The 64,068-nt window shown below is 37.5% G+C and overlaps 2 protein-coding genes across 13 annotated transcripts; one reads left to right on the forward strand and one right to left on the reverse strand.

Moving 5' to 3' along the window:
- On the reverse strand, window positions 5,150–28,891 carry LOC109214059 (peptidyl-prolyl cis-trans isomerase CYP40-like). The gene is made up of 10 exons (XM_019377940.1): window positions 28,594–28,891; window positions 26,613–27,113; window positions 26,218–26,305; window positions 26,050–26,102; window positions 25,455–25,513; window positions 6,938–6,983; window positions 6,081–6,156; window positions 5,525–5,562; window positions 5,350–5,414; window positions 5,150–5,227 (listed from the first exon to the last, which is right to left on the reverse strand). The coding sequence occupies exons 1-9, from the start codon at window positions 28,762–28,764 to the stop codon at window positions 5,361–5,363; spliced, it is 1,086 nt and encodes a 361-aa protein (XP_019233485.1). The 5' UTR covers window positions 28,765–28,891; the 3' UTR covers window positions 5,150–5,227; window positions 5,350–5,360.
- LOC109214067 lies at window positions 47,555–59,361 on the forward strand. 12 transcript variants are annotated; one of them, XR_002066117.1, is made up of 12 exons: window positions 47,562–47,750; window positions 47,843–48,067; window positions 48,833–48,912; window positions 52,905–53,038; window positions 54,285–54,364; window positions 54,611–54,661; window positions 56,238–56,270; window positions 56,370–56,474; window positions 56,567–56,609; window positions 57,165–57,273; window positions 57,402–57,476; window positions 59,282–59,338. XR_002066117.1 is itself a non-coding variant. In XM_019377948.1 (5 exons), exons 2-4 carry the CDS (start codon window positions 47,876–47,878, stop codon window positions 52,983–52,985), a joined length of 324 nt encoding a protein of 107 aa, XP_019233493.1. In that variant the 5' UTR covers window positions 47,569–47,750; window positions 47,843–47,875; the 3' UTR covers window positions 52,986–53,038; window positions 54,215–54,291. The 12 variants fall into 12 exon arrangements, 1 of the variants encoding a protein (XP_019233493.1); XR_002066116.1 differs by having other exon boundaries at window positions 47,563–47,750; window positions 57,192–57,273; window positions 59,282–59,302; XR_002066112.1 differs by having other exon boundaries at window positions 56,370–56,609; window positions 57,192–57,301; window positions 59,282–59,339.

The raw sequence follows: 64,068 nt of genomic DNA on the forward strand, positions 1-64,068 counted from the left end.
GGGGAAATAACGCTAGACTCCAAGCTAGGAGAAATGTACCCGCTCCCATTGTAAATCAGGAAAACCCTATCGATGATTTTAATGATGATATTGATTTTGATAGGGTAGGAAGAGGTAGGAGGGGACAAAGAGGAAGACTAGAAGATGATAATATAAGTAGTATAAAGATGAAGATGCCATCTTTCAAGGGAACAAGGGGGAGACTTGTACCCTGATGAGAAAAGTGGAAGCCATCTTTGACTGCCACAACTATTCGGAGGGTAAGAAGGTTAAACTTGTTGTTGTGGAGTTTTCTGATTATGCAGCAATCTGGTGGAAAAAGCTTTATAGGGACAGATTGCAAGAAGGACAAGCTGTCGTTGCTACGTGGGCTGAGATGAAGAGGGTAATGAGGAAGAGATTTGTGCCATCACACTTTCAAAGAGATCTACAACAACGTCTTCAAACTTTGAGGCAAGGGTCCATGTCTGTAGATGAGTACTTTAAGGCTATGGAAATGGCTATGATCCAAGCTAATTGTATGGAGGAAGAGGAGGCTACAATGGCTAGGTTTTTGAATGGTTTAAATAAGGAAATAGCTGACGAATTACAACAATATGTAACTTTAGATGAGTTAGTTGAATTAGCTGTAAAGGTAGAAAGACAAAACAAAAGGAGACAGCAATCTAGCTCATGGAAATGCCGGCCAACTACTATTCCAAAGAAGCAATGGCCGAAATCTGAGGAGACGCCTACTCTTAAATTCCGTGAAGACAAGGGCAGGAGCAAATTGGAATCCAAGGATGAGGGTAAGCCTTTTATGCCTAAAACTTCTACTTCTACTTCTTCTATTCGATGTCTCAAGTGTCAAGGGAGAGGGCATAAGGCTTATGAATGCCCAAGTAGAAGAAACATTCTAATCAAAGAGGATGGGGGATATGAGAGTGAAAAAAGTGAACCAAGTGAAGAACAAGATGAAAACTTTGTAGAGAGTGAAGAAGGAGAAGAGATGGAGTACATTGATAGTGGGGTGAATTTTGTGGTTAGGAGGCTTATGCACATTAATTTGGGTGACTCTAATGAAGAACAAAGGGATAACATATTCCATACTCGGTGCAGGATTAAAGATAAAATTTGTTCCATGATAATTGATAATGGGAGTTGTGCTAATGTTGTGAGTGCATATTTGGCGGAAAAGTTAGGGTTGGAATGGACGAAGCACCCTAGACCTTATAGGTTGCAATGGTTCAATGATAGTGGAGAGGTCAAGGTGAATAAGCAATGCATGGTCTCCTTTAAGATTGGAAGGTACATTGACGAAGTTCTATGTGATATAGTACCCTTGCAAGCTTGTCATATCTTGTTGGGGCGCCCGTGACAGTATGATAGGAGTGCTTTTCACGATGGGAGGAAAAATAGATACTCTCCTGAGCATAATGGCAAGAAGTACATTCTTGCACCTTTAACTCCTTCCCAAGTGTATGAAGATCAAAAAAAGATGAAAGAATCAATGGGGAAACATGGGGAGAGATCAAAACGAGAGACTAAAGGGAAAGAAAAAGAGGGAAATTATGAAATGAGGTGTGAGGAGAGAGAAGGCAGCAATGAGAGAAAGGAAAGGGTGGGGAAGAGTGAAAAAAAAAGCATTGGTGAGAGAAAAGAGGCTAAGATTGAAAAAAAAAGTGAGCCTTGCAAAAGCCAAAGAGTGTTTAATTGCAACAAAAGAGGGGCTGCCTATTATCTTGCTCACTTATAAGGAAGTTCTGCTTAATAATGATTCACTAACATCCTCTTTGCCTAGTGTTATTTCTAACCTTTTGCAGAATTTTGAAGATGTTTTTCCTGAGGATCTTCCTAAAGGTTTACCACCTTTAAGAGGAATAGAGCATCAAATTGATTTTGTGCTGGGATCACAAATTCCTAATAGGCCTGCTTATAGGAGCAATCCCGAAGAAACAAAAGAATTGCAAAGACAAGTAGAGGAGCTGCTTGATAAGGGATTTGTAAGAGAAAGCATGAGTCCATGTTCTGTGCCCGTGCTTTTGGTGCCAAAGAAGGATGGCACTTGGAGGATGTGCGTGGACTGCCGCGCCATCAATAAAACAACGGTAAAGTATAGCCATCCTATTCCTCGTTTAGATGATATGCTTGACCAATTGCATGGTTCTCAAATATTCTCTAAAATTGATTTGAAGAGTGCATATCACCAAATTAGAATGAATCCTAGAGATGAGTGGAAAACTGCCTTTAAAACCAAATATGGATTGTATGAATGGTTAGTGATGCTTTTCGGGTTAACTAATGCAGCTAGTACATTCATGAGGTTAATGAACCATATCTTTAAGGATTTTCATGGAAAATTTGTAGTCGTTTATTTTGATGATATTCTGATCTTTTCTAAATCTTTAGAAGAGCATGTCGAACATTGAAACAAGTTTGTAATGTGCTTAGGGAGCAACAATTGTATGCAAATCTATCCAAGTGCACTTTTTGTGTAGATAAGGTAGTTTTCTTGGGTTTTGTTGTGAGTTCTAGAGGTGTTGAGGTAGATGAAGATAAAATCAAAGCGATTAAAGATTGGCCTACACCTAAGAGCATTACTGAAGTTAGAAGTTTTCATGGACTTGCCAGCTTTTATATGAGATTTGTTAGAGATTTTAGTTCAATTGCTGCACCTTTAACTGAATTCATTAAGAAGGATAAGGTCTTTAATTGGGAAAAAGAACAAGAGCATGCATTTAATATTTTGAAGAATAAATTGTGTTCTGCTCCTTTGTTACAAATACCCGATTTTAATAAGTCCTTTGAAATTGAATGTGATGCATCTGGTAGAGGTATTGGGGCCGTTTTAATGCAAGATTCTAAACCAATAGCTTGTTTTAGCGAGAAGTTGAATGGGGCTGCATTGAATTATTCTACTTATGATAAAGAATTGTATGCCTTGGTAAGGGCTCTTGCTACATGGCAACATTATTTGTGGCCAAAGGAGTTCGTGATAAAAACTGACCATGAGTCCTTAAGATACTTGAAAAGCCAAGGTAAATTGAGTAGAAGACATGCCAAATGGGTTGAATTCATTGAGACATTTCCTTATGTGATTAGCTACAAGCAACGTAAAGACAATATAGTTGTTGATGCGCTTTCAAGAAGGTACGCTCTTCTTTCTACTCTTACTTCTAAATTGATGGGATTTGATCATATTAAGGATTTATATGTTGATGATTCTGATTTTGATGTAGCATTTTCGGCATGTTTAAATGGGCCTTTTGAGAAGTATAATCTGAAAGATGGGTTTCTTTTAAAGAGAATAAGCTTTGTGTCCCTAATTGTTCTTTGCGAGAAGTTTTTGTGAGGGAAGCACATTGTGGGGGGCTTATGGGACACTTTGGTGTGCCTAAAACACTTGACATCCTTGCTGAAAATTTCTTTTGGCCTAATATGAGAAAAGATGTAGAAAGATTTTGTGCTCAATGCCTTGAATGCAAACAAGCTAAATCTAAAGTGTTGCCACATGGTTTATACACACCATTACCTGTGCCTATTTCACCTTGGATTGATATTTCTACGGACTTTGTGTTAGGAATGCCTAGAACAAGGTATGGTTAGGATAGCATCTTTGTTGTGGTAGATAGGTTCTCAAAAATGGCTCGTTTTATTCCTTGTTTAAAGACCAATGATGCTTCTCATGTTGCTGATTTATTTATTTGTTAGAGAAGTTGTTAAATTGCATGGTATACCTAGAACTATTGTTAGTGATAGGGATTCTAAGTTTCTAAACCACTTTTGGCGTGTGCTTTGGGGAAAATTGGGAACAAAATTATTATTTTCTACTTCTTGTCATCCACATGGGCAAACTGAGGTAGTAAATAGAACCTTAGGAAATATGTTAAGGGCTGTTCTAAAAGGAAAATTAACTTCTTGGGAGGATCACTTGCCTATGGTAGAATTTGCTTACAATCGAACTGTTCATTCAACTACTGGTTATTCTCCTTTTGAAATTGTTTATGGCTTTAACCCCCTTACACCCCTTGACTTATTGCCTTTGCCTACTAATGAGATGGTTAGTCTTGATGGAAAAAAGAAAGCTGATCTTATGAAGACTATACATGAGCATACGAGACTTGTAATTGAGAGGAAGAATGAGCAAACAACTTTACGAAGAAATAAAGGTCGAAAACCTTCAATGGGAGATCAAAAAGGCGCTAATGGTGGAAGAAGAGCTCAAGAATTATGGAAAGGATTTAGCTAAGTGCTACACTCATTTCATGGTCCAAGTCCAAGTCCAAGAGGAGGTAGATTGGGGTCCAAGCACCAGCCAAGGAGGGCCTAAATTAGGCGTCTAAATCAACTCACAAAGAGCCAACTTGGCGCCCAAGTTAGCTCAAGGAGGGGCGACCAAGACATAGGAGAAGGAGTCAAAGTTCCTTATCTTGTTTCCTAGTTTGTTAGGACATATTTGATGCTTTCCTAGGTAGTTAAGGTTTTATTTTTCTTTTCCTAAGATTATTGGAATTACTTTCCAAGATTGACTTGGTTTTTGTTTCCTAGAGTTTTACCTTTTCATATGGTAGTTGGACTTGTTATCCAAAGTAGTTTAGGACTTTATTTCCCTGTCTTTTTAGGTAGAATTTCGTGACCCTTCCCTATATAAAGGGGTATCTTCTTTGCTTTTAGACTTAGACTATTATCAATAAAAATTGTGAGATTTTTCTTGCACTCTTGTGTGTGGCTACTCTTGGATTTATTCTTCAACCTTCAAGACTCAACTTAAGGTGGTAAGATTAAACTCTTTCGAAATCTTAGATCACTTCTAGGTATTCAAGAAAGGTGATAAATTTAGGCTTATTATTTTCTTGTTATTCTAAAGGGTCGGGTTTCAACAATCTATCTCTTGTGTTTAATTCTCTACCAAAGGCGATTAGTTCTTTGTTAGCTAATTATTGTTGTTAGGATTCAACTTCAAGAATAGACTTCCTGAATAAGAAACTCTTTCTTGAATTCTATCTTTAATTTTCCGTCCTTTTTTGTTTCTTTATTTTCTTTTAGCTTCCGCACGTTTCTTGATTTTCTTGTTTTTCTTTAGTAATTCTTGAATCCCCTATCGTGTTGTTATCGGGAGCACCAGCAGTAGTAATGGTAAATCAAATTTGCTAATAGCTAGCGAGTAGCACATCAGAGGCAAATACCTGGTTCTGGCCGTTTGAGGCTGGTAAGTTGGCAACCTGCACCACTATATGTCTATCATGATCTGTGCCAAAAAATTTAACTAACAAGTATTAGCAGACTGCATTTGATATCTCAAAACATTAATTTTGGGTAACGATTTAAAAATAATTGCAGGTTGAGGTTTGAGGAAAGAATTCAGCATACCGCTGGAAATTTTACTGAAACATTTTAGCATAGCCCTTCTTCTCCTGGTCTAGTTTTTGAGCAATCTGTTATAATTGTTAACAAATTAGAAAATGTGTATTTGTGTTCACATACTTGAAATTGCAAAAGAAAGTGAAGATGTTGCATTAAATATTTTGATCTGATAATGACTAACCTTCTTCTTTGCAGCAGCCAGCTCCTTCTTTATCCCCCCTGAAAGTAAGAATAAGAAATAAGGATGATACTTTCTCCGGATTGATACTCAAGGATATACACCAAGACCAGTTAGTCAGAGGTGAAATACATTTCTTCATCGTACAAAATCTAACAGGTCAAACAGAGTTTAATGTGAAGAATCTACAAATATCTTTAAGGCTCTTAAATTAATCAGTTTAGGCAAACCATACTGAAGACACTTTTTCAACTCCTACTTTTCCTTGTATGGATTAAGAGTTTCTTTGTGGGATGTAAAGGACTTATAAGCATGTCTGGATATCCAACTTGCTGAACCTGAGATTCACAGCTAAAGACTGCAACCTTGTTTGGCTACTAGAGAATCATCTAATGCAACATAGAATATACAGATGCACAAGTAGACAAGAAATAACACAGAAGAAAGTAAAATAGGAACGACAATACATACATTAATCACAGTAGCAAAATACTCTTTGTACTTCAAAGCCAGAGTTTTTTCCCTTAAAAGGTCAAAAGTGAAATAGAACGTCACTAACCATTGTTTGGCTCTAACTGCAGGGCCTTCTTAAAACTTTCAGCTGCTGCGTCTACAGCATTCATTGCCATATATGCCTGAAATAAAGCAAATGATGCTTCAAAGTTTTGGATATGTATAATACCCCACGCAGTAAAGTACGAAGACGTTAAGGTAGAACTGAATCAGTAATCATACATTATCGAGTAAGGAAAGCAGTAGAAAGAATATTTTGCTATGACCTAACATTTCTCCTGAATAGGATTTTGAGAACAAAAATGAGGATTAGTGTCAGATTGGATTTATGCCAAATTTGGTGTTAAATTGAATTTTGATGATAAGCCTAAGTTCTGTTTGATGGACTAGATGAGGAGGCAGAACATGCAGTTGCCTGGAACAGTACCTGTATTTGGCAGTTCAGAGAAGCGCATGTACTAATTATGCTCCAATATCTCTAAACCGTATTAAATTTTACGGAGCAAAGTGAAATTCCAACACTAAAGGAACTAACAAAATGCAAGACAAGCTTGAAAAAGGGACTTATGGTTCAAAGCTCGTTTCCTAGTGAAGCCTACTAACCTTCCTCATGAAAGAAGAAAGTCCTTTCCAGCTCGGAAGAAATAGAAGGTTGGTTGGACAAACCCAATGCAAAAGAAAAAGAAGTTGGTTCAGCCCTATGGAAGTACATCGTAAGTTGTTCACTACATTCAGACTTCTAAGATCACTGAGGAGAATGATGTTAAGAGGCGGCTTTTATCATAATATTGCTGTCGTGCATATACACTCACTGTTCTCTTTTCTTTTACAAATCAAGTCAAGCTTTCTTTCCTTCAGGAAATCTAGCCACTTCGACTGCATTTTATAAATCAACATTCCAACCTGGCCTTGGCGGTAAAAAGCTTTGACATTGTCTCCTCCATCATAAATAGCAACATCAGCGTCCAACAATGCTCCAGCTAGGTCTCCTAACTTCAGCTTACAGGCCTGAACAAGAACGTGAACATGAATAGGCTGAGCAAGACGAAAGTATAAGCTACATAGTCCAAAATCAAGATCAAAGTCTGGATATTTATATTCAATCAGTCTGAATATCAACAGTAAGTGGAAAATGAAGAAGTTAGAAGACCATAGTATTTATAATCAACAATGAAGAACTTCAAGGCATTTCAAAGATATCTAACCAACTAATGGAAATGTTTTAGAGTTCTTCAATGCATATAGATATTGATGGCCAAAATGTGTAGACTAAAACAGAGTTTATATATATATATATATGTGTGTGTGTGTGTGTGTGTGTGTGTGTGTGTGTGTACCNAAAGAACGACCTCTGCCCTGCTGATGCTGGCCCCTAGATGGAGCACCACTGTAGCTACCTGAACCACGAGGCCTCTTGGCCTCCCTCTCCTCTCGCTCTCGGCGACGATCTGTCTCAATCTGGCGAGCCATATCTACTACCTCCTCAAATGAAGCTGCTACCACCCTCTCCCTAGTCATCAAAATACGAATCGAATAGTTGAGGCAATCTATGAACCTCCTGATCCTCTCCCGATCTGTCGGGATCATCCACGTAGCATGTCTGGCCAACTGAGTAAACCTCAACTCATACTGGGTCACTGTCATATCACCCTGGATCAACCACTCAAACTGTCGGCGCAGCTCCTCTCTGCGAGACTGCGGCACATACTTCTCCAAAAAGAGAGTGGAGAACTGCTGCCAAGTAAGGGGTGCTGCTCCTGCAGGCCTACGCCTCTCAAACTCCTCCCACCATGTAAATGCCGGTCCTGAGAACTGGAAGGTGGTAAAAGACACCCCACTAGACTCTAAGATCCCTGCTGTGCGAAGCATCCTCTGGCACTTGTCCAGAAATCCCTGGGCATCCTCGCCCTCTGTACCGCTGAATGTCGGAGGCTGAAGTCTACCAAACCTCTCTAGCCGACGCTGCTCGTCGTCTGGCATCACTGGAACAACATACCCTGGGGCTGGTGCGACTGGCGCAACTGGAGCAGCCGGTGCAACTGGCTGAGCTGGGGCTGCCTCGGGTGTCTGTAGTCCCTGCACAACCTGCTCTGGTGTGCGAGCTGCGGGGGTCTGATGACCACCCCCGGTCTGAGAAGTAGCTGCGGCAGTAGAAGCTGAAACTGCCTGAGCCAGACCAGTGTAGGCAGATAAGATCTGGGCTAATGTCTCCTGAAGACCAGGAATCACGGTAGGCACTGCCGGTGCCTGAGCGGGTGCTGCTGGATCATCAACAGCTGGAGGCTGATCCTGAATAGGGGGTAGGTCAACTGGTACTGCCCCCGCTGCTCTACCTCGACCACGACCACGGCCGCGTCCACGGCCTCTAGCAGGTGGCAATGGTGGTCGACCAACACGTCCGGTAGCACGAGTTCTCTCCATCTGCGAGAGAGTAAATCACAAGAGTTTAGTTTTCGGGATAACAAGGCCGCACGATAAGAGTTCAAGAATACGAAGTGTTTCCTAAAGGTTCTGCAGCCTCTCGTGGAGAAATACAGGCGTCCCCGTACCGCTCCGCGAGACTCTACTAAACTGGCTCAAGACTCATGAGGCCTAGTAACCTAGGCTCTGATACCAACTTGTCACGACCCCAAACCCGGTCGTGATGGCGCCCAACACAACTTCTAGGCAAGCCCGACCAATTATACTCTCAACCCGAGCGTAGAGCTCAAAACCATTTATTTAAAAATCATTAACAGCGAAGAAACCAAAATATAGCTGATAGGTATAAAACAACCCGAATATCAACAATACAGAGCAACCTCCCAAAGATCTGGGGGTCATGAGTCTAGAGCCTCTACCAGAATAGCATAATAATACTGTAATACTACATAGTCTGAAGTACGCGGATAATCAAATAATAGGAAATAGGGGGAGGAGTCAGATCATGCGGACGCCAGGCAGCTACCTCGACAACTCCGAATGAAAACTCTGAAGAACAGCAATAAGCTCAACTAGCTCCTGAGGTACCTGGATCTGCACACATGGTGCAGTGAGTAAAGTGAGTACTTCCAACTCAGCGTTAATAGACATGTATAATGACATTGAAAGTAAGAAATCCCAATATATGACAAAGTAAAGCTACAACAGTATTTCTTCACATTTAACAGTGTAACATCAATAAGTATTAACAGATAGAGCAGATAAGGTTCGATGCATGAATGCAATGCAAATGCACATGACCGCTACGGCGCGTAGCCCGATCCATTTGGGTACCCGCGCTCACTGTGGGGGTTCAGACTCCGGAGGGGCTCCTACAGCCCAAGCGCAATATCATAGTAACATACGCTGCGGCGTGCAGCCCGATCCACTATCAGTCCAGCTATATGCATGCAAGCCACACAGGCACAGTCAACTTACCAATTTTAGTTCCAATTATCAGTAATTATCAATTAGGTGTTTGAAACCTTAGAATCTTGCTAGTCATTTTAGGACAAATGTTTAGCTCAGGACTGATATCATGAAAACATGCTATAAATCACAGAAATAGTGATAATAATCCCTACGATCCAAATAACCGGCACACAGCCCAAATATATCCATAACCATCAGAATAGGAGGTTTACCAGCTAATTTATAGCCAACAACACAGTACAACATCACTCGGGCGGACTAAGCCATAGTCCCCAATCACATTCGACCCCGCACTCACCGTAGAGTACGTGTCTCGCCTCAATATAGCGTCACAGTGTGATATACTGGGGTTTCAAACCCTCACGTCATCATCCACATCTATTACTCACCTCGAACCGGCCACGAGACTAGTCCGCTAAGCCTTCCCCTTTTGAATCAACCTCCTCGGGTGCCGAATCTGATCAAAACCACAAGAAATACATTAAAATAGGCTAATGGAACATAACCCAATCGAAAGAACTCGAAAAATACCCAAAAACACGAAGTTGGCAAAACCCGAGCCCCGGGCCCACTTCTCAAAAAATTTACGTAATTCACATTTCCGGAATCCTCGTCTCACCGCGAGTCCATACATACCAAGTACACAAGAATCGGAGTCCATTTGACCCCTCAAATCGCCAATTTAGGCTCTCTTAGGCTTCAAGCCCTAACCTCCATTTTTACCCTTTAATTCCTTGAATTTTCAGTGTTTAATCCTTGTTTTTATACCCTAACAACATTATTTGAGGCTACAAGTTCATACCTGATGGAATCTCCTTTGAAATCTCTCCAAATCGCCCAAAATCGCCTCTTCCCGAAGTCCCAAAATGTTTTCTAACTTCTGAAATTTTGAACCCATTGTTCATTAAGCCCTCAGCATTTTTCGCTTCTGCGGTCCCGCTTATGCGGCAAATTGACCGCTTATGCGGTTCTACTTAAACCCACAACGACCGCTTCTGCGGTCTTAAACCGCTTATGCGGTTGCCGCCTATGCGATCCCAATGACCGCTTATGCGGTCTCTACAATAATCCCAGGACCGCTTCTGCGGTCGCTTACCGCATCTGTGGTGTCCGCTCTTGCGGAGAAACTTCCGCTTTTGTGGTAACTGCCCAGGCCCTCAAGGGCCGCTTTTGCGATCTCCCTACCGCATCTGCGGAACCGCTTAAGCGGCTCCTTTTCCGCAGATGCGGAAATACCAGAAGCCTCAAAAATCTGCTGGAACACCAAACATTCCAACTTCCGATTAATCATCCGAATTCACCCCGAGGCCCCCGGGACCCCAACCAAAAACACCAACACATCCTAAAACCTTATTCAAACTTGCTCCAGTCCTCAAAACACGTCAAAAAACAGTAAAACCATTAATTTACATCGGATTCAAGCCTAAGTTTCTTAAAAACTTCCGCAATACGCATTCGATGAAAAACCCGACCAAACGACGTCCGAATGACCTGAAAATTTGCAGACATATCCAAAATCACCCTACGGAGCTACTGCAACTCTCGGAATTCCATTCCGACCCTCGGATCAAAATCTCACCTATCAACCGGAATTCGCCAAAATTCCAACTTCGCCAATTCAAGCCTATTTCTACACCGGACGTCCAACTTCAGTTCCGACTTCACTCCTAATTCCCAAATCATCCCCCAAAGCTAACCGAATCACCGGAAATCACATCCGAGCCTTCTAACTCATAAGTCAACGTCCGGTTGACCTTTCCAACTTAAGCCTTCGTTAAAGAGACTAAGTGTCTCATCTCATATCCAAACCAATTCAATTCAACTATAACTCACTCGTTGCTGATAATGAAACATGAAGAAGCAGTAAATGGGGGAAACGGGGCTGTAATACATGAGACGATGGGTCGGGTCGTCACATCTTCCCCAACTTAAACCAACGCTCGTCCTCGAGCGTACCCAGAGTTGTCCTAGAAGCTAACCAATAGCTGAATAACTTTACCAAGCATATACCCGGGGTGATCTCACGTCACCCTATCTCATATAGGTCCGACAACTCAATATAGCCGAAATCTCACAGTCCATTTAAACCATAAATCATAGAACCACATTGCACTTTTCGAAATCATACACAATATCATAACCTCACATCTATACCCAGAACAAACCCAAACCAGCTGTAGTAACCCATACTTGCAACCTCAGGTGAAATCATATGATATACCACATAATCCAAACACTCGAAACGATAGCCTCTATTTACAGCAGTTGCCCATAATAACCAAATNACATCCTAAAACCTTATTCAAACTTGCTCCAATCCTCAAAACACGTCAAACAACACTAAAACCATTAATTTACATCGGATTCAAGCCTAAGTTTCTTAAAAACTTCCGCAATACGCATTCGATCAAAAACCCGACCAAACGACGTCCGAATGACCTGAAAATTTGCAGACATATCCAAAATCACCCTACGGAGCTACTGCAACTCTCGGAAGTCCATTCCGACCCTCTGATCAAAATCTCACCTATCAACCGGAATTCGCCAAAATTTCAACTTCGCCAATTCAAGCCTATTTCTACACCGGACCTCCAACTTCAGTTCCGACTTCACTCCTAAGTCCCAAATCATCCCCCGAAGCTAACCGAATCACCAGAAATCACATCCGAGCCTTCTAACTCATAAGTTAACGTCCGGTTGACCTTTCCAACTTAAGCCTTCGTTAAAGAGACTAAGTGTCTCATCTCCTATCCAAACCAATTCAATTCAACTATAACTCACTCGTTGCTGATAATGAAACATGAAGAAGCAGTAAATGGGGAAAACGGGGCTGTAATACATGAGACGACGGGTCGGGTCGTCACACCGCACCTGAGGAAAAGGGGCCGCAGGTGCGGCGCCGCAGAAGCGACCAGGAAGACCGCAGATGCGGATTTTTGTAAGGGGTGCTGGAACCGCAGATGCGGTCAGGGAGCCGCAAATGCGGGATCGCACCTGCGAAAAAGGAAGCGCAGAAGCGCAAGCTGGGGAGGCTAGGGTGGACCGCAGAAGCGGCCTGGTGACCGCACCTGCAGAACCGCAGAAGCGGCCCAGGGTCCGCAGGTGCGGAAATGCCTGGAGGCAAAAGGCATATTTTAAATCGGGGTTTAAGCTCATTTCTCTCATATCTTCAAGGCTTGGGCGATTTTTGGGGAGCTTCAAGAGGGGATTTTCGTCATCTATGTTAAGGTAAGTTACTCCTACTCATTTCCAAGTTAAATACAAGATTATATCATGGAATTAGACATGAAAATTGTGGGGAAATTGGTGTTTTGGAAGAAGACCTAGAAATTTTTATAAATTGGATTTCACCACGAATTTGAGCATGGAATTAGGAGTAAATTATATTTGAGATAGTGAAGTTATGGGATCCGTATATCTTCGAGAAATTTCGGAATCCGGGCACGTGGGCCCGAGGGCATTTGGTCATTTCGCTAAGCGGAGTTGGGAATTTGTATAATTTGAATTGTTAACAAGTATTTGAGTATTTCTCAATAGTTTGTCGTCAATTAGCTAGTTTTGGTGCATTGTGCGTCGGTTCAAGCCTTCGGAAGGATGTAGAATGCCGGTTATGAGTCTTCAGAGCGAGGTGAGTCTCCTTTCTAACCTTGTAAGAGGGAATTATCCCCATAGGTGAAACAATTGATTATGTGCTCCTATTTGTGGGGGCTACGTACGCACGAGGTGACGAGAGTCCGTGCGTAGCTACTATTATGCTAGTGTCCGGGTAGTTAGGACCCAAAAGCATGTTATACTTGAATTATTTATGAACGCATCAATAGCTTGAATTGCTTAAACCACATTGAATTAGTAAGGTGTCACGACCCGGATTTCCCACCCTCGGGAGTCGTGAAGGTGCCTACTAATAGGAGCTAGGCAAGCCAATTAATTTAACACTCTTCTCAACATCATTAACAGTATAAAGAAGAACGAGGCAATTAATATAAAAGCAGATGTCTTGAAACATAAATAACTGAAACCAAGTGCGGAAATTCAAATACACCTCTACCCAGATCTGGTGTCACTAACTCACGAACTTCTACTGAATGCTAAATACAAAGTCTGAATAAGAATACAGTACTGTCTGATCCGATACAAGGGAAATCAAACGAAAGACAGAGATAAGAGAGACTCCGGGCCATGCGGACGCCAGCAAGGCTACCTCGGAAATCCGGACTGAAGTAAGCTCCCAACACTCCTACTGCTGTCCAAAAGCTCCTGATCTGGTACTATGATCTGTGCAAAAAGCACAGAAGTGTAGCATCAGCACAACCGACCCCATATGCTGGTAAGTGCATGGCCTAACCCCGGCGAAGTAGTGACGAGGCTAGACGGGACCTACCAAAAACAACCTGTGCAGATATATATATATACAAAGGCAACAGAAATAACAACAGAGAACATCAACTAAAAAGGGGAAGGGGGCATGCTCGGGGAAAATACAGTGAATACAGATCAACGGATATAATGACGAAACTATCTCAATACCATAGCTCATATATAAGTGGTCGGCGCGCCACACGATCCCATTTCTTAATTCATAAGTGGACGGCGTGCCACACGATCCCATTTCATAATATATAAGTGGTCGGCGCGCCACACGATCTCATTTCTTAATTCATAAGTGGACGGCGTGCCACACGATCCCATTTCATAATATATAGGTGGTCGGCGTGCCACACGATCCCATTTCAGAATATATATATAAGTGGTCGGCGTGCGACACGATCCCATTTCATAATATATAAGTGGTCGGCGTGCCATACGATCCCATTTCATAATATATAAGTGGTCGGCGTGCCACACGATCCCATTTCATAATATATAAGTGGTTTCCCGGCAAAGGAGAATACGACTAAGCAGTTAAATCCCGGCAAGGGAGCAACAACAATAACTTACACGTCCCGGCAAGGGAATAATCACATCTCTTTCTCTTACGTTCATTTCTTACTTTTTAATCAAGTCAAAAATCGAGCCAACGCTCCAAAGAGTTTACACATCATATTTCCTTTTCATTCTCTTCATATCATATAGAAACCATCAATTAACAAGGAAGAGTCACTACAGAATCCCAACTAAGCACAAATAAAGACCCACGGTCATGCTAGACACCGGTGTATAGATACTCGTCACCATGCCTATACACCGTACTCAACATTTAGCAATTAGCAAATAATACTCTAATCCTATTCTCTCAAGCCAAAGTTAGATCAAACACTTACCTCGAATGCTCCAAACTCAACTCAGGCCTCTAGTATAGCTTTACCCCTCGAATTCGGCTCCAACACAGTCAAATCTATGAAATAATGACCTTAAAATATTAATAATAGCTAAACAAACTAAACCCAATGCCTAAATATGAATTTCTAAGCTTTCTTCCCAAAATTCCAAAATCGACCCCGGGCCCGCTTGGTCAAAACACGAGGTTCGAACCAAATTCATATCACCCATTCCCCCACGAGCCCGAATATATAATTTGTTTTCAAATTCGACCCCAAAACGAGGTCTAAATCAAAGAAAATTGAAAAGCCCAATTCCCCCAATTTACACCCTAATCTATGTGATTTAAGCTTGGAAACTTACTAATTAATGAAGGATAATGAAGGAAATAAGTAGGAAATTACTTACCCAAGTGGTCTTGAAGAATGGGGGCTTCAATGGCTTCCTAAAGCATGGGAGAGAAGAGAGCTCGTGAGTATTTTTGAGAAAAACCCGTATGTACTGTTCTGTTTTTTTTTTAAAAAAATCACTAGGGGATTTTACTCTATGCGTTCGCGACACTGGGGTCGCGTTCGCGATGAAGGGGAAGCTGGGTGCATCGCGTTCGCGATTAGGGAAATGCGAACGCGTAGAGTTAATTACTGGGGGCCTGAAATTTGTTCTACGCGAACGCGTTGAAGTCACGCGAATGCGGTGAAGGAAAATGCAATGCTGTGCGTTCGCGAATGCTTAATGTGAACGCGAAGAGGAAGATTTCCCCCAGGGTCAACTAATGCTATGCGAACGCGAGGACTATATCGCGATCGCGATGAAGGAAGTCACAAAGCAGTGCGAACGCGAGCCAAAGGCCGCGTTCGCGAAGAGCAAGGGTCTGTGCAAAAATTGCAGCAAAATCTGATCCTTTTTCCTAAGTTTAAAACACCCTGAACTACCTCCGAATCACTCCCGAGCCCTCGGGGCTCCTAACCAATCACACACACAAACTCAACAACCTTATACGAACTTAACCGAGCGATCAAATCGCCAAAACAACATCAAAATCAATGAATCAAACCCCAAAATCATCATTTTTCATTCTAACCTCATAAACCTCAAATCTTTGATATTTAGGTCCGAAACACGTCAAATGACGTCCGATTTCGACCAAATTTCACAGAAAGCGCTTAAACAATATATAAGATTTGTACCGGGCGTCTGAACCAAAATACGAGCCCGATACCACAGTCTTTTAATAAATTTCCATTTCCATTTTCCTTAATAATTTCAGAAAACCAATTTCACATAAAAATTCTTTTCTCGGACTCAAGACCTCGGAATTCGACTCCGGGCACATGACCGAGTTCCATATTTTTCTACGGACCCTCCGGGACCGTCAAATTACGGATCCGAGTCTGTTTACCAAAAATGTTTACCAAAGTCAACTTTAATCATATTAATATCAAAATTCATAAATTTTTATACAGAATTCATATTCAAGCTTTCCGGCTACGCGCCCGGACTGCGCACGCAAATCGAGGCAAGTAAAAATGAGTTTTTCAAGGCCTCGAAAGCACGGAATGAAAGAGAAAACAGGTGATGACCCTTTGGGTCGTCACACGAACCGTCAACGACTACACTAAACTTTTCCATATGATTTTCCTTACGTTCCAACCATATGTCAGTTAAGCAAGAACTAGGCATCATATTAAATTAATCATGCTTTCCATTCGTTTAAACGGATTCTGGAAAAATAATGTAATCATATACATAATCGAACATATGCGTATATATTTCACGTTATCTAATTAGATGCAAGTAGACTCTGATACCAGTTGTTGGAAAACATGTATAAACAACGGAAGCAAATAGCCAGAATCACTTGCATGTAATATAGACAACACATAATCACAGATTTTAATCAACCATAAGATCGATACTTATCTCTTGAAGCATGACAGCGATCGCGAAAAGAGCCTCCATGCAAGAGCGAAAACGTCCACGAGATCATCTTCCAGTTCCACAGTCTTCTGCTGTGTGACCCGAATAATAACCGGAATAAGCGAAACTCGTGTGGGCGAGTTTCTCCTAGGAAAACTGTATAGTAAAATCATAGCCTCCTTATGGAATAAGACCTCTTTATATAGCCTCGGGTTTTAGGGTTTAAAGCCTTTTCCTATACCTGTTGGGTCTTACTTTTCCACCAAGAAATATAATTCCATTTAGTCACAGCAAGAATCGCGGTATTTAATTAACGAGGCTTCCTATTATGGACTTAATTCGAAATATCCGAATTAATGCTGCCATAATAAATTCACTAAAAATTCGTAACTGCACTCCTCAGTTCAATTTCGAAATTCTTCCATTAAACATTATTTAACTCCCCGTGTTAAGATTCAGATACTAATCGAATAAATTAAATTACTGACAATTTAATTCGATTATTTCCTTTAGACCTTCGCTTAACTTATTTCTTGTGACGGATACAAAATCCACCTTCAGGGTTTACACATGAAAGCTTATAAGCTTTCATAAAGGTGATCATCATTCTCTAGACTGAGACATGGATTCCATCAACTAATTATTAGTTCGCCAATGTATATCATCATTGTCCAATTTACCAGGCATATTGACCCACAAAAGAATCTTGCCTTTTAGTAAATTAAAACAATAAATAATATACACAACTAATAATAATTATATCAAGATTAAGAGTATAAGTACATTTAATGGCTAGAGAATTTATTTTATTAAGACAGTATAAAATACTATCTCTACTTGGTCCGTTCAATACATACAAAATGTACTAGCACAAGAAGTCGGAATTAAACCATTCTCATAATCAAGATAAATTATATTTGATCTTGTGCTACAATCATTCCTGATGGTTTGTCCAATTCCATCATTAGATTGTGAACATGATCTTTATACTTATAAGAACTGATGATTTAATCTTCCGTGTATAAGTTAAACTCTATACACTAAATCATCTACTATATAAGTAATGGACACAAACGAATATATGATCTATTTAAAACTTTGTTAAACTTAAATAAATAATTATTCCATAATAAATATTATATCCAAACCTAAATCCGTAGTTAATAGTATATATCCCAATATGAGGGCTTTGGAATAAAAGGGCGAACCAAACAAAAGAGGAGATTCGAATCTCAGGTATTTGTAATTCCATACGTGACACGTTATTTGAGTCAGCGACGATTCATTATTGTTCAAAATCATATAATTAATGAAAACTTCAATGACTTGAAATGTCAAACACTAGCTATTTCCTTTTTCTTTTTGGGGTTTAGAAAGAAAGAATAAGTTAGCGAGGTCTGTTCTTGCTAACCTTTTCCTAAAAAGGGTGGAAGATCGGGAGAGATAGGAGAAAGATGAGAGAAAAAGGAAAAATGTATAATTAAATCTCTTGATTGAAGGCACTAATAATGGATTGAGAGTCTTTTAAGGTGGAATGTATATATTTCGTAAATAAAACTTGTGTAGGTCGGGTAAATAACAAAATATAGACAATTTTGATAATAAAGTTTCCAATAGTGTATAGGTATGTAAAAATCCCTAATAATTAATCCGAAATTTATTGCATAGTATTAAAATACGTTGAAGATTCACAAAGTAAAGTAAATTTATTGCATAGTATTATATATAATATAATTGAGCATAATTTTCAAGAATATATAATGTTTATTAGAAAAATACCTTTATTTAAATAATTTTTTTTATATTACGTGCATGAAATATATATTTTACAACCTTTATTTTCTTTCATTCTGAATTGTGTAAATAAATTTTTGAATTTTTTTTGTTAATACTAAAATTATTATTACGAACAAATTATTCTAATTAATTTTTTTATTATGCTCATTATTTTGTTATATATGCTTAAATACTTTTTATTTTTTTAATTTATAAATAATATTTATTTATTCTATAGGTAAGTCCATAATGTAAATTAAAGAAAAATCATAATAATAAAAAAAAAGATTTTAAAAAAAAAAGATAATGTTTATAATTTAGAGGGACTCACATTCATAAGTCATTTGAGGCTGAAACAAGTACCTGGAATTTGAGGCAAAATAAAAAGTGAAGATCAGCCTAAACAAAAGCAGAAGAGCAGATGCAATTCAGCAGTGAATCAGCAGCTTGTGATCTATTGTAAGCCCCAGAAATAATATCGAACAGTCCAGGAAGGTTTTTAACGCAAACAGTCCCAGTAAACCAACCAAAATAGCTTGAATGAACCCAAACAAAATTGAAATTAAACCCAGAAACAAACTCTGGAACTTCAGCAACCAAACACAAGGAATTTCAAGTCATTTTCATCTTTAATCTAAGCTAGAAACTCGAATGTAGGAGCTGANCCAAGGATGGCTGAAGGGAAAATACGTACATTTGATCTTATCGATGGAGGTGTAGCTGCAAGTAATCCAGTGAGTAGCCTTTCTAATATAAGCAATTGTATATCTTAAGATCAATTTCTAATATAAGCAATTGTAATTAGTTTTAGCTTATAGTGCTGTAATTTTACTTTATTGGGCCCAGGGTCTTCCGGAAACCATGGGCAAAGCTACGGTCTTTATATATAGGTAACATGTTAGAATTTAGAGGTATATAACATATATTGAACATCATTTACCAGAGAATTTTTATGACTTCTTTCAAGTTTGAACACCTTTGGAGAAATTCCTGGCTTTGTTTTTTGTTATTAGTGCATTATAACAAACCATTTTCTTTATTTTCTACTTATTTATATATTGTCAGTGAGATAAATTTTATATCTTACGTATTTATGAAATATCAGAATTGACACCCATCTTGTTTACTCTTTCCTAGACTCTGATGGCAATAACACACAGTTCAAAGCAAATTATGAAGGGCAACTTTCAATACGAGAATATGGAAAAAATGAACTGCAACAAAATGTTGGTTGTCATTGGGCACGGGTACAGAAAAGCACGAAGAGAAGTACAATGCTACAATAGCTTCCAGGTGGGGAATGCTAGGTTGGATCTACAACAATGGTGCCACCCCATTGATAGATGTTTATGCTGATGCTAGTGCTGATATCGTAGACATTCACGTTTCCACCATGTTTCAGACCCTTGGCAGTGAGAAGAACTACATCAGGATTCAGGTAACAATGACTTGACTTCTCTTAGTATGTGACAATTCTATACGAAATAAAAGTCTATTCCTACTGTCCGTGGACGTATATCCACTTTATTGATTGTTATTATCATTATTACAATTATTCTTATTATAAAATATTAAAAAAAGCTCCCGCTGTGTGCGGGGTTCGGGGAAGGGCCGGACCACAAGAATCTATTGTACAAAATCTTACCCTGCGTTTATACAAGATACTGTTTCTACGGCTCGAACCCGTGACCTCCTGTCACATGGCAAGGAAGTTATTATATATTTCAATAATACTGGAGTCTAGGTTAGTTTTGTCATGCACCTCAATCATGCCACTTGAAAGATATATATATATATATATATATATATATATATATATATATATATAAACAACAACAACAATAATAACATACCCAGTAAAATTCCACAAGTAGGGTATGGGGAGGGTAGTGTGTACGCAGACCTTACCCCTACCTGGCGAGGTAGAGAGGTTGTTTCCAATATACCCTCGGCTCAAGAAATCATTAAGATATAAAGAAATATTAAAATTTGAAATCATCTTACTAATAGTGTGATGGATTCAGTGGTAAAAATACAAACGTTGAACCCATCAAGTTTAAATTTTGGTTCGCCCCTACCACCAAATACATTTATTTTTGTTGATTATTTGAGCTTGAATAGTACAGGACGCCAATTTGACTGGAGAGGCTCATCTATGGATATTGCAACCGTAGAAAACATGGAGACACTTGCACGAATTGGTAATGATCTATTGAAGAAGCCAGTGTCAAGGGTCAACTTAGAAACAGGCCGATACGAACCAGTTGTTGCGGAGGGCACTGACGAAGCTGCTATACTCCGTTTTGCTCAGTTGCTTTCAGAAGAAAGGAAACTCAGAATAAACAACTAGAAAGTGCATATTTGTCCTGACCAGGAAATATACTCTAGGATTTGTCATACAATACGTTGAACGAGTAAAAGACTGATTATACAAAAAAAATTCTTTAACTCCAATTGTTAAGTGCCTACATAGTAGGCCATGTTGTAATATCAAAATAAATTAACCTTCAAATAGGGAAATAAAATAAAATTTATTTAATTGTTCTATTTTTCTTCATAAGCTCCTATCAATTGTTGCGTAAAGACTATACCTCCTTGCTGCAAAACTAATATTTCAGCCCACATCGTGAGGTGTCAAAATACGGAAAATGACACTGTATAGCCGCTGTAAAAATAATAGTCGAAAAAATTATATAAAATTTGTATATTTTTTGTATATATACTCATTCTGTATATTATATACAAAAATTATACAAATTTATACACTTTTTCGACTACCAAATGTAAATAGAATTTGGCACGGGCAAAAACTAATAATACCCCGTTAAAATATGTTCAATCTAGTCCAACCTTTTCTCAAATTCTGTACATAGCAGGAGCTTAGTGCGTACCAAGTTGTCTCTTTACAATGAGGTGCCAATTGTTACGTACCTTAAGGAGGAAGGTATGTCATGCATAATTGAATTGCAGCTCAAGGAAAGATGAAAAGAAAGCAGTAGCAACGGCAAGATATTAAGAAAACAACAGTAATGAAGATGTAGTAATAGAGATTTACAAATAATAGAATGAACCCAAGTAAGAGTAATATTCCAAAAATAACTACGAGAAAAATTTATCTAGGAAACAGACTCTGTGCTAGATATATTGCACATCAAGAGGTTAAAAATATTCAAGAACTAAGCTGAGATAAAAGGGCTTTTGCTGAAGCCCCAGGTAACTAAGTTGGGGACATCCAAACATCCATATTTCTGTATTAAAATGGAAAGATTTTCTTGCATTAAATTGACTTTCCTTTCTGTACAAAACACGTTGACGTATATGCAGTGCTATATTTTTGTATTCAAAAATAAAAAATCCCACTAGCAGCATTAAAAGTCAAGTCAGAAATCCGTTCAAGCTTTGATTCACCACAGTTAGATTTGTACTTCATGAGAAAACCCTGCAATAACTCAAAATTTAGAAAACAAAGATTAATGAGAGTAAAGGATGTAAAAAGATGGATGTACCAAAGTTTCTATTAGTCCCTCTGTCCATTTTATATGTCTTAGTTTAATAATAAGGCATGAAATTTAAGAAAGTAAAGGACACTTTAGAATTTTATGGTCTTAATGCGTATAATGTACCAAAAGTCATTTGAATTTTGTGGTCTTAAATATGATATGTGAGATGTTGAAATTAAAGAGTTACTATCATGGAAAGTGACATTCCTTTTGAAACGGACTAAAATTGAAAGTACAACACATAAATAGAAACAGAGGGAGTACAAACTAAGAATTAAAAAATTATGTCCCTAATATGATGGATGTGATAGCCTAAAATAGAGATGAAGTGGGAGCTGATAGCTTCATGGACAAGGATAAAGCTTTAGAAGCACCAAGAAAGCCATTCACAAGGTCTCAAGCTAAGGAGAAGCAAGACAAGGTTGTTGGGCTTCAATGGGAGATCAAGAAGGCACTAATGGTGGAAGAAGAGCTTAAGAATTATGGAAAGGATTTAGCTAAGTGCTACACTCATTTCATGGTCCAAGTTCAAGTCCAAGTCCAAGAGGAGGTAGATTGGGGTCCAAGCACCAGCCAAGGAGGGCTCAAATTAGGCGCCTAAATCAACTCACAAAGGAGCCAACTTGGCACCCAAGTTAGCTCAAGGAGGGGCGACCAAGACATAGGAGAAGGAGTCAAAGTTCCTTATCTTGTTTCCTAGTTTGTTAGGACATATTTGATTCTTTCGTAGGTAGTTAAGGTTTTGTTTTTCTTTTTCTAAGATTATTGGAATTACTTTTCAAGATTGACTTGGTTTTTGTTTCCTAGAGTTCTACCTTTTCCTATGGTAGTTGGACTTGTTATCCAAAGTAGTTTAGGACTTTATTTCATTGTTTTTTTAGGTAGAATTTCGTGACCCCTTCCCTATATAAAGGGGTATCTTCTTTGCTTTTAGACTTAGACTATTATCAATAAAAATTGTGAGATTTTTCTTGCACTCTTGTGTGTGGCTACTCTTGGATTTATTTTTCAACCTTCAAGACTCAGCTTAAGGTGGTAAGATTAAACTCTTTCGAAATCTTAGATCACTTCTAGGTATTCAAGAAAGGTGATAAGTTTAGGCTTATTGTTGTTCTCGTTATTCTAAAGGATTGGGTTTAACATTCTATCTCTTGTGTTTAATTCTCTACCAAAGGCGATTAGTTCTTTATTAGCTAATTGTTGTTGTTAGGATTCAACTTCAAGAATAGACTTCTTGAATTCAAGAAACTCTTTCTTGAATTCATTTTATCTTTAATTTTCCGTGCTTTTTTGCTTCTTTATTTTCTTTTAGCTTCCGCACGTTTCTTGATTTTCTTGTTTTTCTTTAGTAATTCTTGAATCCTCTATCGTGTTGTTATCAAGTGGTATCAGAGCATAGGCTAATCAAGATTTCAATCTTGATAATCTTGGGAGGTTCTTGAGCAACAAAAAGAAGAAGAAAAAAGAGAAAATGCATAAGTACCCCCCTGACCTATACCCGGATTCCCTACACACTTTTTCTTTGCGGGAATCATATTACCCCCCTAAACTTATTTTTAATGTAATTATTTGCACCCTTAATGCTGACAGCCAAACTCTTGGCAAGTGGTGAGCTACACGCGCCCCCACATGTATTTTTAGTACTTTTTTTATTCTTTCTTCTTTTTCATATCCTTTTTTCTTATTTCTTATTATTCTCATTTTTTTTTTGGTTATTTCATTCACTTTCTTTTTGTTTTGGTCACCGGCGGCATAAAATGGTGGTCGTCGGAATTTCACAAACACCATTTCTTTCGGCGATTTTTTTTTCCGGTGACAGCTTTTTATCCCGATCTAAGTGTGTTTTATTTTATATATATATAAACTTTTCTTGAAAGTGTAATTTATGTGTGGGAGGAAGAGCAAAAGAAATAAAAACGAATACAAGCTGAGAAAACTTTTTTTAGTTAAAATTTCAATACATCATTTTTTTTCCGGCGTGGGAAGATTTTCCGATGGTGAATTTTTTCCCCCAAATCTGAGTGTATTTTGCTTTGCTTATGAATAGATCTTTTTGAGAGTTTAATTTGTGTGTAAAAAGAAAAAATAGAAGAAAAACGGTTAGACAAAGTCGTCGGTGAATGAATATCTGCCGGAATTAGAGAAGAAACGAAAAAAAAAGTAAAAGAAAAAAGACAAAGAAAAAGGAAAAGGAAAAAAAAAGTAAGAAAAAATGGTAAAAAAGAATAAAAAATAATCTGAAAATCATTTTTTCTTGCTTCTCGCAATCCTTTGGGAGAGTGAAATACACACACTCTGCCACGTCAGCGTTAAGGGTGCAAATAATTCCATTTAAAAAAGTTTAGGGGGGTAATAGGATTCCGCAAAGAAAAAGTGTGTAGTTGGGAATCCGGGTATAGGTCGGGGGGGTACTTATGCATTTTCCCCAAAAAAAAACCAAAAAAAAACAAAAATCAGCCCCAAAAAAAGTGTTATTGCTCATTATTATTTTGAGAATTCAAATATTATTAGGTTTCCAATTCAAGAAAGAAAACAAGAAGAGGGGATCCTTGTTCTTGAAGATTAAGGAAACTTCTTTCCTTATTCTTGTGGGTTTTGGGTTTCCTAAAATTCTTTCCTTTTTTTCTACTAACCAATTCCTATTCTTCCTAGGTTTGGTCATTCACTTTTCTTTCTTTTTCTAACTCCATATTCTTATCACTAAGGGTTGTAACTAGTAATGTTTATTAATAAATCTAGAGATTAACGACCAAGAGTTGCATTAAGTGGAAAAAGAGGTGAGAACATCAGAGGGAAAAGCCAAATTGAGAGATATATATTGCTTTGTTCATAATGTCTCGTACAAGTAGTGATGATGAACAAAGGGTTCTTCAAGAAGCCGAAATTAAAGGAAGGAATGATTTCACCTTGCAAGCTATGCACCAACAATTTGAAAGGTGAAATTTGCAATTCCAAGAGATAAGGGACACCATTGCTGAGCAAAATATTACAATAGCTGAACTTAGGAGGGGAAATAACGCTAGACTCCAAGCTAGGAGAAATGTACCCGCTCCCATTGTAAATCAGGAAAACCCTATCGATGATTTTAATGATGATATTGATTTTGATAGGGTAGGAAGAGGTAGGAGGGGACAAAGAGGAAGACTAGAAGATGATAATATAAGTAGTATAAAGATGAAGATGCCATCTTTCAAGGGAACAAGGGGGAGACTTGTACCCTGATGAGAAAAGTGGAAGCCATCTTTGACTGCCACAACTATTCGGAGGGTAAGAAGGTTAAACTTGTTGTTGTGGAGTTTTCTGATTATGCAGCAATCTGGTGGAAAAAGCTTTATAGGGACAGATTGCAAGAAGGACAAGCTGTCGTTGCTACGTGGGCTGAGATGAAGAGGGTAATGAGGAAGAGATTTGTGCCATCACACTTTCAAAGAGATCTACAACAACGTCTTCAAACTTTGAGGCAAGGGTCCATGTCTGTAGATGAGTACTTTAAGGCTATGGAAATGGCTATGATCCAAGCTAATTGTATGGAGGAAGAGGAGGCTACAATGGCTAGGTTTTTGNCTCCATCATAAATAGCAACATCAGCGTCCAACAATGCTCCAGCTAGGTCTCCTAACTTCAGCTTACAGGCCTGAACAAGAACGTGAACATGAATAGGCTGAGCAAGACGAAAGTATAAGCTACATAGTCCAAAATCAAGATCAAAGTCTGGATATTTATATTCAATCAGTCTGAATATCAACAGTAAGTGGAAAATGAAGAAGTTAGAAGACCATAGTATTTATAATCAACAATGAAGAACTTCAAGGCATTTCAAAGATATCTAACCAACTAATGGAAATGTTTTAGAGTTCTTCAATGCATATAGATATTGATGGCCAAAATGTGTAGACTAAAACAGAGTTTATATATATATATATATGTGTGTGTGTGTGTGTGTGTGTGTGTGTGTGTGTGTACCGAAGTAATATTAAGTAGTAAGAAAGCTGGTTTCTTTAGGAAGGTTACATCCTCAGGTTATGCTCTTTCCATAATAATAATAATGCTAATAAAAGGACTAGTTCTTATACTAGTAACTGAAAGTCCTATTAAGGCCTACAAGCTTCTAAAGATAAGAAAACCAGTAAGTAACATCACATAGTTGCAAGATAATTTAGAAGAACTTACAGAACTGTTTGCAAGTATCTGGGACTTTGTCTTCCTCAAATACTCGCTTTTTGCTGCATAATGAAGCAAATAATCCCCTCAGACAGATGGTCTAATGATGAGAAGCTCAAAACAATTTGAAGAAAATCAAATCAGACAGTCATTTATAGCTGCAATTAGACAGTTCACCTTCATCAATGTCTTCCTTATCCCAGCATAAGTCGGTATAACGGACAGCCTTCCTGTACTTTCTGATAGCCATCTTATAATCTTCCTTCTGTCAATGAAAAATATGATGTGACAATCTCATTTTGAAATAGAAAAAATGAGCATCCAAGTCCAGGTTTCAATTACCCCTTGGAAAAAATTACACAAAAGTAGAGAAGAAATGGTATCACATTGAGCTTTCTCTATCTCTTTCTCCCCCTCTCTTTATTTAGTTTTTTCTTTTGCAATAGATCTTATTACTTGTTAAGAACAAGCTATCAATTATAGCTAGTTTTGAAAACATATCTGTATGAACTTATATAACAACACAATGCACACTTGAAACAAACAAGAAACATCTGTTAAACTAGGAGTACCTTGTAATGTTCATTGCCAAAGGCTTTGATACAGTCAACAGCAGTTATCCACCAAGCAACTTCATCTGGTTTTGCGTCAAGATCTATTGGCCAATCAGGGTAAGTGTCACCATCTTTAAAGAAGTTAGTTGTGCCATCATCGGCTCCCTCTGGAATTTCTCCACAATCCTCTATTACCACAGGAAGGTCAGGAAAATTATTTTCATTTGTTTTAACATACTCAATTGCACGAATCATCCCCAAACCCCTAATTACTCTTCCAAACACAACATGCTTTCCATCAAGATGATGTGCTTGAGAAGAGGTGATGAAAAATTGAGAGCCATTTGTATTTGGACCAGAATTTGCCATAGAAAGCATCCCTTTTCTTTCATGTTTGAGTTTAAAATTTTCATCTTCAAATGTCAAGCCATAAATTGATTCCCCACCAGTGCCATCTCCAGCAGATATATCCCCACCTTGTAACATAAAACCTCTAATGACAAGATGAAAGCAAGAACCCTGCATAAGAAGCAAACAACAATAAAAAACTGGAAAAGAAAAAGCTAGACAGAAAGGTTAAAATGGAAAATCACATGTAGAGAATCAAATTGTTGGGGTCACCAGAAAACAATTTAAATAGGATAAAATATTAAGTAACCTAGACAGTGGCATCAGAAGTTCACATAATTCCAGAAAGTCCACCCAAATTTCTTTCTGTGACATTGGAACTGTAAGTGTTATTCTCACATTGAAGCCTGATTCCCTGCAATTATATCATCACTGGCATTTGAAAGTTTGCCATGAACTGACGGACTACGATCCATTCACCAGTAAAGGTGAGGCCTGTTTCACATAGGTGCAACCAGACTTACTTTCCTCCTTTTCATATATTTATTATTGGTGGGTACTTGAGCATCTTGATTAACAATCCATGAAGTTACGTGATGAGCCCCATTCTCCTTTATTTTTTTTCCTAGGCTAACTAGTAGATTCATACACACTATTCCTCCCTTATAGAAATGTAGAGCTGTATACGCTGAGAAACAAAAGAACAAAACAAAAAGCTCCGAGCCCTACTTGCACTAGAAGATGAGAGTTTAAGACACGATTCATTCTATAAACAAACAAAAGCAAATCCAAGATTTGAACTTTAGGGTTTCGAGTATGAAATTCTACCACAGCACATCTGATTTAAAGGGTTCAATATATATTAGTTGTATTTATTTAGTGGATTTTTTAAAACATATACAAAGTCTGAGCCAAAGCTTGGGTAACACACAACTAGTACTCTACCTCCTCCCCCGAAAACGGAGTGCCGCATACTGCTATTTTTAAGTAAAATAATACAGTATTAAAGTCAAACCAATGTCAACTCGCACAATATAATTACATGCCGCATACTCACCAACAACATAAATAACACAAAAAACACAAAATAGGGAACTGAAAGAATGGGAACAAAGAGAACAGCCAAAATGCTGAAACTCACACAATAAAAACAACCATTACTCCTATAATTACTCCACTAGTTGGCATTGACGATATGCATCCTCCATTGGGCCTGCTTCATTCTAATACTCAATTATTTGCGTGATAAAGAAAAATAAGAAATGCAAATGCGTAACAATATGCATTAGCTTGCAGAAACTTTATACGTGTAGGAAAATGGAAAAACAGAATGAGAACCTTAAAATAAGATTCATGGCCGGCACTCATCAACAACATAAATACCATAAAGTCCATAAATAGTAACAAATAGAAGGCCAAATAATGAAATACACACAACCAAAACAGCCACTACTGCTATAATTACTTCACAATTCCAAACTAGTCGGCATTGACGATATGAATCCTCCATCAGGCCCGTTTCTTTCTAATACTGAATTAAGGAAGAAAAAACAAATGCGTAAACATTAATGTACATAGATTCTCAAAAAAAAAACATTAATGTATATAGAAACTATATACGTGCAGGAAAACGGAAATACAGAATGAGGACCTTAAAATGGAGAGGGACACCAGTGTGAGGGCCAATGCCTTTCTCTCCAGTGCAGAGAGCCCTGAAATTTTCAGCGGTTTTAGGGACAATGTCTTTGTAAAGCTCAATCACCATTCTTCCTTCAAGCTCTCCACCAATGCTTATGTCCAAATAGCATCTCGGATTCACCATTTTTTTCCCTCTTAATCTGGAGAAATGTTTTTCCAATGAAAACCCAAAACCCTTCTGAGTTTTTGAAGGAGCGGTTGGTGCTGTACACTACGGGGTGGACAGCATGCGCTTTTCTTGCTTCTGTCAATTCCAGAGGAGTGGAGTCGTACTGTTGGATCGTTTTGGACTGTTATGTGGGCCTTTTTTAGCGAGCCCATGGCCCGCTGTAAGCTACTAAGCCCAATTACCTTCATAATGCGAGACGTAGAGCGCCAGCTGTCCCTGTTGTCAGTATAATAGCGACAAATGTAGTCTGCTTTTTGTTGTATTCTGTCGCTCAATAAAATTTCGCATCCAATGCAAATATAGAATTTGAAGTTCTTTTTTTTTTTTTTTTGAAAAGCATGAAAACATTTCATTTTCTCTTGTTGTAAAAATAACGTAAACGGAAAGAATTTGCAGAAACTCAAAAAGAATTTGGAAGTTCATTCTTCTTCAAAAAAAAAAATCGGCCAAATCACAAAAATGAAGCTCTTTTCAGTTTAAAGTTGATTAAAACATGATCGCAAATTTTGCCCAACTCGAATTATAAAATGGATACAAATTTGTTCTCGTTAAATCCAAAATGGTTGCAAAGCTCGTTCGTAGGGACATTGCCAGAAACTCCCTTTAGTAAGGATTGTCATTTGACAGTGCTTAGCGAAAAATGTGAAAATACAAATAACAATTTTTTCGAAGAGATATGCATATATACACTATGCAACCTAAAAGGATAGAAAAATCGCTCCCTAGAGGAAAATTCTTTTAGACCTTAATACCAACTATAGTTGTCCAACGGGACACGGCGTCGGGACGCAACGAAATCACCGAGACGGGAGGGGACAGAATTTTACCGGGACGGTGAGGGATGGACCTTAAGCGGGATGGGACAGAATTTTACCGGGACGGTGAGGGATGGACCTTAAGCGGGACGGGATAGAATTTTACCGAGACGGTGAGGGATGAACCTTAAGCGGGATGGGACGGGACGGGACGTGGGCCCTAAGTTTTTAAAAAAAATTACATTTAAATTAAAGTTGGCAGTGGTTTTTTTTTTTATAGATAGCAATAGTTGTTTTTTAAAAGTTGATAATGACCAAGTTTTTAAAGTTTGCAACGGTTAGTTTTTAACTTTTTTAATAAACTTAAAACTTAATAAATTATAAAGAAACTAAGTAAAGAATTATAAAATATTAAAACAGAAGACTTGTAATGAAATATTTTAGTAATTATAATAGACTTGTAATTTATTTAGTATAGTCTCAAACTATAAAGTAACTAAGTAAGACAATTCATAAAAAAATTCAAGGCTAAAACCTTTTATTTTATTAATAGAAATTTCAAATTTCACACACAAACACAAGCCTTTTGAACAACACCTAATCTACACAGCCACCTTCTAGGAAGGGTTCTGTTTGAACTAGCCTCTTAGTAGTTAATTATAAATTATCATATTAATAATATTTATAAGCTCATATATAGCTTCGTTTTAACTGATCTATAATATTTGTGGGACACATTGTTGTGGAATTGGCAATGTTATTTGATGTTCCATGTCGTTATCGCTCCTAGTGCAAAGTATCTAATTGTATTCTTCTTCTTCCCTAGTGCTTAATTTTCCAACACCAAGAATTCTTCTTTCTGAATTAATCCGATCTCTGAATCAGATGGAAATCTCTAGGCTGTCATCCGCTAATGAATGTCTATGATCTCCGATTGAAATATTGCCGCTAAAGCACTTTCTGATGCTACTGATGTTGCTTCCATAGCCAATATTGTTGAGTATTGAGATTTTGATGATTAACAAAGTTTGTTCAGATGAAATGTTCTAAGAACCAAGTCCTCACCCACTCTAAGAACCAGCTCCTCAGGTTAAGGACCAGCTCTTCAAGGATTGTGCGTCTTTGCAATAAGTTTATCTCAAAGTTCCTTAGGTCCGAGTTTGGTGGAAGAAGGCGGGTAAACATGATAAGGGTTGTTGCCAGGAAGATAAGCATGCATAAGTGAGAGGCAGGAGTCCCAAGACTTGTGGAGTCCTTTGTACAGTAGGAGTACTATCAAACGGGAGCTGACTACGCATTGGGCTCCTAGAAGATCTCAGAGTCCAGGGAATTTAAGTACTATCCTTCTGGACTGCTGGGATTATCCATTTGTACATCAACTGAAGAATTACAGTTTACACACTTTAGTCGTGTACCAGTATTGTGTTCCTCTTGAGTCAGTCTAGTGAATGTATTTTAGGAAATCGAGTTGTAATAAAAGTGTCACAAACAACTAATGAGTTGGAGTCAGTGTTTGTTTTACAAGTTAGAGTAACTTGTAAATGAAATAGTTGTAGTAGGAGTACTGGAGAGTATTGAGTTACAGTTTTGTAATGATACATTTGGCTCATTGTTCTAGTGAAGTTAAAGTTGAAAATCGTACGTAGTACATCGTGATTTTTGAACCTTTTAAGCCAGGTGATTTTTCACGTAAAAATTGCTTTGTTTACTTTACAGCTTATTTTACAATTAAGGGGTTAAAGAACTAGGTTTTTTAGTAAATCTATAGTGGCACTCAAACCAGCAAGTGGTATCAAAGCAGGTTCTCTCACACACTGCTAACACCTAGAGAGATCTCGGAAGCAAAATGAGTGCTCCACCTGGAATTAATGAAGGACCATCAACTACCATACCACCCCTATTCAATGGAAAATATTACAGTTGGTGGAAAAGAATGAAAGATTTCCTAACAGCTGAAGACTATGAACTATGGACCACAGTGAACCAAGGTCCATTAACTCCTACTAAACAAAATGCGCAAAATGAAATTGTTCCTAAGGACCCCCCTGAATTTGTGGCAGCATATTTCTGAATGATGAAGAAGAATGCAAAGGCTAAGAAAATCCTTATCCGTTCATGGGAATCAAAAGTCACAGCTATTCAAGAAGCCAGGAAGCTGGATAAGATCTCACTTTGATAAGTTGGTTGGAAACTTAAGGATTCATGAAATGAGAAAGATAGAACTGCGCAACGAAGAACCAAAGAGGGATAAGGCCTTGGTCCTTAAGGCGTCCGAGGGAATATGAATCTGAAAGTGATGATCCTGAGCTAGCAATGTTTGCTAAGTTAAAGAAGTTCATGAAGAACTCCAAAAATACATCTAAGAAAGAGACCAGCGGTAAGGCTAAGCAAATAATGATAGTTGCTACAAGTGTAGCAAGCTAGACCACATGGTCAAGGACTGCCCAATGTGGGAAATTGAGTGGAGGAAAGAACGAGCTGAAAAGGAGAAACGAAAAAAAATGAGAGAAAAGGGTCCCAACAAAGAAAAAATCCTAGGTAAAGGATTAACTAAAACAATAAAGCATGCCTTTCTAGCAGCTTATGAGGACAGTGAAAGTGATAAAGAGGAAGAGAAGGGGGATGAGGCCACCTCTATGCTGTAATTGATGGACATCAGACAGTAGAGACAGAACCTCCAGTACAGCCTGGAATGCACATTGGAAGACCTCCTCTATTTTATGGACATCACTATAATGAATGGAGGATGTGTATGGAAGCATTCCTTCAAGCTACTGATTTTGACCTATGGGTAATTGTCAGTCATGGACTTATCATCCCTACCAAAATGGATGGTGAAGGTAACAAATGTAATAAGAGAAAAGAGGAATATGATGATGAAGATCTTCAGCTAATCCAGAAGAATGCTAAAGCAAATGACCTGCTTTATAGAAGTTTGCCATAAATATTCTCCAAAAGATGTCCTCTTGCGCCCATGACATATGGAGGACCTTGGAAACTGATTTTGGAGATGAAGTAGCACTGATGGAAATTGAAAAAGCCAAACAGAAGAAGTAATAGGAATGATGACCGTGAATGATTTGGAGACTGAAGAAGAAACAAATCAGGTAAGTATCTCTAACTTGAAAGAAAACATTCATGTTATATCTAAAATACAACTGATGGCCATATTTATGACCATGATGAGTGAAATGGACAAAATAAGTGTTGGAAATGATCAGTTAATAAGCACCATTTCATGTGTCAAACTTGATCTCAAAGAACTTGAATCTGACAGAGTTGATCTTGACGGACAAGACAAAGGACCTTAAGAACCAAGTTGTTGAGCTCTCTTCTAAAAATGAGAAGTCATCTTATACACATGGTAAGGGAAAAATGAGTGATCTACAAGATAAGCTTGAAAAGAAACTAAAAAAGGTTAACGATAATCTTTGTGATGCTGAATGTAGGAATAAAGTTCTGCGAGAAAATCTGGAAATGGCTAATTATGAACTATCTAGACTAAGCAAATGGCATAGATCCTCAAATTCTTTGAATTGGCTGAATGAAAACTACAGCACTAACAAATCAGGAATTAGCTTTAGAAAACCTGTTCCTAAATTGGATCAAAAGTATGTAGGAATTTCTAGTAACAAAATATGCACTCATTGTGGAAAGGTAGGACACCTAGAGATACTTGTCCTGCCTTAATTCATGTTCAGTTTAAGAATACCTTTAGTCTTGCTAAAAATGTGAAGAAGGAAGCCAAGCCTCTTGTCTAAACTAAGTGGATTAAGAAAAGACCATGGAACTAAGTTTGAAAATTTTAAATTCCTTGAGTTCTTTAAAACGCATGGCGTTGATCATATCTTCTCTACACCTAGAACTCCACAACAAGATGGTGTTGTAGAAAGAAATAATAAATCTCTAAATTAAAAGGCATGGGAGGACCATGGTGATTGCTAGTGGACTGCCTAAGAGCTTCTAGGCTGAGGCAGTCAATACTGCTTGCTACTTGCTAAGCAGATGCATGGTCAGACATATTCTTGAGAAAACTCCCTATGAGTTACTTCGAGAGAGAAAACCCAACATCACCACCTGAGAGCATTTGAGTGCAAATGTTTTGTGCACAATAATGGCAAAGAAGCTCTAGGTAAGGTTGATGATAGTAGTGATGAGGGTATTTCCTTGGGTTACTCTCCACATAGTAAGGCCTATAAAGTATTTAATAAAAAAACTATGTGTGCAGAAGAAATGTTCATGTTATTTTTGATGAATCTAACAAGTTGGATGAGAAAGGTCAGGATGAAGACTATGAGATAAGGACTCACGGTGAAGGAGCTCCTAAGGAACCTAAACTTCAACCTGAAGATATTCCTAAGGAAGTTGAGAGTGATCATGAGGAACAAGAAGAAGAGAGAACTACTCTGATGAAGCTACACCTACTGACCATGTTTCTTTGGGTTACTCCTTGGGTGAACCATCTCCGAGAATGCAAATTAGGCCATGGAAATACCAAATTTCACACGCTCTTGAGAACATTATCTCTTATCCTAATGCAGACGTGCAAAACAGGTCATCTTTGAGAAATCTACATGCACTTACAACATTCCTCTCACAGGTTGTACCTACATAAAGGAAGCTCTAAAGGATCCATATTGGATTATCGCCATGCAAGAGGAGCTAAATCAATTTGAAAGAAGCAAGGTTTGACACTTGGTAAAGACCCAAGAACAGAACTGTCATGGGTACCACATGAGTGTTCAGAAACAAGCTGGATGAACAAAGGAAGTATCACAAGGGACAAGGCCATATTGGTGGTTCAAGGATACAATCAAGAAGGCATTGACTATGATGAGACATTTCCACCTATAGCTAGAATAGAATCTATAAGAATGCTAATAGTCGTTGATGCACACATGAAGTTCACCATGTATCGGATGGATGTAAAGAGTGCATTCTTGAACGGTTATGTGAAGGAGAAAGTGTTTGTTAAACAACCTCCTGGGTTTGAGAGTGAAGAATTTCTTTATTATATGTTCAAGTTAGAAAAGCCTTGTATGGGCTGAAACAGGCTCCAAGATCTTGGTATGAAAGACTCTCAAAATTCCTCTTAACCAATAACTTTATAGGTGGATAACACACTGCTTCTGAGGAGCAAAGGCAAAAATATTCTGATTGTACAAGTATATGTGGATGACATTTTCTTTAGAGCTACTAATGAGGCAATGTGGAAGGCATTTGCTGAGGTGGTGGGAAATGAGTTTGAAATGAGCGTGATGGGTGAATTGAACTTCTTCTGGAGTTGCAAATCAAGAAAACACCTACTCGAACCATGATACATCAACAAAAATACATTAAATTCTGGGGAAAAAATCAACATAGACTCCTCTAAGTCCATAGACACTCCCATTGCCGTTGCAACAAAGCTGGACCTTGATGAAGAAGGGAAAAATGTTGAACAGAAGCTATATAGAGAAATGATTGGATCACTATTGTATCTCACAACAAGCAGGCATGATATTGTATTCAGTGTGAGTCTGTGTGTAAGATTTCAACCAAATCCAAAAGAGTCTCATCTGAAGTGGAAGGCATTTGCTGAGGTGGTGGGAAATGAGTTTGAAATGAGTGTGATGAGTGAATTGAACTTCTTCTGGAGTTGCAAATCAAGAAAACACCTACTGGAACCATGATACATCAACAAAAATACATTAAATTCTGGAAAAAAAATCAACATAGACTCATCTAAGTCCATAGACACTCCCATTGCCATTGCAACAAAGCTGGACCTTGATGAAGAAGGAAAAAATGTTGAACAGAAGCTATATAGAGAAATGATTGAATCACTATTGTATCTCACAACAAGCAGGCATGATATTGTATTCAGTGTGAGTCTCTGTGCAAGATTTCAACCAAATCCAAAAGAGTCTCATATGAAGGCTATCAAAAGGATACTCAAGATATCTTAAAGGGACTCCTGATCTCTATCTATAGTATCCTAGAGGGTATAGCTTTGATCTGGTTGGTTATGCCAATGCTGACAATGCAGGGTTTCATGTTGACAAGAAAAGCACTTCAGTGGCTTTATCTACACTTGAGGCTGAATATGTGGCAGCAGCATCTTGCTGTGCTCAGTTGCTGCGGATAAGACAATAGCTAAGGGACTATAGTATTTTTGTTGATTGTGCTCCTATTTTATGTGGCAACATTAGTGCCATAAACATTGCTAAAATTCCCTATCAACAAGAGAACCAAACACATTGACATTAGATATCACTTTCTTAGAGATGTTGTTGAAAAATAAATAAATATCTCAATTAATTTTTGTAAAACTAAAGACCTAATTGCTGATATTTTAACTAATGCTCTGAGTAAGGATCACGTTGAAAGAAATAGACTAGAACTAGGTCTAATTAATACTTCCAACTAGAATGGCTAGAAAAAGTATAATTAGAAGTAGATAGTAAAGTACAAATATGTTTGATTCAGTCTCGTGCTTGTATTAAGCACACACACTTACCTAGAGAAGTCTAGCTGATAACTATGTTGTATGATACTAACTTGTAGTGCTGAAGCTTTATTGCAGAAATGAGTAAGGAGTTGGTTCTTTGACTCAGGTACATGCCATCTTATCTTAATTCATTTCTTAAATTCGCTATGCTCAGACTTCCTAATCCCGTTAGCATCATTGCTAGTTGTCATCTAGCCAAATCTAGAGCAATTAGAGTTTAATTACTCCTGAAATCATAAAAGTCAAAGTAACCGTTATTATAGTCCCGTTCGAACTCAAATTTGGTTACTCTCTTTCTTCTAGTAAAATCAGGAGTTACGTCTTTAAAAGCCCCTTATGATCGTTTTCTCAAACCTCATTGTTCCTCTCAAAGCAACTATCAAGAAATAATTCTCCATTTCCCTTCAGCAATTTTCTTCTCTCATCACCATGCCTAAATCCAGCCAAACCTCTTCTAAAGCAAAATCATCATCCAGGACTGAAGCTAAATCGAAGAACAAGAAGCCCAAATCAAAGAAAAGTGTGAAACCATCAAGTGAACCTGAACCGACACCTGCTCCTTCTCTATCGATATCCTCTACTGTACCTACACCATCATCCCCTGTTCCTGCTGCACCCACCATTCCCTCTTCTGCTGAGCCTTCACTTTCAAAACCAACCACTCACGCACCTATATCTGCTTTGAAAAAAAACCTCTAAGTCAACCAAGATCACGACTAACCCAAGAAAATCTGTCAAGAGTGACAAGGTGGGGCTTGATGGTGCTGCTAAAGTAGACACTATGCTAAGGAATGATAGCATCAAGGACAATGATAGAGTTTTGGAAGCTCCAAGAAGGCCATTTACAAGATCTCAAGCTAAAGAATTGCAGACTAAGGTTGTTGGACTTCAATGGAAAATAAAGAAGCTTTTATTGTAGAGGAAGAGCTCAAGCCCAAAGGAGATGAATTGTCCAAGTTTTAGAATTATTTGGTGGCCCAAATTGAAGTGCAAAAGGAGGAAGATTGGGTGTTCCAAAAGAGCTTAAAAGAGGTCCAAAAGGGGGTGTTTCAAAAGGAGCCCAATTGGAGACCAAACCAATGGCCCAAACTAGTACTTTTAAGGCCCAAATTTGCCCCAAAGGGATTTGGCCGCCCGCCCTCTTATTCTTATTAGTTTTCATTAGGTTTTCTAGTATTCAGCTTAGCCTCCAAGTTAGGCTCTGCCTTGGCAGCCACACTACCTAGTTTTAAGGACTTTTTACTCCTATAAAAGGAGTTCTTTTCATTCATTGCGGTAGTTCATTATTGATTAATAATATTATACTTTGAGATTTCTTTTGAACCTTAGTTACTTATGCTTTGAGATTTATCTTTCAACCTTTACTAGTTCATAGATCAAGGTAGTAAGATAACTTCTTTATTATGATACCATTGATTCCTTTGTGGTATTCTTAGAAGGCGATTAATACTAGTAATTAATTGTTGTCTCAAGTTACTCGTAAAGCAGTCAAGATCCGAATCTATTGTTTTTGATTTGTTCTTAAGTGAAGGCGTTTGATTTCTTCAACAAATCAAAACGTTGTTGCTTGCATTTTGTAAATGCTATAGAACTTGCGATCTTGGAAGTTCTTGGAATTATTTACTTGAATTTTACATATCCTTTATTTTCTGCACTTTAATTCTAGTCGTTCAATTTCTTATTGTTATTGCTTTCGCATTTACTTCTTAAATTCTTATCTAGTTTGGATTCCCAACCTTGGCGTTATTACCGGGCTACATATTCCCAATGTGTCCTTCTTTATTCTACACCACAATAATGCTGCCTCAAGTCCTGATCTTCGTGGCACCCAGATGAATGGAGTACCGTGAGCTGTGATCCTCCTGAAGAATCAACTCACGCAATATGTCCACATTGGGCACATATAACCTGCTTTGCATCCTCAATGCACCATCATCTCCAATAGTGACCTCTTTAGCATCACCGTGCTGAACCGTGTCCTTAAGGAAGAGCAGATTGGGGTCCTCATACTGACTGCGTCCTAGATGAAGGTGCATGAATAGAACTATCCTACCCACGGCCTTGAGTTAGCAGCTACTCCCTCCGGTCCAAAATAAGTGATTTTTTGGATGTTTTCACACAGATTAAGAAATCCACCTTTTAGCATTAATTAGCAATGGAATTGACCATATTAACCTTTACTATCTCACATAAACACTCATAACACATATTCCAACACTATTTACTCCAAGGACAATGTAGGAAAAAAATAATTAATTCATTCTTGAAATCTGGAAAAATCACTTATTTTGGACCACAAGAAAAAGGCCAAAAAATCACTTATTTTGGACCGGATGGAGTATTGTTTATGCGTTGAAGATTTGGCGGCCTATTTGTACGGTGTCCCTTGTGAGATCTACGCTAATCACAGGAATTTGCAGTATTTGTTCAAGCAGAAGTATCTTAACTTGCGTCAGTGGAGATGGTTAGAGATGCTTAAGGACTATGATATCACTATTTTATACCATCTTGGGAAGCCCAATGTGGTGGCCGATGCCTTGAGTCGCAGCGCGAAGAGTTTGGGGAGCTTAGCATACTTACCACCAGCAGAGAGGCCTTTGGCATTGGATGTTCAGGCCTTAGCCAACCAGCTTGTTAGACTGGATATTTCTGAGCCGAGTTGAGTTTTGGCTTGTGTGGTCTCCTAGTCTTCTCTTACTTTCTGTAATACTGTCATTCCTGCTAACATTTCTGTCTGTCACTTTATTCTGAAAACTTCGACTAGATATTCTTTTGCTTTTAGCTCCCCTTTGCCCCATCCACTGGCTCTTCTGGTTGCTTAAGATTATCTCTCTACTAGGGACGGGAGACATACTAAGATAATATTTATCCTTTCCAGGCTTCCAGTGCCTATCTTTGTAGTACTCATATCTAGCTGTACTATTTTCGAGTGCACCATCTCACAATGAGATCTATTAGCACATTATCCTTCGAAAATGTCAACTAACGCAAACAATCCATCCACCATTTTGGGTCACTCTAACCCCAGTCGGATCCTGATATCCGTCCTTCTCTTATACTACTTATGTTAGCCCCCATGGGGCATAAAAGAGATGGGTGTGGCCAATTGTACATACCTCTGTTATTGTTGAAGGTAACTCAAAAGTCTTATATTCCTCTGCCTGAATTGTGAATGTTGTTAATCTTCATAAGCATGATTCAAAAATCGAGTTCCTCTGACTCAACTCTTCCACAGCTATATCTCTTACCAACCATCTTTCTGGATGTAGGCATCGCCGTATTATGAATAGTAGTTAGGAGTTTGAATTCTTACAAGTGAGCTCTACCACACGATCTAGAGTATGAAGAAAGAGTGACGGTCCTAAATGCCATGTAGCCTTCTGATTACAAGTATAGTGCACAACACATCCATAAACAAGACTCTACTAGACACGGCTTGTAGACTCCTAGGACAGAACTGCTCTGATACCACTTTTGTCACGACCCAATCCGATGGGCCGCGACGGGCACCCGGTACCTTACTCAACCGAGTACCAACATAACGTACATTTTCGTATCATACTATCATAGATAACTGAGCCGGAGAGGCTGCCGTGAAATAGGTAGAATACAACATGTAATACCAACTTATACATAAGACAAGACCAAATAATCACTCGTACACTAAACATAGGCCGACAAGGCCATACAATCTTTTACGTACATGACATCTGTCCACAAGACTCTGTGGATACATTATTGTCATAAAGGTCGGGACAGGGCCCCGCTATACCAAACAATACACATCTAAATCATACTGACCAAACAAGCAACTCCAGGGCAAATGGAGTGCACCAACACCTTCCGCTGAGCTGATCGCCTACTTGGAGGACTCTTGACTTGTCTATCGAGACCTGCGAGCATGAAAAGCAGCGTCCCCAGGAAAAAGGGATGTCAGTACGAATAATGTACCTAGTATGTAAGGCACATAAATAAGTACGTAAAAGACATGGAAGAAATATAGATTAAATGACTCAACCTGTAAGTCTGGATAACTCCGTAAATCATGAAATACTTTTAGTGTCATGTATATACGTATGAATGTCGTGTCGTGCATAGGTACATGTGTTCATAACATCATCAAGCGTCTAAGGGCATCCCATCATGTCATCTCGGCCACTGTGGGCAAAATCATCAACGTATACGAGATGATCAGGTGGTGGTGCGTATATAACGCCATAACCTTTCCCATATCCCATCAACATATATATACGCGTATATAACGCCATCTGGTCATGGGTCAATGTGCATATGTAAATGCATGTGAAAATATGTTACTAAAATCTCTCGGTACATCATAAGACCATTATGCCTCTGATTAATATCATGAAATAAACTTTACCAACTTACATATTTTTGAGACCCATGAACAGTTGATAGAATAATATGACACATGGTGAATCAAGAACATTAGCATCTCTAGTATTTCTAATAATAGAGTCATTTATGAAAGTTGTGCATTTTCTCGTTTCATTCATGTCGTATAGATCATGCCAAAAAGAAAGAAGGGATAGCATTAACATACCTGGAGTAGGAAAAAATTTCGTATGATATTCTTGAGACGGATTGCACCGTATTCCCTTAAAATTGCAAAATCCTATTGTTATTACGCAGTGCAATTTTGTATGAATTTCTTATAAATTCAAGAACTGCCGTCACTATGAAGTCTCATATGAACTTCAAAAATTCCTTCACCTTCATTCCTTGTCTTTCCTTTCTGTATATTTCCTTACAACAAATGAATTTGATAACCTTGTTGAAATCTCTATTTGAATTAGTTTCTTTGTCTTTTTTTAAATTGTTGAAAGAGACCAAAATCAAAATCTTTGCTATTCTTAAAAAATGGTTGAAAGATACATGTCTATCCTTGAATTAAAAAGGCCCTATGTTGAATATATGTCCATCCTGCCACGTTTTTGCTTTAGACTTCCAAAGACTTTAATTAATCTAGTACTAATTATTAATTAATTAGGATATCACTGAACCAGAGGCGTATCCAGAATTTTAGAATCATGGGTGCACTATTTGAAAGTAGTGAAGGATTTGTCATCCTTTGAAATTCCGGAGCTATTTGTGAACGCACGGATGGCCGAGTTGTACTAGAACTTGGCTCACCATTTTTTGACTTTGTGAGAAATCTATCCATTTCAATGTTAAGGATTATCATCCATACAAAGTTAAATATTTACACTTTTATTCAATCTATCTTAATTCAAATAGAATAGTATGATTCAAATCATAGACTAATTGGATTTAAGGGACACAAATCAATTGTTTACTACATTAAATCACTTTTCTCATTCATTGGCTTCATACTATGATTCTTTTTTTGATTATTAGCAATTACTTTTGCAAATCAATACTGCCAATATTCAACACTTCAAAGTTATAGCTCTCCCAAGAAATAACATTCAACAACCCAATCTTAAAAATAAATAATAATAATCACCAACAACAAGATAAAATCTTGCCAAGAGATTCAAACATTGAATGGAAAGGGAAAAGAGAATTCGGAAAATTGCAAGAGGAGAAGAAAGTTCTGCGAGTAAATTAAAATAAAGAGAAAGAAGAGAGACAGGGTAGTTGCATACCTGAGAAACTAAAAGCAGAGACCTACGATAAGAAATCGTATCGAAAACACGGATATAGCAAAGCACGCAGAATTAAAAATAAGAGCTACAGGTACAATTGATTGGAAGAACAAGAACCAATTAGAATAAGAAACCTAATTACCTCTATGAACTCAATCAATTGTAAACCTAAGCTGAACATAAAAGCTAGACCCACAATTGATTGGAAGAACAAGAACCAATTAGGATATGAAGCCTAATTACCTGTATAAACTCAATCAATAATAACCCTAAGCTATGAAACCCTCAAGAGATTGGCAACTCTTGAAAACCTGGGTAAAGTAATTAAGCAATTAAGCATTCACAACTAATTGCTCACCACCTAAGACTAATTTAACACTAATGAAAGCAATAAAGAAATTAAAGACATAAATATAAATGCATTAATTAAAAGATAATGATAAATGGTGAGACTTGCATGTCTTCAAGTTTATCATTCATCAAGTCTACCTAAAATAAAAGCATTAAGGGCTATACCAGAGTGGGTATTTGGCTACAAATGACCCAAATACCCCTAAGTAATTCTTAGGAGCTTAGTCAATTATTACAAGTATAGCCTTCTTGATCTTGACTTCTTTAAAGCACTCCAATGTTATGATGTTGACTTGGAAATAGTTAGGGATGCTCATCCGGCATGTATCATCTGGGAGACAAAAAGGGCACTCAAACACCAATACACCAAAGTAGTCAATTGAGCACGGGTGGTCACCAATATATTTATGTATATAACTGAAAATTTTCTATTGTATATACATAACCTCGGAAGGGGAGCATGGGTGCATGTACCCCATCCCCTTCCACATAAATCCGCCTCTGCACTGAACCGCGTAAAATAGTGAACACTTGAGTAAGTGCGCTATCATTTTAAAAAAAATAATAACAAAAATCTAATATGTCCCTAGGTAGTGTACCTTGTGAAAGTTTTTTACAATATTAACTATACGGAAAAGTGTTCAAAATATCCTTAAACTATTGAAAAAGGTTTAAAAATACACTTCATCCACCTGTTGGGCTAAAATACCACTCCATCTACCTTTTTGGTTCACTTATGCTCTTTGACCGTTAGGTCAATGCTGAATTAAAAATAATTATTATTCTTTTTGTAAAACTTTAAAAAAAATATTTCACAAAATATTTTCATTTTCTTAAACTAATGCACCGGTAGTCCACTAATTTAGTAAAGTATTCTTCTTCTTCTTTTTCTTTCTTCAGTTTTTACAAACAAAAGAAAATTCATTTTTTTCAGTTTTTTAAAGCATTTTTTTTCTAAAAACTGAAGAAAAATTGTAAAAATAGAAAAAAATGTTTTTAATAAAATATTTTCGATTTTTAATAACTGAAAAAAATATTTTCGTTTTTGAAGTTTTTTTTCTTTTCATTTTTTGTATTTTTTTAAGACAACGAAAATATTTTTTCTTGTAAAAAAAACTGAAAAACGAAAATAAAAAGAAATGTTTTTAAAAAAACTGAGAAAAATAATTTCAAAAACGAAAATATTTTGTTGAAAAAATTTTTTTTTCTGTTTTTTTTCTAGTTTTTACAAAAAAAAATTCTTTAAAAAAAACTGAAAAAAAATATTTTTTTTGTAAAAATTGAATCGTATTTTGTAAAAACTGAAAAAAGAAGAAGAAGACTTTACTAAATTAGTGAACTATTGGTGCATTAGTTTAAAAAAACGAAAATATTTTGCAAAATATTTTTTTTAAGCTTTGCAAAAAGAATAATATTTATTTTTAATTTAGCATTGACCTAACGGTTAAAGTGCACAAGTGAACCAAAAAAGTGGATGGAGGGGTATTTCTAGCCCAATAGGTGGATGAAGGGTATTTTTAAACCTTTTCCAATAGTTTTGGGGGCATTTTGAACCCTTTTCCGTTAACTATATAATAAGCCAAGGTTCTTTTGTCGTCCTCATGGCATTTACGTAAATAAAATTCAAAGTGAGGGTGAAACACACTTCATTCTTCACTCTTTTTCTAACTCTTTTCTTTCTGGTTCTCCAGGTGTTAATGTAGACAGACCCTTCGTGTTCTTCTTTAGTTACTTTATTTTGCTTTCTTCTTCACCTTCTCTCTACTCTCTCTCTCTAGTGAGTATTCTTCTACCTCTTTCCTTTTTTTTCTTCTCCTTTTCTACTGGCTTTTTGTGTTATTTGCTTTTCTTGTTCTTTTAAGTATTATTGGTGACTTCGATTTTGTTTGCTACGGAAAAATTGGAAAATGGACTTGCTAATTTAGCTGATTCATCTATTTGGGCGTGAACACAATCAGACCCATATCTTGGCTTGGCAAACATTGGATGGTATGCGATTTGAGTCTCCTCTATCACATGCAACAGGTTCTTTTGCATGGTATCTTTCTCTCTCTTTTTTGTTGTTGTTGATAACAATGTGTGGTATCCTTCTTTGCCCCATCAGAAACGCAGATTGATCCTCGCTAATGCAATTGGTCCTTGTGGACATTGTTTGGTCAAAATTCATTGTCATTTCGTGTGAATTCAGCTCATAGAAAGGCATCAATGGAAAATAAAAGTTATTTATTTATTCATTCAGTTTTGTTGGTAAAACCATTGTAGTATTTTTCTAATTACTGAGTCTTCCTCGGTTGTGGCGGTTTTGCTATCAGATTGCTCCTTAAAATATCGTCATTACATACCAACATGGAGCTTTTGTACGGTGCATAAGGAGGGCTGTTTTATCCAAAATGGTTTTCAGCACGTGTACTTTTTGGACCTCGCGTTCTGAATCTTCTCTTCTTTCTTCGTATTAATATTTCTAGAATCACGTGTTGCAGTTTCCCAGAGTGCTCTTTCTCCCTCTCTTACATCCTCTTCTTCCTGGCTTCTGATTTTTTTTACCTGAAATTTTTCCTCTGCCCTCTTCGAATGATATAGAAATTTATGATGGCTATTCTAGAACTACCTGTTCTTTAGCTCTTTTCTTAATTGATGCATGTCTAAATTTCTTGGTTCTCTTAAGATTGCGTCAAAGGAAATTCTCTGAGAGGTCGTGATGTTTTAGAGATCAAGGCGGTCTGCAATGAGGTAATGTTTCGGAGATTTTGCCCTTTCTTTATCCTTCTCCATGACGACTGGCACCACTAGAAAAGAATAAATTTATTGAAGGCAAATTGTGGAATTTCTTGAGTTCTTTAGCTATTCTTTTAAACTGATTGTGCACATGCTTTTTTTCATTGACTGTTTTATGTCAATTTGGTGCCAATCGGCGGTACTAAAAGAAACTCAATCATAATATAAATGCTATGTGAACAAAATATTCAAAGGTCAGTAATGCAGTTATGTTCTTTCAATTATTTTGGTTGGCTTTTATAGTTATCTTTTGCATTGGTGGTAAGATGAGCTCAAATGACACGAAAGTGTACATCAATCATAAGAGGCTTGGCCATTGGCCTAACACTTGTGGAATTTAATCAAAATTTTTTTACCGCACTGACACATTGTTGTTTCTTTTAAGGCATAGCCTAAGTAGTATTCTTGTTTCCTAGAAAGTTCTATTAGCGTTGTCTATAATTCTGTTAGCCTGGACTATTAGATCAGTAAATCATGGTTGACTAGGAATATGTATGTGAACTTATTTAGACTGGTTTTGGCTATTACTGGATTGAAGGTCATGGAAAAGGGATCTTGGAACATTAGCATCTTTTGGCCTAGTGTCAAGCAATTTGCCAATATGACAAAAAGTAAATAAATGATCATGGATTTGAAGAAGCCCTGATTAGGTGATTTTGCTAAATGTCAAGAGTTATGTGTTAGACTTTATTTGCCACACATATTGGTTAAGATGAATTATTAGACTGATTTGGCTATTGCCTTCTTAAAGTTAATGTTCCATCTGTTGAACCAGATGATGTTAGGGGTGTAATTGATTAAATTATAGTTTCAACTGTGAAGAAATTCATATTTAGATCAAATTAAATTCAACTATTGCCCTTTTGGTTATGTAAGTGGTTTCTTAACTGATTCTGCACATGCGTCTTCTGTTTTTAATATTTAATGTCAAACTTTTTTGGTATAAACTTGGCAAAAGATGTCATGGTAGAAGCCAATGGGGATATTCATCAATCTACCCTTCTTATTTGGGATTTTTTTCCCACCTGGAAAATAAAAGGCATAGTTTAATAAACGGTAGGCACTTGAAAGTATGGTATAGGAGGGAAAGGAATTTTATTTCACTAGACTCATTATAGAGGTCGTCTCACCACCAAAGGATGTAGTGCAGTGGATGAGACTGCTCCTCCCTTAACCAGCGCAAATATGGTATATAGTAGGACTCCAATACGGATACCGGAGTTTGCACTTTGCACAAGAAGAGATGACATAGTGCTTGTAAGAAGTATCTTTAAAGTGCAAAATTTTCACTGAGCTTTCTTTTGCTAAGTTATTTTCAAAAAAAAAAAAAAAGGACTGTTGGAAAGTGCCAAGACACTTCTTAAAATTCTTTCTCGAGAAATGCTCAAAATTTTCAAAAAATAAACTACAATATTCAAACACATATATTTTACCCAAATTTTTCGTAAGAAGTGTTAGTATGAACGCGCCGAACCAAGGATTAGTTAGGGTTTATTTCATGTGAAAAGTTTTTCCAGAATCCAAATACTGGCAAAATTTAGAAACTATTTTTACAACTAGACATAGACATTATTAGAAAAATGGAGAAGTCGTTTTTCATTTCTCAGCAATTTTTGAGCGCTGAGGTTCAATTTGTACATTAGCTTTGACTGTTGGCAGAGGCGGATCCAGGAATCGAAGGTTGCGGGTACCACTACTTTATGCATATAGTATATCCAGGGGCGAATATACATGACACCAAGTGGTGTCACATGACATTGCTTCCCCAAAAACTTTTACTAAATATATAAATAATAAATAAAATAAAAATATTGGATATAAATACAAAAATTGATGTTGTCACTACAGTTATTTATTCATTTGTTCACTTCTTCAGATGTTGACACCATTTATGAAAATTGATGCGTCCGCCCCTAAGTATTACCTATAACTAGCTACATGACCGAATTGGAAGAAAGGGTCGGTTCGGTTAGTTTATGGTTAACTCGAATAGGTCTTTCATTCACAAAGCAAATAAGTTCGATTTTCATTTTTATTCCTGAAAGAGTGTCTCCAATCAAATTTTTGGCTTAAAGAATAGCTTAATACTACATATTCTTTGTTTGACTAGATTAATTTACCTTTATCATTCTTGGGTTATTTTTGTACATGTTAATTGTCGAGTTATATGATAATATTTTTAAAGCGAAACCTTTAACGTTCAACCTATAATAATCAACTCAAAATGACTATTAATGAAGTTAGTTTTTTCAAAAGCCAATAAGAAAGACGGTTCCAATTATATTCTAATATTTAAATTAATATTGTGTCATAAAAAAAAGAAGAAGACATTATATGCTAACTAACTTGGAAAAAATTATTCATGAATTAAGGTATAATAATAGAAAGCAGAAACAAAATAAAGACTGCTATACTAAAGTTTAAAAAATAAAGAAGAAGAGAGAAACTGAACCCCCATTCACGAGGTCAATGACAGCTTTCAGAAAGGACACTGAACCACTGACACCCACGTCGAGTTTGTTAATTTTGGGCGCCATTGCTTTAATATATCCGTTATTTCATAGATATATTACATAGTAAAAATTTTAGCTAAGCGAGCGGGTGACGTGCCACGCCGATCTCATAAAGTAGATCCGCCCTGACTGTTGGAAGTTCTAGTGGCTACTGCACCACAGGCAGCATTTTGTTTTTTCTATTTCTTTTGTCACGAATTTTGGCTGTCGTTTCCATTTTTATTTAAAAATAAAAAATAAAAATCCAGAAGCTTAACCGAGGACCAAGCTCATTGCGGGAGCTGCCGTCAAACTCCCAATATCACCACCATCTCCCATCAAATTATCATTAACAACTTCACCATCTTCTCCTTCTCCAATTTGTCACTCATTGCCTTTCCCTTTGCTTCTACGCAGAAACCCCAAATTGACCATCTGCCATGCCAAGGTCCATTAACTTTTTTCAATCAAATAATCAATCATTTAATTTGGTTCGAGTTCATTTAATTTGTTTTTTTTTCTGGTTTTCTCGGTGTTTAGTTTGGTGGATCGTTTGGAGAAGCAGCAGAGAGGATGTACCGAATGAATTTTGAAGGAGATGAATTGGTAGAGGAAGAGGATGAAGAAGATAGCGATGAGGAAGAGGAGACAGAGAGCAGTATCGATTTGCTAATGAGGTTAGTGGGGAGCATGTTCAAGAAGGTTTCAAAGCGTGCTAGGAAAGCTACTCGTTCTATACTGCCGGACGTCATTCCTCCACAGCTTGTAATTCTTCAAACTCCCTCTTTTCTAGTATACTCATAAATCTCAACAATTAAGCATATAAATTAACATGTTGGAGCCCCACGGCTTTAAGTTAGAATGTAGTGTTTGGGTTCATCTGAACCCATTAGCTTTGGCCCCGGACTCTATATATTTGTTAAAAAAACGCACTAAATAGATACAAATTATTGATTTCGAACCTAGTAAATCAAATGAGTTGTGGTAGAATCCCGAAACTTGAACCCATAAAGTTCAAATCATGGATCAACCTCTAGAATGCAGAGTGTCACTAATCGTTTTTGACATGGGTTTGGACTTTGTCATGCGTGCGTGTGTGTATTTCAACTATATATGTAGTTTGAGTTCAAAGAATGCATCTGTGCGCCCCTAACAAATAGGATATTTTATATGAGAATTGGTTTCTAAAAGACTTTGTTGCTGAAATAAGTGTCCTTTCGTACGCATAAGTTTAATGCTATAGCTGAAGTTATCTGCCTGGAACTAGAATGTATGTTTCTTGTACCTTGACTGTGCTAGGATGTTGAAAAACTAAGCATTTTTATGGTTAGTTGTAGATGTATGATGGTCGTTAGTTCCGATTGAAGGATAAACTTTCTTTTCTTTGTATGTGGAGGGAGGTAAAAGGGCAATGGTGTCAATTCTCAAGTAGCTCGTCAAAGCGATAGGAGTAAACATGTTGTTGCCACTATATCATGGTGGCTTCAGTTATATAGATTCGTTTTGAACATCCTCTATTCCTCTGTCAAGTTTCAGTTCATTCTCATACTTGTGGACAGAAGAGCAGAGGAGGTCGTGATGTTTTAGAGATCAAGGCGGTCTGCAATGAGGTATTGTTCCGGAGATTTTGCCCTTTCTCCATCCTTCTCCATGACGACTGGCCCCAATAGAAAAAAATGAATTTATTGAAGGCAATTGTGGAATTTCTTGAGTTCTTTAGCTATTCTTTTAAACTGATTGTGCACATGCTTCTTTTCATTGACTGTTTTATGTCAATTTGGTGCCAATCGGCGGTACTAAAAGAAACTCAATCAGAATATAAATGCTATGTGAACAAAATATTCAAAGGTCAGTAATGCAGTTATGTTCTTTCAATTATTTTGATTGGCTTTTATAGTTATCTTCTGCATTGGTGGTAAGATGAGCTCAAATGACACGAAAGTGTACATCAATCATAAGAGGCTTGACCATTGGCCTAACACTTGTGGAATTTAATCAAATATCTTTTACCGCACTGACACATTGTTGTTTCTTTTAAGGCATAGCCTAAGTAGTATTCTTGTTTCCTAGAAAGTTCTATTAGCGTTGTCTATGATTATGTTAGCCTGGACTATTAGATCAGTAAATCATGGTTGACTAGGAATATGTATGTGAACTTATTTAGACTGGTTTTGGCTATTACTGGATTGAAGGTCATGGAAAAGGGATCTTGGAACATTAGCATCTTTTGGCCTAGTGTCAAGCAATTTGCCAATATGACAAAAAGTAAATAAATGATCATGGATTTGAAGAAGCCCTGATTAGGTGATTTTGCTAAATGTCAAGAGTTATGTGTTAGACTTTATTTGCCACACATATTGGTTAAGATGAATTATTAGACTGATTTGGCTATTGCCTTCTTAAAGTTAATGTTCCATCTGCTGAACCAGATGATGTTAGAGGTGTAATTGATTTAATTATAGTTTCAACTGTGAAGAAATTCATATTTAGATCAAATTAAATTCAACTATTGCCCTTTTGGTTATGTAAGTAGTTTCTTAACTGATTCTGCACATGCGTGTTCTGTTTTTAATATTTAATGTCAAATTTTTTTGGTATAAACTTGGCAAAAGGTGTCATGGTAGAAGCAATGTTTTAAAAGGCGGGGGCGTGAGGCGAGGCGTTTTACTTCTGACGAGGCGAGGCGTAAGCCCTGAGACAGGGGCGTAAGTCCCACGGATCTTTAAATTTTACTAATTTCAAGAATTTTAAGATAGTATAAAATAAAAAATAATTATAAAAATTGCATCAAAATCACAAAATTATAACAAATAATCTATTTAAAATATTTACAAATTATAATTCGACTATGAATAATACGAAAAGTATGACATATATCATAATATGCAAATTAGTTGCAATGTCGTTACTCGTTACAACTCAAACATCAAAAGTAATGTATCCGATATGAAATCTTATACTGTATGTATCTCTTAAGGAGTAATAAATCTTGAAAGAATTTCAATATTATTATTTAATATTTTACTTAAAATACTACTTTTATTTAATATGCTTTCTATTCGAAAGAGAATTTATATAAAAACATAATTCATAATTTAAATATGATTCTCTAGCATCATCTATTTTTAAGTTTCAACAAGTTAATAAACTAACACATAATTCACCATACAATATCATGATAACTATTATATAGTAAAGACAGTATAAAAGCTAATAAATAAATACTTTTGAAATGAAAGATTTATTTAAAATTTACTATCATAGCAGTCTTAGCGGATAACGTGCAATAATTTTTATTTTAGTTATGACATAAAATACTCTCAACTTAATGATTTATGATCAAGAAAGAAGTAATTTTGAATAGTCAACGATTCGTTAAGAAAATTTGAGGGTTTACAAGGTTAGTTGCATACAATTGCATAAAGTTCTATTAGGCGAGCCCAGTACCCTGGGCGTTGGGCGTGTCCGGGGTGTAAGCCCCGGTGGCCGAGGCGTAAGTCTCACGGAACTAAGCCCCACACATAAGCCCAGGGGCGTTTTACGAGTGCTCCGCCCCGGGGCGAGCCCCGGGCGAGTCCCAATTCTGCCTTTTAAAACAGAGGGTAGAAGCCAATGGGGATATTCATCAGTCTACCCTTCTTATCTGGGATTTTTTTCCCACCTGAAAAATAAAAGGCATAGGATAAGATCCAGAAGAGCAGTTGGTAAACTTCTCCTTTTTTTGGAAATATTTGATTTAAAATGCTTTGCTTGTCAAAATGTGTAGTCTTAGTTCAGATCTTGCCTTAAACTCATTTCCGTCAAGTTCCTTACAGTGTAGATGATAGAATATTTTGGCATGGGGTAATTACATAGTTATCCTTCTCAATCTTTTATGTGAAGCTCTGAATGCATATACTCTTGCCATAAATCTAACTTCTAAGGGTATTTCTTCTGTTTAGAACCGTGAATCACTTATTTTAAACTAATGTACGTAGTAAATAATAGGATGAAGATTTTTGGGAGAGTACAACTGCAATTGTCATGTGCTTTCTGTTAAATGCATTAACACGAAGGCATTTCAAGATCATTTTTCGTTGAGTTTGCTTTGGTTATAGCTACATTTGGAGTATGCCTGTTTGAGTGTATAGTGGTCTACAACCAACAGAAGCATTAATGGCAGAGATAAAATCAATCATACTTCACAATGTCGCACATTTGCAATCAAGATCCTTTAAAGGGGATATGGCCGCTTCGCTATTTGTTGCATTTCTGGTTAATATTTAAGGCGAAAAAGCTGTCACTACATCGTAAATTCTTTTTAATGTGCAAAAAGTTGTCGCTATGTCGAGAATTGTTAAGTACTTAGTTGATGAATTACCATTATTTTCCTTTCTACTTAGTTTTCCTTTTTTATATGCAGAGGTTGTTTATGTTCATTTCTATTTAATTGTAAATGAATTAGGATTCAAATATATCAACACCCACAATAACTCATACCTATCAATTTACTGATAAGGCTTCGATGTTATGATTGAAGTTAAAATGTTAAGACTTTTTATTTAAGATGTTCCTTTGGGGACAGCCAATAAAATTAGATATTCCATCTAAAACTATTATATATTGGAGAATCTGCTCTCTTAACTCAAATAGGGTAGTAGTAGTTTCAATGTATTGCGGCGAGTTAGGAGGGTAGAGTAGAATCATAGGATTTAGGCTGACGTGTTAGAAGATTTTTAATTTCTGAGCACAAAGAAGTACCCGAAATTCCAACCGTCCTCTCCTTTTCAACGGAATAGGGCATATGTTCCATTGATCAACTTGCTTGGTGTAGCTCTCTAATCACATTCTCTTTACTCTACTTTTATTGTTTAGAAGATACTGGTACATTACTGAATGTTCTAGAGTATATTGTGTTAGTTATTTGCTAGGGGAATCTGTTAGAAATTGTCTCTTTGGTCAGTCAGCGAAGATATAGTACTTGACAGCTCATATGGTACTTTAGAGATGAAGAAGAAGCTTAATTGCTCCCAATGCTTTAATAAGTGGAAATTAGAGCAAAAATAAGTTAATTTCAAAGATGTTAAAAGAATATGAGGAGATGATGATGCATCGTGGTATCGAAGTGGAGGATTTTAAGGAAATTTATAAGGATATAGTCATTGCAAAAGAACATTCAATTCTACATGAACTTGGTGTTTAAAAAACTGGAAACTAAATATCTGGTAAACCTCATGTTTGTAGATATGCTGCACCAGTAGTGAAGTGTAATTGCACGTCCTATGATTTAAGATATAATCTAATTCTCTTTCTAAATCTGTTTGTAAGAATAGGAATTACCATTGTTGATCATAAAGTATTTGGCGGAGTCTTTACCTTAGCCTGCTTGAAATAATACGGACTTATGGTAAATGTAAATTCAACATTTGTGATGATATTGAACTGTGGTCTCATAAAAAATCATCTTATTATATCCTCCCCTCGATTAGTATTCGTTTATGTTGTCAAAAACATGTTGCTTTTACTGGGGTGTGAAATAAGGATTAAATATTTTAGTCAAGAAAGAAGGAGAAGGTATGAGACTGCAACAACTTTATCTGATATTAATTCTTGTTTTTAGCAGGGAATAAAGGTACATCCATTTGACGTGATGTGCTCGTCTCTTACCAGAGTTTTGCATCCTTCTTCCCACAACAAGACATAATGAAGGTGGAAAATATCCTGAATCAGACTACCACCATGTGTCAGCATGCCTAGGTATGGCTAAATCTTCTATTGTCTGCCGAATTTTTCATTAAATTTTCCATTCCGAAGAGCAACATATGTAGGGGTAACATGAGAACCTACTTAAGTCTTTAAATCAATTTTTTCTGTTCTTTAACTTTACCTTTTTCTTTATAGCTCTAAAGTCGTGTAAATTATTTTCTGCCAAGCGACTAAATCATATACATGCCTCCTGGGCCGTATTTAAAAATATTTTTGGTATTTTTCTTTGCAGCAACATTTAGATAAAATGGAGGATTCATATTTTATTTATTTCAACTTACAAAAGTTATATTTTTTTTAGCTTTGTGATTTATGCATTCTCAGTTTGCTATTGTTCTTTACCAAAAAAGAATATTCTACAATTATTGTTCTTAAGAAGAACTTATATTTGCATGAGCTTATTCAAAAGTAAAAAAATTATGTAGATTGACAGATAAAAAATCAGGATTATGATTGAGGCGTGAGATGCAAATAGAAGAAGAATTAATATGTATCAATATTTTGAATTAATTAGATATAGCAAAAGTTTTTAGACTATTGAATTATTATGTTATCCTAACAGTAAAGATTCTTTTGCAAGGTAAAGCTGTAAAGTAGCTTTAGTTGATTATATGCCGCAATTTTATAACTATTTGCTTATAAAGTGTCATAAATAATTGGTGAACTGCTGTCTAAACCAAAATTTTGTGGGAACCGACTCATTTATTTATGAAACTGGAGATGAATGAGTGAGGCATAAGTTTAGTGGCAATTCTAATATGATTTCGTGTCATTTAATTTGCAAGGAACCTGCAACCTGTATGAGCACGTATTATCTGTTCTTATTTCTTGTTGTGAGTAATGATGTGTATTGTAGTCCTCGAAGAGATTGTCCACCCAAATCTACTACATGCTTTATAATATTAATTTATTCTATGGCTTTTAAAGGTGTTAGTGTTACAAAATCATGGAGCCTCGGCTTCTATTTTGATGAACCGTTCTCATGGCCAAATGTTTGTTATTTTAGTTGTTCCTCACACAGTCTCTGCTCTTTTGGACAATACAATAGAATGCTTTTACCAGATTGAGAGTTTAGCCTATGTTAAATTTGACCAAACGAATTATTAGCTGATGAGTAAGTTTATTTCATATTATTTTTTGTGACTTTCTGTTCTGTAACCTCTATAGGTACACTGCGTATGGGATCTAAGAGCGAAATTTAATTGAATTTCCATTCTTGATGTGAATTTATGTACAGAATGATCGAAATTTTAGAGCAGCTCAAAGTGAAATTGCCAACAAAATTCAAAGTCAGGCTCTTGAAGACTTAAGTAATGTGTAAGTAATTATACCCTTCGTCGTGTTGCAATCAGGTATATAACCTAAAAGAGCCAAAATAGAGAAAACGAAGAGATGAGAATAGTGCAGGCCGCATAACCTAATATACCTGTGTTAATTAGTGTGTTGATACAACACCTATTTTTCTTTTTCTTTTCTTTTCTATCAGTAGACTAAATTGAAATCTTGTATGTGTTTATTTTTCCTGTGTGTTAAGATCATAGAAAATATTCTTTTACTTTTCAGCTATTCATTACGTATTTGCACATGGTTTCCTCTAGAGGATACAAGATACAGGTATTGTATTTGTGACTTTTTTTTATTAAAATTATTTTGTCAGGGGGTACTAAAACATCCACTCCATCTACGTGGGAAGGCAAAAAAGAGTTATGGCAATTATCTCGTGATTTGTCCTCTACTTGACATGAAGCCGAAGATCATAAAATGCATTTTGTCTTGTTTTGCTAGAATGCCATCTTTAGCTTCTTTGGCTTCACCACTGAACTCTCTGATTATTTTTTCATTATATTTCGTATAACAGTCTTTAGCTTTGTCTTGAACCCTTTGCCTAAACTTCATTAGAATGAATACTATATTATATAAGAGAAAGTAATTATCTCGTGATTTGTCCTCTACTTGACATGAAGCCGAAGATCATAAAATGCATTTTGTCTTGTTTTGCTAGAATGCCATCTTTAGCTTCTTTGGCTTCAATAGCTTCTTAGGTAACTACTTTTCTAAGAATACTAAAAACACTAACAAAATGAGGCTTTCTTGGGCATGTCCCCTTGTTAATTTGTACGGAGATGCTCAAGATAATCAACATATCTATGGAAATAACTTTTGATGTTCTACTCTAGCAAATATGCCAATGCCATAAAGTGGGTTAACTTAATTCATAACACTGCCCAGGGTCTTATATGGTGTCAGGGATTATTTGAATTTACTTCCAGCAACAACTAAAACGCTTTCGCAGAATCTATATGCTGAACTTTGACGTTTCTTTTAAGCTGTCAAGTTGCACTTACACAGTTAAAAGATACATGAAAATGCCTTTGCTTTGTTTCTATGATGGGACACTTAATTCACTTCTGTATTTTTGCAGTAGATGATTTTAGTTGTTTATCTTTACTTTGTATCAATTGTCAGATTAAGCCTTTAAAGAAAAGTCAAATGTAAATGTTTCTTCCAAGTAGTAAGCTTGTGCTTTTATGATTGGCGGAAGGATGCATGATGCTGAAGTTTCAACACTTTGACAAACTCTAATTGCATATGTTTTGGGACTGGAAGAAACTTGTGATGTTGCACTTTCAGGTGCTTGGTTTCTGTCATCCATGCCCTAAACATGAATAATGTATTTTATCGGATGTTCCCATAGGGACTGAATAATGTATATGATGTGACATTTTATGTGGTTGAGTTCTTATAGTACCATTGATGATTCAAGTACAGTGCTTTTGTCTCATGTAGATATTTTATTTATGACATCCAAAACCTTATGAGAATTTTGCAGGAATAACTAGAGTAAATAGCTAGGTCGGGCATATGCCCGTGCACAGCACGGGCACAGTCCATCTAGTATAATAAGTAAAGCTTCTGTACGACGAAGGGTAGTATCGGGATACCATTACTTTTTATGGGCATTTTGGTATTTTGGTTCAATTATATTCTTTTATTTGTTGACACGTGTGTAACACTTTATATTGGTGGGAGACAACTGGATTTCACCTGGTTCCCACAGATTTCATTTTTCACACTCTTCACCTAATTTTGCCATTTCTTCTTGTTCTTTGATAGCCTCTATTTCTTTTGCATTCTCTGTATCATTACTCTGTTTTTGCTTTTCTTTTTGTTTGCTCTCTCTCTGTTGCAGGCTCGCCTCCTTCTGATCAAATACTTGTTGCAGGTGTGTCTTGATTTTAATTTTTCTTGTTGGTTTTCTTTTGTGTTTTTTCCTCTCTTTGATTTATTGGATTTTTTTTTCTTCAAATTTTGTTGTTGTCAGGTATCTGGGTTCTAACATGTTGCATGCGTTGGTTTTCACATCTTTAGGCATTTGCATCTACTTCTAGATGAAAGCTTCCTCCACCTTCTAATGACGCGTGTAGTTGTACTGATCAGGTTATGCTTTTTTTCTCATTCTTTTTAATTCTTTCTTGTTCTATCCCTAATTTTTTCTCCTATATTCATCTGCAATCTTAGTTTGCTCTTCTCGGTTGATGTGGGCCTTCTTCACTACGGCTTGGTGAGCTCATTTTCTTTTATTTCTCTGTTTCCTTTTGTTCCTTTTTTTAAATGCTTCTTTTATCCGAAAATTTTATGGGTTTGCTATAGTTTTTTACTGTGATTTGTGATCGAGTAATGGTACCTAGAGTCATGTTTCTTTACTGATGTTGATTATTTAGATAAAAGGAACTCCTCTTTCTGATTTGGAAAAAGATTGCACTGATTGTCTGAAATTAGAATTTCATTTCTTCTCACCCTCTGTTTGTTGTTTCTCGAACATTATATATGTGAGGACTATGAAATCGCTATTTAATTTTACTGCATGTGGTTCTTTTGCCTATTTGGCTCATCTGTCATTTTAAAATGTTAGTGTTTGGTGTTAGTTTGAGCTCTTACTTCCTCCAGCTCCATGTGTTGTCTTTCTTGCATTTTTCCCCCATACCTTTCCCTTTTGGTTACGCAATTTTGTACATGCATTTCTTTTTTGGCCTTTTTGCATGGATCCTGACTCCTAAGATTACTAATTTTGGATCACATATGTTGTGAGATTAGCTTTTTCATGTTGTTATCTCAGTTTGTGTATCCTTCCATTTCGCTCCAGACCTGTTCGACAATATTCCCCTGTAAAGGGAAGACACACGAGGACATGTCAAAAATTCGGTTTGGATATTCTGAGGCCAAAGGTGGTTATCTCTCAGCGAGACACTGCAAGTGTGCTTTTATTTCTAAATTTGGTTTTACGTCTTTTACCTGCTGAAATTCAAATGTGTTTTCTTATCTGTGGTCAAGTTCTTAACAATTTCCCTTCCAGGAAAATTATCAGTGTCAACGTATTTGTCTTCTATGGGCTCATTTTGCTACAGAAGAGGGGTGCAAACTTCTGCTGGTAAGTTTCTTGATGCTGAAGAGCTATTTCGAAGTTATGTATCATTTCTTTTTTTAAAAGCTATCACTTTGGTTACTATTGAACATAACAAATAACTTCCAAAGAGAAGACGTACATCTAAATTTTGGGCTTTAGACTGCAGACTTAGTGATATTACTTAATTCATTGCTCCTTTCCTGCTAATTAACTTGGGTTTACATCATGAAGATTTTGTGTTACTGCGATTAACACATCAACAACGTAATTTTGAGAGCGGCAAAGACAGAATATTGTGTTGTTCTGAATCAGTATCTCAAATGGTGTAATAAACTTCATTGTTGGAAAACAATTGCTCTTATTTGAACAAAACAGTAAATGTTTTTTGCTTTTCTAATATATCTTATAAGCAAAAGGTTGATCTTAACGTATGATTTACTTTTGGAGCACTTTAAACCTTAATACTTGTAAAGTAAGGCTAAATTTAATTACCGATGTATTTAGCACAAGATAACTATTGGAAAATGTTAGAGCACATGCGTTCAACAAAATTGCTTTGAAAGTGTTCTTTCACCTCTCTTAGCTAGCTGGTGGCTTTGGGGATGGTGGAGTGGGTATATATATCCAATCCTACTGGGCCTTAAGAGTGGTGGAATGGATACTGTCTTAGCTGACAATATAGATCTATTCTTAGCTGTAAATATAGACTATTCTTTTGATGTGCAATATTAGGAGATTAAGGCAATAGAGATCAAGTTTAATTTCTCTGGTTTGCTAGATTCTATCTTATTCTTCTTCCGTGCTCATTATTTTATTGGCACTTTTAACAACTTTCAATTTAATAACTGGTACTATATTTAAGCTCATTAGAAGTAAATTAAAAATGGGAGAAAGAGTAAGGTACTAGCACAAAAACTACATATGATGTTGCAATTGCAAGAAAAATGTTATTTAATGAAGTAAACAATAAGTCATATACTGTAAATCATGGTTATCTGGTTATGACATCACATAGAAGTTTCATATTTTACCTTACAAATTTGAATTTGTAAAACTTCTGAATGTAGGTCTGAATATTTACTACTATATATAAGCCACTAAGGTGTACGAACACATTATCAATAAATTGTACAAAAAGTTATCTGCAATGTACACTATACTTGGGCTTATTTTATTGGTCAATATTAACATGGGAAATATTAAATATACCGTTTAGTTTTTTAAGATTTAAATACAGTGGCGGATCCAGGATTTTAAAGTTATGGGTGCTCGCCGATAAAAACTTCAAAAGAAGAGGAAAAAACGAATTTACATGTGGGTGCTCGCTCAATATTTATCTAAATATTTTTACACTTATCTATATAAATTTATTAATATGATCAAAGTTAATGGTGCTTAAGCACCCACAACTTCCTATGTGCATCCGCCATTGTTTAAATATAATTGTAAATACTACTTTAAAGATGGGAGCATAATTCCACGATTTCATGATCCAATGATTATCTCAATTGTACATTCTTCACTTTGCAAGATAAAAATATAAAGCACTTTTTAATACTACAGGTTCAGGAAAAAAAAGCAAAGAAGGTAGGTAGTGAAACTTCATTGCTTCGGAGGCTAAAATAACCCTAGCAGCCATTTGAATTCGACTACCACAATTACCAACTGAATTCTATGATGGTCTCATTTTAAAGAAAGTTGGTAACAAAATTGCTAGATTATTAAAGATTGATTCATGTACTTCCTCTACCCTTAGAGGAAGATATGCTAGGCTTTGCATTGAAATTCCTCTTGAAGTGCCACTAACCCCCTATGTTTTCATTGGCCAGCACAAGCAAGAAATCTACTATGAGGGAGTTAATTTTTTATGCAAAAAGTGTGGCAGACTAGGGCATTCAATGGACAATTGCCAATACACAATGTCAAGGACCACCCCTACCAGTTCACAGGGAGTTCAAGCCAGCAACCAATCAACCAATCCAAAGACTTGGTTGGATTTCAAGATAGAATGGAAGATGTCTCTCTCCTGCCCAAGGAAAGCAACTGGCAAACCGTGTGAAGGCGAAAAAAACCCAATCACTCCCCAAGAAGAAAAAAACCAATCACAATACAAAGGTGATACACTCCATATCTGGTAAGTTGCATGACCCAATCACCCCCCCCCCCCCCCCTCCAGGTAACACTCCTTCTCTTTCATTAAATGAGAATTCAACAGGAAGATTTCTTGTTAATAGTAATAACACTTTTGTTGCACCTCCTAAAATCCATGGAAAAAATCAATTAGCTAGGATGCAATGAACAATTACCTCAACCATGTGTGGATGAACAACATCCTTCACCCTCTTGCTCCATCGATGAACTTAAGTCAAGCTCAAGCCATGAGAAATCAGTGGAGCTTATGTTAATAGGAGCGCCTCGATCTCCTATTAACTGCTTCCCTTAAGTTCATTTCTGCTATTTTGGTTTGCCGGGACATTCGGTGTTGAGTTTCGAAGAGTTTTGGGACACTTAGTCCCTAAATGAGAGCTTAAGTGTTGAAAAGTGGTCCATAGTCAGAACAGTGTGAAGGCGACCTCAGAATAGAAATTCGATGGTTCCGTTAGCTTTGTTAGGTGATTTCGGGGTTGGAAGCGTGTTCGAAATGTAATTTGGAAGTTCGTAGCTCATATAGGCTTGAAATGCCGAAGTTTGAATTTTTGAAGTTTCCGGTCCGATAGTGAGTTTTTGATCCGAGGGTCGGATTGGAATTCCGAAAGCTGTAATAGCTCCGTCATGTCATTTGGGATGTGCGCGCAAAATTTCAGGTCATTCGGACGTGTTTTGGTTAGGTTTTTGATCGAAAGCGTGTTTTGATGAAAATTGAAGTTCTTAGGCTCAAATCCGTGTTTAATTCGAGTTTCCGGCGTTGTCTTAGGTGGTTTAAGGATTGGTACAAGTTCGAATGAGGTATTAGGTGTTATTGGTGCTTTTGGTTGAGGTCCTGGGGGCCTCGGGATGATTTCGGGTGGTTAACGGAGAAATTTTTGAAGTGTTGCAGCGCTGGTTTTTTTTCTCTTCTGGTATTATCGCTTCTGCGGCTTGGGAATCGCAAAAGCGAAGCCGCAGAAGCGGCCACTCAATCGCAAGAGCGAATTTGGGCTCCCTTAGCTTTTTCGGCAGGTGCGGAGGATCTACCGCAGATGCGGTTACGTACCTGCGAGGCTTCTATCGCAGATGCGGCCCTGAGTCTTTAGTGAGACACCGCAGAAGCGGTAAGTATTTCGCAGAAGCGGCAACCGCGGGTGCGGTTTAAGACCGCAGAAGCGGGACCCTAGATTTTTAATGAATACCGCATAAGCGGCTCGTTTTCCGCATAAGCGGGACCGCAGAAGCGGTCCCTTGTCCGCAGAAGCGGAAATGCCTGTGCAGATATAGAAATTTCGAGGGTTAGATTTCATAAGTTAGAAAAATCAAATTGAGCTCGGGGAAGGGCGATTTTCAGAGGGTTTTGAGGAGAAGACTATTGGGTAACATTTCTTTAATCCCTTCTAGTTATATTTCATCATTTTGTAGTTAAATCCATCATTAAAAATTCGAATTTGGGATCAAAAATTGGAAAATTGGGTGAAACTTCATAGGCTAAACTATTGGGTTTTTGAGTGGGTGTTTGACCTCCGATTTGGGAGATTTTTATATGGTTAGACTCGTGAGAGTACGAGGGTTCCAAAAATGTGAAAATTATTCGATTCTGAGGCGTTGGTTTGAAGGGCATTTTGGTCATTTTACCTAATTTCACGCCGTAGCTTTGAATTAAATATCAAAACTAGTTGTTTGCGATGTTATTTACGATATGTAATTGAATTGAATAGATTTGGGCCATTTGGAGTCGGATACTCGTGGCAAGGGCGTGATTTCTAGTTGATTTTGAGCCGGTTCGAGGTAAGTGGCTTGTCTAACCTTGTGTGGGGGACATCTTCCCCTTAGGACATGATATTTGATATTTGAAAGCTTCGTACGTGAGTTGACGAGCGCGTACTTGATCTGATTGTTGGAAATCCGTTATTACTTGAAGTATTTAAATTGAGTTTTTCTTGCTTACCAGTTTATTTGAATTGTAAGTTTATCCTATGCTAGTTTAGAGAAGCATGTTTAGTTGACTTACTTGCTTAAGTGCTTAAACTGTCTTGTTGTACTCCGTGGGGCATGTTAGGCTAGGATTTCTATTACTTGTTCTGAGTTTAGCATTTATCCTATGTGTTGGGTTGTTCTTGTGTGTTTTAAATTGGGACTACGGGACGGCATCCCTGGAGATCCCCCCCTGTAGGTGCGGGATACGAAAAGATCCCCGGCATATGTAAATGTAAGATTTGAGGATACCAAGAGATCCTCGGGATACTAAGAGATCCCTCGTGTAAATGATGAGGATACCAAGAGATCCTCGGGATACCAAGAGATCCCCGGCTATTACTTCTTGTTGTGAGCAGTACTCTTTATATTGTTTTGTTTCTGCTTCCTATTACTCTTTCCCTTATTTATCCTGTTTAGATTCTTGCTGTAGACTTTATCTATACTGTTTCCCTTAACCTATTATATATTGTGTTTTACCTCAGTAGGGCCCTGACCTTTCCTCGTCACTACCCAACCGAGGTCAGGCTTGGCACTTACTGAGTACCGCTGTGGTGTACTCATGCCCTTCCTGCGCATGTTTTTCATGTGCAGATCCAGGTACCTCCACTCAGGCGCACTATCCTTGAGGCGAGGAGAGTTATGGAGACTTCAAGGTATATCTGCAGCGTCCGTAGACCGATGAGTCTCCTTCCTTATTCTATCTGTAGTGTTTAGATTCTATCATACTTTTGATGTAGACATTCTGGAGATTAGAGCATCTACAGTATTTCTATTAGCCTGTGGTTCCCGTGAGTTTCCGGGTTTTGGGATTGAGTTTTAGACTTCCGCATTTCTTTTGAGTTGTATAGGCCGAGCGGCCTCATATGCAGTTATTATTTTAATATGTCTAGCTTTATTTAACCATTTCGCGAGTTAGGTTGTTATTTCCGCATTGTTAGGCTTACCTAGTTGTAGGAACTAGGTGCCATCACGACATGTTCATGGAGGGTGAACTGGGGTCGTGACAAGTTGGTATCAGAGCTCTAAGTTCATAGGAGTCACGGAACACAGGCCAGTTTATTAGAGTCTCGCTGATCGGTACGAAGACGTCTGTACTTATTTACGAGAGGCTATGTAACTGTTTAGGAAAAATCTTCATTTCATTGAATTCCTTGTCGTGCGATATTTTTGGACATCTATTCTAAACTTCTGACTTCTATTCTCTCACAGATGGTGAGGACACGTGCTACTCGAGATGATCAGGCACCCGCGCCCCCGACTGCAGCCGTCAGAGGCCGAGGCCGGGGGAGAGGTCGAGGACCCGCACGTGGTGCCGCCAGAGCACCTGCGCGAGCTGCCGCCGAGATACCACCAGCAGATCCAGCCGGAGCCCAGGCACCTGGCACACCTACTACTGCCACTACTACTCCAGCGCTCCAGGAGACTTTCGCTCAGTTCATGAGCATGTACACCACCTTGGCTCAGGCAGGGTTGCTTCCCCTTGCTGCAGCCACATCCCAGGTCGGGGGAGGAGTACAGACTCCCGCCGTCCGCACTCCTGAGCAGCGAGTGCAAGTTGAGCAGGCTCCCGATATTATTCCTGCACTGCCTGCAACGCCATTTCAGCCCGAGGATGGGTCAGCTGCTTCAGAGGACGAGCAGCGGAGACTTGAGAGGTTCAAGAAGTATGATCCCCCAGTATTCAGTGGATTAGCATCAGATGATGCCTTCAGATTTCTAGAGGAGTGTCACCGTATTCTTCGCACTATGGGCATAGTGGAGTCCAGCGGGGTTTCTTTCACTGCTTTTCAGCTTCGGGGGGCCGCCTAAGATTGGTGGCGCACTTATGAGATAGACAGTCCAGTCGAGGCTGCTTCACTGACTTGGACCCAGTTCTCGGATATGTTTATAAGAGAGTTTGTTCCCCAGAGTCTTAGAGACGCATGGCGCGCAGTGTTTGAGCATTTGCGCCAGGGTGCTATGACCGTTTCGAAGTATGCCATCCGTTATACCAGATTGGCCAGGCATGCACCGGCCTTGGTTGCTACAGTTCGAGAGAGAGTTCGCAGGTTCATTGAGGGTCTTATTCCACCCATCAGATCTAGCATGGCTCGAGAGTTGGAGATGGACATTCCTTATGAGCAGGTAGTGAGCATTGCTAGGAGGATTGAGGGTATGCTCGCCAGGGAGCGAGGGGAGAGGGAGGCCAAGAGGTCTCGAGAGTCAAGTCACTACTCTGGTGCCCGTACCCCATCAGCAGGTCGTTATGGTAGAGGTTATGCGGGTCGCCCTATCCATTCAGCTCTTCCAGCAGCCAGCAGTGCTCCAGCTCCGCCTATACCTCAGGAGCCTTACTATGCACCCCCAGTTTCTAGCGCGCCTCCTGCGCGGGGCGCATTCAGAGGTCAGTCCAACAGGTCTGGCCCGAGCTAGTCACAGCCACCGTGCCCTCCCAGAGCTTGTTTTGAGTGTGGGGATACCCGCCACGTGGTGAGGGATTGCCCTAGCCTTGGGAGGAGTGCGCCCCACA

The sequence above is a fragment of the Nicotiana attenuata genome, chromosome 2 (genome assembly GCF_001879085.1).
Source record: "Nicotiana attenuata strain UT chromosome 2, NIATTr2, whole genome shotgun sequence".
NCBI lineage: Eukaryota > Viridiplantae > Streptophyta > Magnoliopsida > Solanales > Solanaceae > Nicotiana > Nicotiana attenuata.

Excerpts from the sequence above, each read along its gene's own strand:
- LOC109214059 (XM_019377940.1), bottom strand. The coding sequence starts at position 28,764 with ATGGTGAATCCGAGATGCTATTTGGACATAAGCATTGGTGGAGAGCTT. Across the intron at positions 27,114-28,593 it reads GTGTCCCTCTCCATTTTAAG|GGTTCTTGCTTTCATCTTGT; the intron begins GTCCTCATTCTG and ends CTTCTTATGCAG. Across the intron at positions 5,415-5,524 it reads TGGCTGCTGCAAAGAAGAAG|ATTGCTCAAAAACTAGACCA; the intron begins GTTAGTCATTAT and ends CAATTATAACAG.
- LOC109214067 (XM_019377948.1), top strand. The coding sequence starts at position 47,876 with ATGTACCGAATGAATTTTGAAGGAGATGAATTGGTAGAGGAAGAGGAT. Across the intron at positions 48,068-48,861 it reads ACGTCATTCCTCCACAGCTT|AAGAGCAGAGGAGGTCGTGA; the intron begins GTAATTCTTCAA and ends ACTTGTGGACAG. Across the intron at positions 48,913-52,904 it reads TCAAGGCGGTCTGCAATGAG|GGAATAAAGGTACATCCATT; the intron begins GTATTGTTCCGG and ends TGTTTTTAGCAG.